Raw genomic sequence first — 72,089 nt, 5'->3', positions numbered from 1 at the left:
CTGAGCCGGTGTGACGCTGTGTAAAATATAGGGTTGTCCCTGTACTTGTTTCGACTGAAAACTGAAAATGAGAACCTCTAACAATCAGACTGCAATCCATATGCTTTCAGTTGTACAACAATTCTGTGAATAAGAATATAATGGAAGTTCATTCTAAAAGAAGTCGACGCGACATTTCAGGTCCCCCCACCCCGGCCTCATTCGTTTAGACACCTCTATGGGCAAGGTCACGAATTAACATTTATCCATCAACATTTCACTATCTCCACAGATCTTGGTGTATGACATACTCACCACTCAGTGTTACGATGTGTTGGATCCGTAGAAAACATGCAGAAAAAAAATGACTCAGGTACGTGCCAATCTTGGAATGGCTTGTCTTTTTTTCATCTTGGCTAGCTTCTCAACAAATCTCAAAAACGATAATAACTAACAAAGAAATAAAACAAAGAACGGCGGACATCGAAAATCAGACACAAAAAACAGAAATTGCTGGAGAAACTCAGCAGGTCTGGCAGCATCTGTGAAGAGAACAGTAGTTAACAGTTCGAGTTCAGTGACCAATCGTCAGATCTTAAAGAAGGGAATTGGCCACAGAAACAGTGTAGGCTTGATGGATCACTTACTAATAACTCCGACCTCAAATCATACTTGTGCTGAAATTCTAGGCAAGTTGGTCTGCATTGCACCCCAGCAGAGGACAGGCGAAACGTTCATAACTTCTCTCTTTTCAAGAAAATGCCCTTTTCAATATACTTTGATGTGACTCGCCGCCGATTGCAATACTTAGTCATTTCCTCTGTTTCTGATAACTGTCCATTATTGCAGGAGAAGCCGAAGAGATGACTTTTTAAACATTTATTTCAGGAATGTGGCGGTTTTACAAGTCAGAGATCCCTTCAACGTTGCGCTTCAGAGAGAGATTAAGAACACAGATTTGGAAAACACTTGCTACAGTTACCGCTTTAAACGGCGTCACTGTATCCACTGCAAATGTATCTCAACATTCTGGGTCTGGTCACAATCACTTAGCCACAGGTGGAATTTTAGACGATTACCGAGTGGACGCAGTCTTAATCTTAGCTATTCTACAGTTCGTAGTTTTAATATTTTCCATCTGGCATCTTTTGAACCAGTGCACGTTTTACTCTGGAAATGCACACATAAGCACAAAATGAATTCCAGTTGTTTGACCTCGACGAATTTGATTGATTCACAACTTTTTTTTTCACTTAAAAAATGACGCACCGTCGTTTAGAACAGATCGGAGGAGACTTTGTAAATACTCTTTGGAAGTTTTAGTTTGAAGATGTGCCTTAAAATACACACTCCTGCCGCCAGCACCATTAAAGAGCCGAAAGGCAAAGAGAAAGGCCAGCGAAAGTTGACATCCGGACAGGTACACAGCCAGAACATTGATTCAACATTAAAAATGTAATAGGTTGGTGCTTTGGGTTTTGGGATGCAGTATTAAGGGATAAACATGTTATTTGCTGCATGATTTTTTCATTCCGTGTTGATCATGGCCTTTAGTCAGCAAAAACGCTTCAAATCGGTTAGATTGATCGAGCATCACAGCGCCGGGTGATGAATTGTGGTAATACAGTCATATAAACATTACAAATCAAACAATAATGGCCTATAAAATAATAATTAAAAAGATTGCACGGTTATGAACATTGCAGCTTATAAACAATTAGAGTATGTTGAAAAAATGTACGTCTCCTTTACCTCCAGAATAACAGTGAAACGTCGACTTTGTGTTAAACTTCACATGTATCAGATGTTGGTACCGCTCGAGTTTTAGGCAACAGTGGGTCATTACCGTATTGTGGACACTGCGGAGCACTACTCAGGACACTGTCCTCACTCCCGGCTTTTGCCTGATCACTCGGCTGCGTTTTCGTGATGTTTAGAAGTGGAAGATTTGGTTCAGGAGCAAGAACAGTTGGTGGGAGCTAACCCTACGTCAAGTGCTTGTTGGCGTTTCAGAAGCACGTTTCACTCTGAGGAGGACTATACACCTTCCCGGGGTACACTGACCCCAACACTGACCCCAACAAACAACTTCCTAGATCAGCACTTCCAGTAACACTGGGCTTGGTTTTTGGCCATGGTCCTTTGATCTGGAGGCTGCCCAGTGAAATAGAAATAGGTGAATGGTAGAGTAAAAGGCCGACTTTCTAATCCCAGGGTTTAGTACCCTGTTGAAATTTGCAAGATTTCTCCTTTTGACTGCATTATTTGAATGTAGGCAAATCTAAGCAGGCGTTTATTATCCGTCCCTACTCTGTACTCGAGACGCTGAGAGTGGCCTTTATTCCAGATGCGTCCCAGGCCACCGTGGGAAGGTGCTCCGACATTGACGGTTTGGCCTGGAGCTGGACCTGTTCCCCTACGTCCGCTCCCCCGACTTTCAGCGCGCCGGTGCTTGGAAGATGCTGTGGGAGGAGACTTGGCCAGTCGCAGGTTGTAGACGGTGCACACCTCTGCCACTGTGCTGGTGGCGAAGGAGATGAGCGTAGAAACTGGTTGGCTAGGTGCCCATCATACTTTGGCCTGGATGCTATTGAGCTACTTGAGCGTAGTTTGAACCCCGGACACCGAAGCAAGCAGTCCCGCAAGAACCTGAGCTGGTGGTTGTAGGTGACTTAGAAAAGCTTTAGGGGAACCAGAGTGAGCCACTCAACACCAAGCGGCGGGTACTGGAGCTGCTGCCACAGTCACTGTCATTATACGACTGGTTACTTTGAGCTTCTCAGTGAGGTGTCGGTGTGACATGTAACAACCGACCGGTCTTGGCGTACGTCAGCCTACATGTCAACTGCTCACCATTCCTGCTGTGTAAATTGAATTGTAAAATCTATTATCCGAGTTTCCTTCCCGTTCCCCGTCTTTTGTTCTGGAGATGGAATGGGTTCCCAGGTTAAGCTATTAAGACTGGACGGGCATAATAAACAAATTGACTGTGCACCCCACCCTTCCCCACACACACCTCTACCCTAAAAGTAAAAGTTAACTTTTAAGAGAAAGCGGGGAGCTCACAATCGACAGATATAGGAGCCCTATAATTCTCCCCAAGTCAATTAAACCCTAGGGGCCAGGACTAATCACTGCTTACTTCTTCCAGTACAAGACTTATGTAACAATAGAGTTGCTACACATCTTCAAGCGACGGGTGGTAAAATATAAATCCGTTGAATCATAGATAGGTGCATAAAGTATGTGCATTTTTGAAACTTTGATATAAACAATTCAATAAAAGATAGAGCAATCTGGATATTAAAACCCAAATTGGATAAGGGCACGCTGTGGGGATGTTTTTTTTAAGGTGAGGTATTCAGTTGTTTATACACCGTTTCTTTTCCTATCTGATTACGGAATGGATCGTATTCAAATCGCAATTCGTGTATTTGAACACTTGCTAAACCCTTCCCCTGAAATCTTTCCTGTCACAGTCAGGTTACCCGTTCGTCTCGTACAGTCTCTTACAGACTAACAGTGATCGGAGGGAGCAGATTAATCCCGAGTTTCTGCAGTTAACACTATTGAAATATCGACCAATATACCACGTTCTTTTCCATCTGTAAGGTATTAAAGCGTTCGATAGACGATGTGCAGCGAATTAAACTATCCATGTGGAGTCACGTGCCATTGCAAACACAGTGAGTAAGAACCCCCCACACACACGCTCAAATATTCACCGACTTGTTCAGGCTCCAATCCATTCAATGATAGGTGCAAAGTGCGCAGAACTACTCAGGCTCTTCACACTTAAAGATATACACAGGATGCACGTACATATGTCTGTACAAATGCAATTAGATTTATGGATCTGCTTCTGTACAATTGCATAGAGTCAAAGAAATACACACTGGTTAAATATGCAGACATATCCAATGGACACACAAACCTACATATTGAAATACACTGATACACACAGTTACACAGACATCCCAGTCTTAGATAATTGAGACATTGATATGCGGACTCAGACGTCTAGATGTCTATTCATTGTGACACTAGGTCGGATATACAGGCACGTACATGCAAAAAAGGCAGCGCACCTACGCAACCCCCACCACCCACACCCGCACGCAGTCACACATGTCTCCATACACAGTTACATCCCCAAGCCATCAAACACATCCCCATACGTTGTCACACACCTCCCCACACGAAGCCACACAACACCACCCCCCCAAGCTATCAAACACCTCCATATGCTATCGCACACGCCCGCAAGCAGTCACATCCACACGCAGTCGGACATCCACACTCCCCGCAAAACACACACGCAGTCGGACACTGACATACAAGAGAACGGGACAAAGAGTAAGTGTGTGCAGCTAAATGAAACGTTTAGCATTCAGGAACCGAACTGGCCAATTAATTGACTTGGGCTCAGTTACCCTGTCGTAGTGTTCTCTTGCGCATGCGAATTCCACAAGATTCGACCACGTTAATTAGTATTTTTCCTCTTGGTAATATTTTACTTTTGTTTGACCCGTTGAAAAATCGTTTCTGTTTATCGATTTGTTGACTTTCTAATCATTTACGTACCAAACAATTCAATTTTCGTTTCAATCGAAAGCAGATTGCAAGCGCAACACGCAGCAGCAGTAAGTGGGAGGTTTCTGTGTGCCCTCTGTCTTCAGAGTTACCTGACAGACCACAAAACCCTTTCTAATAGACTTGAGCTGACAGACCCGGAACCAGCAGACCTTAGCTACCTGTGTACAGGGGTGCATCTCATGTTCACACTGATGTTCTTGTTACTTTGCACGTTGCAACTGAGGTAGCACGGACACTCCCCAAAGCCCCCTCCCCAGCCCTATGTACCTATACCCAGAAGAGGGATGCAGTCTAAAACCTCCCGGAGAAATGCGTGACATGTTTCTCTGGACACTCTCTACGGCTGGATGGTTTTTTTTAAAAAAATGAGATTGTGTTTTCCTGCAAGATCTGCAGGATCTCTATTTAAGTTAATAGGTTAACAGGTTTGACGGGAACATTCTGGACTTGTCGGTCGTAACGACGGACTGTTCCATAAGATCTTTTTCCTAGCGTGGAGGTAGCTATTACGAGGGGGCATATTTTTAAAGTGAGTGGAGGTAGATATAGGGGAGACGTCAGAGGTAGGTTCTTTACTCAGAGAGTGGTAGGGGCATGGAATGCATTGCCGGAGAGGGTAGTGGAGTCGGCCTCATTAGGGGCATTTAAGCGACTATTAGATAGGCATATGGATGATAGTATAAAGTAGGGGTGGAGGTTAGATAGATCTTAGGTTTAGGGTAAAATTTCGGCACAACATCGTGGGCCGAAGGGCCTGTACTGAGCTGTTCTATGTTCTATCTTTCCCACGCACGCCGCCGCCGGTCTCTGTGTGAGGGTTGGTAGACAGTAGTAAAACAGCGAGTGCAGGCAATGTTCAACGGGACAGGCAGCGTCCATACAGAAGGGGGAACAGCGCTCCAACAAATGTCTCTGGTCTGAATGAACAGCTAGCGTTCTTCAGTGAGGCACTGCTGGAGAGGCCGAACAAATCTTCCGGTATGTGAATTTAAAATCCCGTAACATCGGAACTTTAGAACCGGTCAGCAGTACGGATAAATTGTTTAAAACAAACCAATTTATTCCGCTACGTCTTTGCTCAATATAGCTTCTCGGCCGTTACAATTCGTCCTCCCAGCGCTTTGAAGAAGACAGAATTCTCTTTCACAGAATTCCTCCAGTTCCGAGGAAGGGTCACTGGACCCGAAACGTTAACTCTGATTTCTCTCCACAGGTACTGCCAGACCTGCTGATCTTTCCCAGCAATTTCTGTTTTTGGTTTAGAATTCACTTTGATTTTCTTTGACCTCATTTAGTCGTGACCTCGACGTGTTTTAATGGTCTTCCGCCGTTTTTGTTAACTTATCAAAACTTTTTTTTAAAAATACGATTTTATTTGAAACGATTATTAAATACGTGACTTTAATACATACAGTTATTCGATACATTCATCCCGGGGCCGGACTTACATCTAGTTTTCGATCACTGTTATTTCCAGGAGCTGACGGTTCCGTGAAAGTTGTGTTTTCCTAACAATGACCCTGCTCTTCAGATTAAAACCCCTCTTTTAACGTTCTTTTAAACTGACTGTAGCGCAGGCGACGAAGTACAGAACAACAAAAAAAACGGACAAAATCAATATACCCATAGAGACAGCGCAGAAACAGGATATACGTGAAACAGGAAACAAAAACAACTTAACATACGACCGGAAGATGGGCCGAAAGTAAACACTAAACGAATATAAAGCCTCGACCCAGTTTCCTTTTACAGGCGAAGTCTGGAATATTTATAAAGTACTTTTACTTAATGTGCAGGCAAATATCCAGTCCAAAAACAAAGTTGCTGGAAAAGCTCAGCAGGTCTGGCAGCATCTGTGAAGAAAAAAATCAGAGTTAACGTTTCGGGTCCAGTGAACTCAAGTTTTGGGAAAGCGTCACCGGACCTGAAACATTAACTCTGATTTGTCTTCACAGATGCTGCCAGACCTACTGAGCTTTTCCAGCAACTTCTGTTTTTGTTTCTGATTTACAGCGTCCGCAGTTCTTTCGGTTTTTTTAAATATCCAGTCCAGTATGATAAAACAAAAGCTGGAAGTTTGCGCCTTTTCCATTCAGCATCTTTACCCTCACATCCCCAACCTCACCTATTGGCAAATAGGCAATTTCAGCGTAGTGGGCTTTGGCATACTATAGTGAGGAGATTGCTACGACTCGGACCTTAAATATTAAATTGCAAAATCAAAACCTTCGATTAAAGTATTATTTAGCTGTCAACGTTGCCAATGCGAATTAAAGTCTGCTTGAAACTAAATTGATCGTAATATTAACCACAGCTTGGATAGAGAGAGAGAGATTTAAGACAGACTGGGATCTTTGCTAAGACCTATTGTGAGAGGTTCTGGAGTTTCAGTCTCTCTTCAATGGGCTGAGCCGCGCAGGCGCAGTGGCGCCCAGAGCGCTGGGAAGCAGCATCTGGTCCCCGGGCGTGACGTCACCGCAGGATGCTGGGGAAGCTCCAAATAGAACTAATCCCACTTAATCCAAGAAAGACGGGCTGTTAGATCTGCAAAGGAACAAAAAAGCATAAAAGACAAAGTAGATGGCTTTAAATACATTTCAATGGGCATTTCTTTTACAAGCCAAAGTAATTAATTCCTCATTTGAAAAGAACAACTTCATTTGTTTAATTCGCCCAGAGTAGCAGAATCAAATTGGTTAACTGCAGCCCAGCGGATAATTGCTAAAAGTGAACCTTCCTATTTGCGGACTTCAACGCTGCAAGTGCAAAGGTTTAGGCAGCTGGGCTACGAAAAGGTGCCCAAGAAACTATAACAAAGACATCTCCACGATTTGCCTCGCTTCCAACACATTGACATCAAGTTTGTATTGATTTGTTAACGCTATGAGGCAAACAAAATAATTTGAGAACAGTGTACGAGGAAACTAATTTACGTCCCAAAAAACAAAACTTTGATAGATCAGCCGCCACACGATCTCTTGCAAGATCCATCGTATTATGCAGTTTAAATTAAATATGAAGGGTTATCTTTTGATCCCAATGCAAACAGCCAGATTGAGCTGAATAGTAAATGGATGAGATCGATGACTTCTCATTGTTTGGGCTTTGAGCTGGCTGTGGCTTGAAGGATGTTTTGAAAGCAGAACATTTCTGGACAGCCAGTCAACTTTGTAACCTCTTATAGACTTTGAAAATTATTATAGGTTCATTAACAAAATACTACGACAAATATTTGCATGACCGTTATTGTGGCTTCGAGTGCAGAACTATATTCTGCCTATTTTCAGGACAATATACAATTATTATTGTGGGGTTTACTTTATGGCATCAAGACTCCCTTTACTGGAAGTACAGACTCTTCACAATTTTAAGTTCACTCAGTTAAAGACTGAAAATCTAGGAGAAGAATATCAGCTTCCAATACCCCAGGCTTCATCCTGTGAACTAGTACCATAGATGGTCCAAGTTTATTCACATAACCTAAGGGAACCAACAGAATCATTTCTACATTTGTTCAAATTTTCAACTTCAGGCTCAGATGAAAGCCTCGATCTAAGTACTTGCTGTTACCACAAATTGTAGTCCAAACCCGGCCCAAGAATGCTGCACCAATCTCAGCTTTATTGTGCAGGTTCCTTTGCTTCTGTAGAAGTCATTTCATAAGTGGACATCATCTGCATGACATTCTGGCAATTAGTGTAAGTCCAATCATTCAAATTCTTAGCACTCCAAAAGCTTATCTGCTCTATTAGTAACTGTGGTCCATCAGAACTTCCCTTGGCAAGTTTCAGCAATGGGACAGATCTAACCAAGAGAAAGGAGTTCAAAGTACAGGCCTGTTGCAGCTGAAACTTCAGTGACTGCAGGTATGGTACATTCAGTTAGGAGAGTGGGATAAGACAGAATGCATTGGGAGCTAGGGAAATATGGAGCATCATAAATCAGATGAGGGGAGGCAGCTACTGCATCTCTAATATTTTACTAAGTTGACCGGTATGATTTGCATCATTTGAAGGAGATAGGAGGAAGTACATTTTGGGGATGCCATTGAATGTAAGGAGAAGATGGTGTGAAGATAGACCACAAATAGATCAAACTTGTTAGCTTTAATAGTTTTTTTTTTGCTGTTCCTTCACATATATCATTATTCTTTCAAAGAAAATTAAGATGACTTTTGTACCAATTTCTGAAGCATTGATCTTCAGCTGTAATGAAATAATAAAGACTTGATAGTGTTTATAAGAGGAAACTACTCCCACTGATAAGAAGGCAAGATGACCAGAAATCCCATATCTTACTTAATAGGCAATAAAACCAGAAGGGAAGGTGATGAGTCTTTTTGTACAACTGAGTTATAGTAATCTAGAAACACTGTTCAAAAAGGTTGTGGAAGCTTTAACATTGGTAAACATCAAAAGAAAATTGGTTAAATTCTCAAAATAGAAATTCAGAACAGGGCTATACGGAAAGGTAATGGAGTTAAACTATTTGAACAGACCTTTCAAAGAGCTAACATGGGCACAATGGACCAAATGTCCCCCTCAAGTGTTTTGCACTTCTAAGAATATATGATTTGAACATTGAGAGACAGCAGAATGCACATTGCTGGCTCCATTTACTCTTCAACTAAGCAAAGCAGAGCTCTAAACGTAGGTGTAGCTACATGTGCTAAAGTGCCCCTCAACTATGTCCAAGTATAAGTTACAATATAATGTCTGCAAAGATCAACTTGACTTCTGCCAAACTACTAACACTGAATTCTTAAAGCACGTTTCAAAAAGTTTCTAGGTGATATAACCATTTGGATACCAAATTGACTTCAATGCAGGAGACAGAATGTGGTGGTGGAGGGTTGCTTTTTGGGCTTGAGGCCTGAGACCAGTGGTGTACTGTTTTTTGTCATTTATATAAATTATTTGGTTGTGACCAGAATTAGTGGTGTAGTGGTCCATGAAAAGGTTATCCCAGAGTACAACAGGACATCGATCAGATGAGCTAATGGGCTGAGGAGTAGCAGATGGAGTTTAACTTAGATAAAGTGAGGTGTTGCATATTGGTAAGGCAAATCAGGGCAGGACTTTTACAGTTAGTTGTAGGGTCCTGGAGTGTGTTGCCGAACAAAGAGACCTTGGAGTGCAGGTTCACAGTTCATTGTAAGTGGAGTCACAGGCAGAAAGGGTAGTGAAGGCGATGTTTAGTCTGCTTGCCTATACTGGTTGGTGCTTTGAGTATTGAATTTGGGAGGTCATGTTGCAGCTGTACAGGACATTGGTTAGGCTACTTTTGGAATACTGCTTTCAATTCCGCTCTTGCTGCTATAGGAAAGATTTGTAAACTTGAGAGGGTTCAGAAAGATTTACAAGGATGTTGCAGGGGTTGGAGGGTTTGAGCTATACAGAGAGGCTGAATAGGCTGGGGCTATTTTCCCTGGAGTGTAGGAGGCTGAGGGATGACCGTATAGAGGTTTATAAAATCATGAGGGGCATGGATAGAGCGAATAACCTAAGTCTTTTCCCAGGGTAAGGGAGTCCAATACAAGAGGGCATAAGTTTGAGGTGAGAGAGGAAAGATTTAAAACGGACCTAAGGGGCAATTTTTTCACACAGAGGGCGGCCCATGTTTGGAATGAACTGCCAGAGGAGATGGTGGAGGCTGGTACAGTTACAGCATTTGAAAGGCAACTGGATGGGTACACGAATAGGACGAGTTTAGAGGGACCTGGACCAAATGCCGGCAAGTGGGACTAAATTAATTTAGGATATCTGGTCGGCATGGACAAGTTGGACCGAAGGGTCTTTTCCGTGCTGTAAAACTCTATGGCTCTATGACCTTGCTGCTCCCAATTTGTCTACATTAGCTCCCTAAAATCCTCAAATCTAAAATTCTCAACTTTTGCTGAAATCCCTTCATGTCCTCAGATCTTCCACTTTTGTAACGAGGTCTCCACATCTTACAGCCATTCTAAGGACTTGCCATTTACCTCCTGTCCATTTGTGCAGTCGCAGCCCCCTTTGTCCTATTACCGGAGGCTCTGCCTCCAGTAGTTATACCCTAAGGCCAGGCTGACACTCAATTGCTAAACCTTTATGTCTTGTCACATTTCCAGCTCGTTCAACTCACCGCTGGTGTTCCAGATTGCATCGTTCTTGCTCTGATAGCCGCTTTGCAGGCATTGCTCCAGATAAGTCTTAGGCTCACAGCCGGACACCAGGATTTCACGGAGGAGAGCGATGTAGGCGATAGCCAGCCGCAGGGTGTCGATCTTGGACAGGCGTTTCTCGTACGGGAAGGTCGGGACGTGACACCGAAGTTCTTCGAAGGCGGAGTTGATGCTCAGCATCCGTTTCCTCTCCCGAATATTCGCCGCGTATCTCTGCGCCTTGTAAGGGTGAGCAGGGACGAGCCGGCGTTGGCGGCGTTTCCGAGAGTACGGCTCCTCAGAGCAGGAGCTGTCCTCTCCAGCACTGCCCTCGATTTGCAAAGACTGCAGATCCAGGTCCAGCAAGGCAAACTGCGCCTCAGGGAAGGCGGTCTGGCAGGAGTAGGACGACCATGGAGAGAGCTGGTCACTGACGGGAGGGCATTCCAAATTCAGGCCATCCCACTGGTTCTGGAGCTGAGTATGTGAGTCCAACTGACCCCAGAAAGCCAGCTCCCCAGCCGCATCCTGGTCGAAATCTAGAAGGCAATCCTCCATGGCTCGGCCTGCCTGCTGAGCTGGATCCGGTGAGGATGCACACGTATTGTGCTGAGCAGCATCACCGAGCCCCGGGTTAAATAGTCGCTTGATGCGCCGCGGGACACCTTCCTCCTTGTTCTGCCCATCTCAGAGAAGGAGCCGATGAGGAGATGCACATGGGTGCTCTCCCATTGCCCGCCAACATCTCGGCCATGGGGTAACCCGCCTGGACAATGCAGAGGCTTATTCTCCTGTGACAGGTCACGCACTACCCTCCCCTTGTCTCGCCTCTCACACAGACAGGCCCTGATATTTACAGATGGCATAAAGTGTTTATCTTTTCAGCCTTGTTTCGGTGACAATTGACTATTTCAGCGGCGAGGCTTGTAATAGACATATTGCCAACTTTAATTAGTTCCTAACGTCGACTGTCAGAAACACATGATGATGAAGAATAATGAGGTGCGGGGTTGGGGGGTGGGGACGGTGGTGGGGGGGATACTTGAGTGTCCTTCTACCTACACTGTCCTAGCTAGAGTTGATAGGTAATTAGCAACAGAACACAGCAAAATGCAGTCAAGCGTGCGACAGAAAATGTGCTGGAGTATAACCCATCTGAATATTTTTTTAAAAAAACTTCAAAATAACTACGTATGCTGAAAATCAGAAATTGCTGGAAAATCTCAGCAGGTCTAGCAGCATCTGTGGAGTAAAGGCAGAGTCAAGCGACCCTTCTTCAGAATTTTTCTACTTTTATAACCCGTTCAGGTCGTTAAATAGATCGCAGTATTTCTACATTGATGGTTACACAAACCTCACGCAATTTGGTAGAAAACAGACCATATCATGTTTGGCAAATAAAGCGATTTTTTTTTAATCACAGCACTGAAAGATAGAATGGATAGAGGAACACGGGACATCTCTCCGCCCGTCCAGTTTCACTAATTTATTGCTGTACGCAAACTATGTTTTACGAGTTTAGAAACGTTATTCGGAATCTTATCTGACTAAGTCAAATTGGTGAACACAGCTATCAGATCACCAATAACTTGTTGGCTGGGGGCTGGCTAGGATTGTGGAGAGCTGGCACGGATAGAACGACCCGAATGGCCCTCCTTCTCTGTTGTAAAATAGATCTGCTTTTAACAGGAACAAAACTCAACGAGTTGACGTCCGATAAATTGTTAAAAGATGAACCTCAAACGATGCAGGCCTGTACTTTCAATGTCAGAATCACCCTTTTGCCTGAATTCTGGCATAGGCGCACTTTCACGAGTGACTCCAGCAATAACCACGTTGTTAAAGTTTTGTTAACACCGTCTAGCAAACTCACTCGAATTAACCATCCTGTCATGACGGCTCACTTTTCCAGTCCCCTTCCCCTTTCTAATGATAGTGAAGGCACCGGCAGGTAACAGGTGCCTATCATGTAAAGATGACTAACATATTTCCATTCGATGGTAAATCATTTACGCTATCAAATTGCAGGAAGCCCAGGAAGCAGAAAGAAGGGATAACAGCTGAGGGAAACAAGGACCACTGTTTAAAGAAAGTGATTAATAATTAAACAATCCAAGTGTTGCTCTGGTTGTTACAGTGCTGAGGTCTCTGCCCGCTGTCCGGCAGCCCCACTCTGGCTCAGTCTTGTCTTACTGAGCATTGGGCATTCAGGGAAGGGTCATCATAAAACCCTGCAAACCGCCCCAACTTAAATCTTTCCTAACGCTTGATTAATGGTGTTTTAATTGGCAGAACATTTACATCTGCTTTAAAAATATTTAAAAACAATCAAAGCAATGAGAGGGACTTGTGCAGCGATAGTGTCTCCCTAAACCAACCCCCCCACCTTGTGTTGCAGTGATAGTGTTCCCCCATATCTTGTGGTGTAGTTATAGTGACCCCCCACCCCCTCAACTTGTGGGACAGTGATAGTGTCCTCCTCACTCTCCCCAACTCTCCCACGTTGTCGTCCAGTGATAACCTTTCCAACTCGAGGTCAGGGGTGTGGGCCCAAATCTCATCTGGGAATGTGCTGGGCTCAGAGATGTACCAAAATGCATGCTAAAACACACCCAAAACAGGTTGATGACAACAACATCAATAGTTACGATTCACATTTCAGTGTCTTTAGGTTGGAGACTTCACATGTATACCATAACACCGACAGTTTATATTATCATCATCCCAGTAATGACATTTATCAAATGTTGCTAAGTTATAGTGACCCACCAGAAGCTGTTTAATCTACTTACCATTGAATTAAAAAAGAATAAAGACTTGTTTGGGATTTCCTTCATGGGCAGAAGCTATGAACGGGTGCTTCTGGCTTCTATTTGAAATGTAAACGATTATCTCCTCTCTTCAAAGATACTGCCAGACCTGCAGACTGTTTCCAGTTTCTGTTTTGATTTCAGATTTCCAACATCCGCAGTTTTTACCTGCTGCTCACTTTTGATGACATTGGGATGTCCCATTTTCATTGATAAATGATTCGGATCTGGTTAGGACACATTGATAGCATTGATGGAGACACTTTCTGTAAAGTTCTAGGCCTATTTTTATTTTAAATTTTCAGTTCAGGTCAAAATGGGAATACGTGACACCTCTGGGCAAAATATGCCATGAATATGTGGTTCAGAACAGCATTTAAAATATGCACATCAAACATTCAAGTTATCATGCATTTTTTTTATCAATGTTATTCGCCACTAAACCTTCAAGTTCATAAGACAGCTAACAACTGAACTGGGCTTTATGTATGATGTTGCACATTGAATTGTTAATGGAGAGTTTGTGATGTTTCTGTCCTGATAACTGCATTATGTAGGGTTTGTTCGTTTGGAGTTGTGGTTCATTAGGGGCTGTATATATTTGTACACTAATGGTCACGTAAAAATTGGAACGGAGGGAGTCATGGAATAAAGATTGCGAAAGACAGCAACGTAAACGATAAACTGCAAACCAGGGAGGCAAGCTCATGATCAAAAATGCCAAAAGTCTAACTCAAGAGAAATCTAACAGAATTAAAACACTGGGGACAAACTGCTGGTCAAATTCAAGAAGGTTTGTTCACCAGCAACGTTACTGCTAAACATCTCGGCAAAGATGTCACAGCGTCATCATTGCTGCCTGAATTGATTTACAGTGAAATATTCCTAGCCGAGGCCCAGGGAAAAGTGCAACCGAATACAACCAGTAACTCGAATAAAAGCAAAGGCTGCAGATGCCAGAGAAAGGAATCAAATGCGGAAAGTGTTGGAGACGGGCCCTGGGAGGATGGGTGGCTAATCCTTTCCTATCCAGTTCACCTTTTTTAAAACAAATCTTACATGGGATGTGGGCATCACTGACAATGCCAGCATTTCCTGTCCACCTCCAATTGCCCCTTGAACTGAGTGGCTTCCAATGTCATTTTTAGAGGGCAGTCAAGTGCCAACCAAATTGCTATGGGTCTGGAGTCACGCGTAAACCAGACCGAGTAAAGAGGGCAGATTTCCTTCCCTAAGAGGTATTAGGATTTTACAACAAGCCACAGCGGTATTCTGTTCTCCACGGCTGAGACATAATTTCCATTCTCAATTTATTTTTTGAATGGAAATGCCTGCAGCTGCCAGTTTATTAGACTGAGCCTCTGCAGTGCTAGTCTAGTGCCTGAGACTGAATCACTACCTCTCCTCTAAGCCACTACCCCCAACCCCACCAGCTCCCAGATCCCCTCTCCGTTTTCTCTCAAATTATATCTATGTTTGCTTATTGACATATTGAATCCATTAACCCGATTTTCAGGATCGAACCGTCTGGTTATTGAAGAGTTCGGAGGCACCTGACATTGAAGTCAGTAAACATGACCAGGAAGCTCCAATGGGTCATCAAACCAGCTGTAGGTTTCAGCACCATGCGCTGTCCTCTAGTCTGGCCGCTCCCAATGTACGGAAGAAGTCGGAACTCGCTGGCTGATCAGCCAATGTCGAACTTACAAAGAAGAGGTGGAAGGGGATTATTGAATCGGCTCTTTAAAACAAAAAAATCGACTGGCTTGCGCCCGATCGCTCACCAGGGCTCTCCTGAGATCCAGAAATCTCTCCGCAACATAACTGATTGTAGGTCATACGCCACACATACACACTGTTTCACTGAAATACGAGCCAGTCAGCGTGCACCCATTCTCGGGCTTGTTTTTGAAGTTTGTTTCATACAGTGTTCTGAGGCGGAAAAACAGAAAGGCTCCTGGATATTGAGCCTTTGACACAATTTGGAAAATCCTACACGGATGGCTGCTGTGGAAAATTATTCCTAATTGGAGAATTGTGCTTCTCTCAGTATACAGGGACCTCTACCTTACATTGTGCACAACAGTGTTGTACGTCTTGTGAGAGCCTGGGATCCAGAATATTTCTGCTTCTTTCATTCAGGTTTGTACCAAGCACGCAGCAAACGCAGAATACAATTGTACAATGTCCCGAACCCCACACAATTTCCCCATAGTCTATTGTTTACAAAGTAAACAAAGAATCCAATATAATGATTCCAACATAAATTGCACCGAACACACGTTGACTAAAAAAAAAACATAGAACAGTACAGCTCAGTACAGGCCCTTCGGCCCACGATGTTGTGCCGACCTATTATCCTACGAAGATCAATATACCCTGCATACCCTACATTTTACTATCCTCCATGTGCCTATCCAAGAGTCGTTTAAAAGTCGCTAAAGTATCTGACTCCACTACCACTGCCGGCAGCGCATTCCACACGCCCACCACTCTCTGTGTGAAGAACCTACCTCTGACATCTCCCCTATACCTTCCTCCAATCACCTTAAAATTATGCCCCCTCGTAATATTCATTTCCACCCTGGGAAAAAGTCGCTGACTATCCACTCTATCTGTGCCTCTCATCATCTTGTACACCTCTATCAGGTCACATCTCATCCTTCTTCGCTCCAATGAAAAAAATCCTAGCTCCCTCAACCTTTCCTCATAAGACCTGCACTCCATGCCAGGCAGCATCCTGGTAAATCTCCTCTGCACCCTCTCTAAAGCTTCCACATCTTTCCTGTAATGAGGTGACCAGAACTGAACACCATATTTCAAGTGTGGTCTAATCAGAGTTTTATAGAGCTGCAGAATAACCTCATGGCTCTTAAACTCAATTCCCCTGTCAATGAAAGCCAACACACCATATGCCTTCTTTACAACCCTATCAACTTGGGTCACAACTTTGAGGGATCTATGAACGTGGACCCCAAGATCCCTCTGTTCCTCCACACTGCCGAGAATCCTGCCATTAACCCGGTATTCTGCATTCAAATTCAACCTTCCAAAATAAATCACTTCACACTTTTCTGAGTTGAATTCCATCTGCCACTTCTTTGCCCAACTCTGCATCCTGTCAATGTCTCATTGCGACCTACAACAGCCCTCCATGCTGCCCACAACTACACCAACCTTCGTGTCATTGGTAAACTTACTAACCCGCCTTTCCACTTTCACATCCAAGTCCTTTATAAAGATCACAAGGAGCAGAGGTCCCATAACAGATCCCTGCGGCACACCACTGGTCACCGAGTTCCAGGCTGAATACTTTCCATCTACTACCACCCTCTGTCTTCTATTGGACAGCCAGTTTTGTATCCAGACCACCAGATTTCACTGAATCCCATGCCTCCTTACTTTCTGAATGAGCCTATCATGTGAACTGCTTAGTATGTTAGCATTACGGAAATCTATTGCATTATTGGTAGACACAAAGTTCACTTCCTCATTAGATATTGAAAGCTATTGCCTTTATCAAATATTCTTGGCACACTTGCATAAAATTACAATCCCATTTAGCTTTGACATCAGAAGCTTTGGGATGCAATAACTTTGGGATGCAGTCAGGGCAGATCCACAGTAACATTGCAAAGCGGAAACACAGAATAGGTACACTGGCAAGGCAAATATGTGCAATACAGCCTACCCAGCCTGGAGTGGATAAACTTAAACTTTCATGAAGCTTCTTAAACAAAATCAGCTTCATTGAACCCACTGAGAAAATTCAGTGAAGAAGCCTTTCCAATTATTCAGGTTGGATCGTTATGATGAAAATAAATAAATTCATTTCTATGAAACAGCAATTACATATGAAGAACTTCAGCAATTAATCCATCAATAAACAGACCTCTCATATTAGATGATGGACAAACAACAATTCTATTGGGATGGGTGCATGTTTTGTTTGCTGATGGCAGAAGAGACCAATTCATGAAAAGCAGGATTTGGCAAAAGTGCTGTATATAGGGTGGTTATCAGATGTCATTGTCTGTTGTGTTTTATAATGTTGCCACCTGCTGTAACCATTCATAGTCATGGTGGTAAATGCAGCCCACAGCTGATGATACCATTCACCTCTCCCAACAACCATCATCCAGAAAGTGTGCATTGTATTCATGATGATGTTGGCCTCACACCATCCCAAGTGGCAAACCTGGAAGCATGTGCAGGAGACATCTGATTCCAAGAAAAATGCAAATAAATAGGAATTTCCATTTACTTTCTGTTGCTATACCTGCATGATTTTTAAAAATAAAAGGCAAGTCCCAGATTGTTTTTTTGGAATGGTGGTGCAAAGTGTTCACACTTGAGGCAGCAGCATCTTTCTTTGCAGCAGTTAGACCACTAGTCTCCAAAAACTCAGGAAGATGTTGAGAATGTGGGTAATAAATGGTCATGCTTTAAACTGTTCATTTACTTCAAACATAGAATAGATTTATACAAAGAATAGTAAATTAGCATTTCAACTTGGATGTAAGATCAATAAGATTTGTGTTGATTTGGAGATGGGCTTTGAGAAGGGAGAGTTTTCTAAGATATTGCTGAAAATGCACTGACACAGACATTCTTCCAAGATCTGGGGTGGGGGTGGGAGAAGAGAGAGAGAGAGAAGCAGTTAGATTTCAAAAGTCTCGATAGTTCATTGCACATGAAAACAGATGGGATCTTGCACTCAGAGTGAAAAAGAAATTCATGAGGATTTGATATGAGACTGCTTTAAAGGCAAGCAGTCCCTGTTTAGTACCAAAAGCAAATGCAACTTTTTTGTTTGTTCTTTCTTTCCTTTTCCTTTTAAAAGTTAAAAGTTCATGTTAACAACTGTTTGAAGCTTTCATAACATCTGATGCTCCCACATTAAATAATTGTGTTCTTGAATCATAGTATGCTCTGATGGGCAATAGGGAAAGGGTAGACAAGGTTCTAACGTTGTATGGTGGGAATGAAGAGTGGTTTCTGACACATGATTCTCAGCATTACAGGTAAAACTACAGTCTGTCTCACAAGTGTTAATTAATATATGATTCATATATTTCAATACATTGTAAATACAAATACTTTGTATTTACAATGAAGCAATCCAAGTCACCTATGTACCCTCAGAAATTTTCCTTGTGTGTTTGACATAAAAATGATTTCTCCAAACCAATTGTTAAGGGTTAATTGGACATGAAATAAATAATTGAAAGAAGATATGGGGGAAAGAAAGGCTTAGTGTAAAGACAGCCTGTTTTGGCTAGAAGGTAACTGCAATGAGCTTGACAAAGACACTGAGACACCTGGACCTGTTTGTGGACAAAGGAATTCCTGGGAAACTACTCAGAGATGGCAATACGGTGTGTAATATCAGATTCAGAGTAGTATTAATATTGGGAACTTTTCCCAGCTTGGGAGTGGACCTTTTACCATTGGACTGGGGTTAATGAGACCTGGGCTGTGGGCTTTCACCATCAGATTGGGATGCACGGACCGGTGCCATGGAAACTGAGATAGAGTTCCAGGTGCCAGCCACCAGCCAGGAGTCCCAGATGGACAGAAGGCAGTGAGATGTGTTTGTTTAATATGTCTAAATTAGTTCATGCTAATAGATTTGCTCTTTAGTTTGCATATATCTAAATTAGATTAGGCTAATAAATTTGCTTTGTATCAAAGCACACAATTCTTGTATTCATTTTGATCAGATCTTAAAGAACCTGTTAGGCGTTTTCAGCCTAACATTACACCTTATTATCCCACTATATTCAGGCTGAGGTGGAGGCAGCCTGCTCTATAGTGGATCCTGTTGAAGGTATGGGCAGATTAAAGGGCCATATTTGGTTAGAGAGCCAAGATAAACTGAGTGTCCTACTCAGATACAAACTTGCCTCCTCAGCTTCAACTTCACGAGTGAGGGGATCACAGGTAGGATGGAGGGGGTGGACATGCACTTCTGGAATGTCCTGAGAGGAGACTTCTTAGGGGCCTGTATCTGGCTCCTCATCTGAAGGGGTGTCTGCTGGCATTATTCTGTCTCCTTGAGATAAACAACCAACTTGAGTGAGGTCAAGGTGCCTCATCGCCCTTTGCCTTGCCATTGGCACTGAGCACTAACGACCAAAGCAATGAGATGAAGATCTGTGTGTATTTCCAGCAGCCACTGAACATCCTGCTGGATATGGGAGTGGGAACTGCAGATGCTGGAGAATCTGAGATACCAAGGTGTAGAGCTGGATGAACACAGTAGGCCAAGCAGCATCAGAGGAGCAATAAAGCTGACGTTTCGGGCCTAGACCCTTCTTTAGAAATGGGCATTTCTGAAGAAGGGTCTAGGCCCAAAACGTCAGCTTTCCTGGTCCTCTGATGCTGCTTGGCCTGTTGTGTTCATCCAGCTCTACACCTTGTTATCCTGCTGGATGTGCTTTTCCATGTGGTTGGCACTGATCTGTTCATGGAGACAGCTACTTTCATGTATTCTGATCCAGCACGGTATGAATAATGTTGGTAGATTCCTCCAACCTATGATCTAGTTTGTCTATTGTCTCCAACAAACCTGCCAGTTGCTGCCATGTTTCTGCATTTTCACAAAGTTGATAATGGCCAACACAATGGGAACATTTCTGCCCATGGCTGAGCAAGTGCCCAGTCTCCTGTAATCCTCTGTGCGCCAGTGACCTGGGATATTACTTCCTCAGCCATTTGTGGAGACATGTCAGTGATGTGCTCAGCATTGTTGAGTTGCAGAAAACCACAGCAAAAGAAATCTGTTCTGATGACTTAAGACTTAAAAATATCAAGTATTCCTATAGTTTCCTGTATGACTAATCCTCTCTCAGCTTGCAGGTGACATTTGTTTTAATGATCTATCATCTCTTTTGTTCTTGATGACTTGGGATCCAATTTAACTATGTCACCCAACCAATGTCTCCTTCCACCTCAAAGAAGAGACTAAGGAGTGATGGGGGATCACTTTAGTATTTGTTATTCATCTTTTATTGCAGTGAAGCTAGAATGATCAGAATCTCAGGCTTATTCCAGATATGAGCGGATAATCAGGATTGAATCTTTAGCAGTTGAGTGTACTCCACAGTCAAAGGTGTTGTCTTTCAAAGGTAACATTAAACTGAGACTCTGTTCAGCCTCTTAGATTAAAGAAAAGTTCCAGTGGCACTGTTCAACATAAATCAGGGATGTTCTCTCTGTGTTCTGGCTAACATTCATGTCCCAAACAATTTGATCAAAGACACTCTGGTTATCTCTTTACTGCTTGTGGGAACTTCTGGCTGCCATGGTTCCATATATTACAACAGTGTTTAAGAGTTGATTTTATTGTTCATTCCACCATCTGATAATAGGAAACATTCCTTCTGTGACCCAAGCCCCCTTTTACACTTGGCGTGTTTTACTTGACTTTTGTTGCAATGGCCTAATCAAACAAGTTACATTTAAGATGATGCACTTATTACTAACATGGATTTAAATAGGATATGAATAATATATTTGCATAGAAACAAAGTTAGTATTAATTGAGCTTTGGAAGAAAAGTAGTGGTGAGAGTATGTCAGTGACATGTTTGACTCCTTAGCCTGAAGCTAAATGTCATAAAATCCAGTCCTGGTTTCTCCTTCTCCACTTATCCCATCTCCCAAGACAGAAAATTTTGCATGCAAGACTACTAATAAATAATTCATGCTGCTGTTTTTCTGTGAGTTCAAAAGTCTTCTTCCTTTTTTAAGATTTTAAACAGGGAAACTCGCTGATAGACACAGCATTGTGTTTATGTTACAGGATAAATGCCACAAAGGCAGCTGAGAGAAAATAAATAAACTGAATTAATATATTTGGAATGAAATTTGTCTAATTAATAACATTAAAACCACTGGATCATTGCAAAAAGCCATCTGGTTCATTGCTGTCCTTCTGTGCAGGGAATAAAAGATAGGAATAGGACATTCAGCCCTTTGAGCCTGCTCTGCAATTTAAATTGATCCTGGTTGATCATCAAGCTCAACCCTAATCCCACGGGCCTCATCTCTCCATATTTCTTGATCCCTTTAGTCACAAGAGATACATCAAGCTCATTATTGAAAACACATAATGTTTTGGTCTCAACCACTTTCTGTTGTAATGAATTCCACAGGCTTGCCACTCTCTGGGTGAAGAAATTTCTCCTCATCTCAGTCCTATAAGGCTTATTCCTTATCCTTAAGCTATAATCCCTTGTTCTAGACTCTCCCTCCATCAGGAAAGTCCTTCCTGCATCTAACCTGTCTAGTCCTGTTACAGTTTTACAGGTTTCTTATCTCAGAATTTGCTGTCCTTACTTGTTCTGGTCTATATGTGATTCTACACCTACAGCGATATGATTGATACTGAAATGTTGGAGCAATTTATTTAGTTCAAGGTTAATTAGGGATTGCCAATAAATGCTGATTTTGCCACCAAACTCTCAGCCCAATATCTACTTCCATCATCATTTTGAACTTTGTAGGCTATTATTGTAAGCCCAGGTATGAATGGGCGCAGCATATCTGGTTTCGTTTGCAGCATTACGAACACTGGTGGTGAAAGACAGAGCACAGAAGTGAAATAAAATTGTTAGATGAAGTTTTGATCCATATGCCTCAATATATGTTCAAAATCACGAGGGATCACGATATGGGATCCAGAACCAGAGGACATCAATTTGATGTGATTAATAAAAGAAGCAAAGATCTAGAATTCACTGCCTGGCAGTGTGGTGGAGGCTTTCCAAAGCGAATTGACTAATTGTCTGAGGATAAAAGTTATTTCAGGGACGCAGAGAAAAGGAGAGGAGTGGGACTAGCTGAACTGCGTTCATAGAAAACCAACACAGACATAGTGGACCAAAGCCTCCCTTAGTGTTGCAATGATTTTGTTACAGTTAGTGAAAATATGTCCGAAGAAGGACAGATTTCCAGACGCAAATATTTCCAATTAGGATTTTTGGGGAAGATGCCAACATTCTAGTTTGGTGCAGGGTTTTGACTTTGCACAAGGATTTTACCTTCAAAACTGTGTCCTATTAAATGCTCAACAAATGTGCATTCATTTTGAAAAGAATAGCACTCTGCTTTGTTCAGATTTTGATATTAAAACATCATTTTAACTAAGAAGAGGCAGTAGGAACTGCCGATTCTGGAGAATCTGAGATAACAAAGTGTAGAGCTGGATGAACACAGCAGGCCAATCAGCATCAGAGGAGCAGGAAAGCTGATGTTTCGGGTCTGGACCCTTCTTCAGAAAATACACCTTGTTATCTCATTGTAACTAAGAAGATTTCTTTTGTTCATTGGCTTAATGACTATGCATGTAAGTGAATTGGTTCTTTGATGGCTTGACAATTACACCTTTCACTTTCTGCTTTCCCCAGAATTAACATAGACAAGGCCTGTCTGAGTGAGATTTATTAGCTAGTGGAATTTGCATTCTCAGTAATTGTTCAAAACAACACCAAAAGCAACTTGCATTAACATACTGAACCATCTCAATGGATGTCAAAGGAGCATTATTAAACAAAATTTGGCACCAATTCACACAAGGAGATATCAGGGCAAATTATAAATAAATTGAACAGATATACATTTAGATGATCATCTTAAAGGAAGAACATAAGGTAGGAAGGTGAAGAGCTTAGGGCATTGGTAACTGAAGACACAGCCACCATTGGTGCAGTAAATAAAATTGGGGGAATCTTAATCAGGCATAATTGGAAGAGTACAGAGATCTTGGAAGGTTTTAGAATTGGAGGAGATTGCAGAGGTAAGGAGAGATTTGTAAACAAAGATTAGAATTTTAAAACCTGAGGCATTGCTTAACCAGGAAGTTGGTATAAATCAACAAGAACAATAATGATGGGCAAATGTGATTTGGTGCCAGTTTGGACATGGGTAGCAGAATTTACAGAAGGTAGAATGTGAAAGAGCAGCCAGGAATGCATTCGAATAGTCAAGTCCAGAGTGAACAAAGGCACGGATGAGGGTTTCAGCAGCAAATGAGTTGAAATAGGCAGACACAGCACTGATGGAAAAGGGATCATTGTGTGTCAAATATGACACCAAGGTTGTGAACAGTTTTGAACTAGTTGCCTGAGAGATTAATAGAGTTAACAAAACTATCACACAATATATCAATTTTATACTAGCTAAGACAGCTAACTACATATATTTATAATTAAATAATTGCCATTAGCAAGCATATTTGGTAAATGCTCTTGTAGAACGGATATGACAGGGTTTATGTGAATATTGCAATGAAAATGAAAGGCTTTATCTGATGAAGTGGTAGCTCCACTCACTTTGATATGTAACACAGCCACTGGGTGGAGCAACAGCAGCTTAGACAGTTGGAATCAGTTCAGACAGACAGCAGTTGGAATCTGGGGAAGTCTCCCCATGGAGACACGCAGTCTTACCAACAGGCTTCGTAACAGAATTGTCACTCTACTTAAAACTTTAGCTCAGTCTTCACTCTACAGATGCTGCCAGACCTGCTGTGTTCCTCCAACAATTTTCATTTTTGTTTCAAATTTCCAGCATCTGCAGTTCTTTGTTTTATTTTATGTTTGAATTGATTGCTTGTTATTCATTTGTTTGTGGCAGTTTGTGAAGCACAAATCAGCTGCTATGCCCATCCCTGCGTAATAAATACTGACTACAATTTAAAGAGGATTCATTGACTTCAAATATATTATCCTGTGGACATGAAAGACATTAAACAAATGTAAGTTTTCTTTTACAAGGAAAGGAAACACAAACAAATGGAGGCAGCATGGCGGCTCAGTGGTTAGCACTACTGCCTCACAGCACCAGGGACCTGGGTTCAATTCCACCCTTGGGCAACTGTCCGTGTGGAGTTTGCACATTCTCCCTGTGTCTGTGCGGGTTTCCTCCCACAGTCCAAAGATGTGCAGGCTGTGTGGATTGCTTGTACTTAATTGCCCATAGTGTTCAGGGATGTATAAGTTAGGTGGGTGGGATGCTCCAAGGGTTGGTGTGGACTTGTTGGGCTGAAGGGCCTGTTCCCACAGTGTAGGGGATTCTACGAAAAGCTCAGCAGGTCCAGCTCTCTGTTGAGACATGTCAGAGTTAATGATTCAGATCAAGTGATCCTTTCTCAGAACAAAGCAATTGCTATGTTGTTTAAATAAGGAAATACCACTATGAAAATGTTGGAGAATTGCCAAACTAGAATACCTATACTTCACAAATTAATTGTTGTTCCAGCTTTCTAAGTGGGCTATTAAAGCGTAGAAGTTTCTTGAATTTATGAGTGATAGATAAGCCAAATTATTCAGAATTCTGGCATTCAAACGATCTCATGATTTCCCAAGTACAATTGCCAAGCATATAATTAATTGCAGAAGGTTTTGAAACATTGTGTATTACTTTATGCACTACTTAAAATTTTGAAGAAACTTTGAGGAAGTCAAACTGAAGCTGATATGTTAAACTCTGTTTCTCTCTCTTCACAGATATTGCCAGACCTGCTGAGTTTCTTGAGCATTTTCTGTTTTTACTCCTATTCCCTCTGATGGGGAATATTTTCTGAGGATTTTTTCCTAGAATGTTACAATATAACTCTCACAAAATTACAGATTAAATAAAGTATTACACTATTGGGAAAAACATGACATCTTTGAGTAGCTTTCCTCCTGTTTGGCAGGGAGCTAGATTAAATCTGTGGGCCCAGATTATAGAGGGTTTCCGATCAACCTGTTCGGGGACATTGCTACACACCTGTGGAGCAGGTGGAACTTGAACCCAGGCCATGTGGCCCAGAGGTACTGACACTTCCCTAGCACTACAATTTGCTCTGGACCCGGGGCCTCTTAGCTTCTTAACCAATCTGTCACATTAAGCCTTACTATTGTCAGTTGAACTTGATTATCAAGTCATTTAAGGCTATTTCAAAGCTAAGCTTCAGAACTCTTGTGGTGTGGGGTCCCTACCTCTGAGCCAGGACAGCCTGGGTTAAGTCCCATTGTGCTCTGGAGTTGTGTCTGTACAGCTTGACTTCATATTCTTAAAAGAAAGTATACAGATAAGCCTCCTCTTTTCCAAAGAGAACGCAACAGCTTAACCTGTCATCATCACTTACATTCACGAGAAGAAACGTCCCTTTTGCTGCTCAACACTTCCCCTTTCAATAATACCGATCTCCTCTATTATGGTAGACATTGCCAACAACAATAATACCAGCTTTTATTTTGGTGTAGTGGCAAACTTCATCCTGAAATTGATCGGGGCCTCGAGTGGAAGTCTTGTGTTGTACCAGATGCCTGAACAAGATCCTGAGCCATTTTCGGAGTGAACACTGCCATATGTCTACTCCTCTGATAATAACAGGTAGGCAGGAAGAATGTGTGGTCAGTGCATGCAGTGGCAGATTGGTTTGGAGGTTTAACAGCATGGAAACCCATAAATATGGTGTTTTCATAGAGTCATGCCAAATTCAATGGTGTTACTTGATTTGGTTAAAAAAAACTTCTTCCTGACTGTAGCCAAGCAGATTGAAATTTGACTGCCCATCTGATGTGAACGATTGTGGGTACAGGTTACAGACAGGGATCTGGTATCAGTAAGTGTGCAGGTGGAATTTAAACCAAGGCGGGTTTAGAAGTGAAACAGCTCTGCTTCTTCTGGTTCCCAAGCAGTACTGAAAAACACTTACCTGATGTATGTGGCCCTTCCTGCCTTCCTTTAATACCTGACACATAAGGTTGATCATTTCCTATATCCAGACTTCAGTATTATGATAGCATTCCTACAATGTGGGAGCAGGCCATTCAGCCCATCAAGTCTACACCAACTCTCTGAAGAGCACCCCATCCAGACCTACCCCATTCCTGTAACCACACATTTCTGAGCTAAGCCACCCAGCCTGCAAAATTTAGCATGGCCAATCCACCTAACCTGCACATCTTTGGAATGTGGGAGGAAACCAGAGTACCCGGAGAAAACCCACACAGACATAGGGACAATGTGCAAGCTCCACAGAGAGTCACCCAAAGGTGGGCTCAAACATGCGTCGGTGGCGCTGTGAGGCAGCAGTATTAACCACTGCTCCACTATGCCACCCAAAAGTATTGTCACCTTTGGGAAGGCTTTGAGGGAATACAGAATATTTCTGTCACAATGTGCAATTACATTGAAAAAGAACATGTGAACATTTGCTCTACTTAATGTTGCTATCAAAATTATTGCTTTAACAGTAGTATTAAAAATATAATCTCAATCACTGTTTCGACCAGACTACTCCTACAGTGAGTTTTGCCAAATTATTTACAGACAGAAGCCCCAAATTGTCAAGCGCCCAGTTGAGGAGGGATGAACTGGCTCCCTTTCCTTATTCATCCATCCTCTTGGTTCATTGCAACCAGGTTAATTTACAAAGGATCCCTCCCCTAAACTGACCGTTATCCATTCCTTTGACTGTCCAACTGTTTTCTTCTTTCTGTGGGCTGTATCTATACCTATCATTTACTCCTCACCTTCTCCCTGCACCCTATCTTCTGCATCAAAACCAACTGGTTTCCTAGCTACCGTCAGTTCTGAAGCAGGGTCACTGGACCCAAAATGTTAACTCTGTTTTCTCTTCACTGATGCTGCCAGTCATGCTGAATTTTTGCAACAATTTACGTTTTTGTCCCTTCCCTAGTGGATGCCTTTATGAAATTATGTTTCAAAAGAAGCCAATTTAACTCATGCAAACACAAATTATAAATGTAAGGTCAGTTCAGAAAAGATAAAAGTTAAAAAAAAAGACGTGGATTAGCCTGTGAGTTTTGTCATGAGTAGACAATGGATTGATATGGCTGTTATTTTGGGTTATACTGGTAACAACGATCTTGGTTGACGAGCACTTGATTTTGAGATGTTTGGTTTTGCAGGTTTGCCTTTGTCCTGTTTAACTCTGACTGTGGTTTTGCTTGTTTACTGGCTTCCAGCAAAGAGAGAGAGAGAGAGGCTTCCTTTCCTGTTACCTGCAGCACAGGGATAAAGAGGGCGGGGGTTGGGGTTGGTGGGTGGGGAGGATCTGAGCAGTATCCCTCACCGCACTCACTTGTGTCCACTACCACACAGACACTGGAGTCAAAACTGGCATTTAATCTCAGTTATTTTGTATTTTTGAAAAGGGAAAACACAAACATATCGTTCATGTAGACTGCTGTCTTTGTTGTCATTACGTTCACTGTTTGAGATTATTCACAAGAGATGACAATTCAGTTTGCAGTGCATTTCTTCTTTGAAGTCCTGCCCTTTGAAGCTTCCTTGACGTTCGTCAGATTTGACATTCCATGATCTCCTTTGAAATTGGGAGCAATTGCAAAGGCCTTCCAGAGCTCAGAATTTACATTTTCAGTCATGTTCTTGGCTGAATGTCCTCTTTTTAAACAAGCACATGGCAAAAGTTTTGTCTTTCTATCGGGTTATGATCTGTCATTAAGAGATCACACAGGATGTAAGGAACAAGAGGAGCCCATTTAGAACCGGAATCTTTTCTACCTTTCAGTGGGATCATGGGATCTGCATTCTAACTCCACGCTCCTGTATTTGCCCAATATCCCTTAATGCTTGAGTTAACAAAGGTCTATCAATCATAGGTTTAAAATAATAATTGAACTAGCATCAATTGCCATTGGTGGACAAAAATCCCAAATTTTTAGTGTGTAGAAGCATTTCCTAATTTTTTTCTGGAAAGATTTGTGTCTAATATTTAAGCTATCTCCTCTCATCCTAGACTCTCCAAACAGCAGAAAAAGTTTCCTTGTATCTGCTCTACCTATTCCTTTTTAATACCTTTAATCTTCTAAATTCAAGGGAATAAAACATTTGTTTATGAAATCCCTTCTCATAACATCGGTATTCAGGTATCATTCTTATAAATCAAGGTTATATTCCATCCAAGGCAATTCTGAACAAAGGATGAGATGAAATGTAGTCAACACAGCATTTAATGAATTCTTGTTCTGGGTGAATCCATATTATTGTTGATTTTTTTTCTATTAGGGTCTTCAATTTCCTGACAGATAAGGGATAGCCAGCCAAATTAGAATCTAATACAATTGCCTTGTTTATTATTAATTCTTTAGTTCTTTGTAAGCACAGAATCAACACATTATCTAACTGTTTGACTAGAATCTAGATACTACCCATGCATGATGAACTGGCCGGGTTCACCCTGATGAGTCAAAGTCTTCTCTGAGATTCAAACTCAGTGTCTCCTCTTCGTGATAGTTGGTCTCTTGAGTTGTTCCAATGACTTTGACGGGCTTTCTTTGAAACGTATTCCCCAGTCTTCCAGGCTGTTCAATGTCTTGCTCCTTGTACAAGACCTTCATAGTTCTGGGCTCATATATCCAGGAGTCACGTAGGCAGGAGACACCTGTGTCCATATCAGATTTATCTTATCCCTTTTTGCAACCACAGAGATTAATTAATCTTCAGCATCAGCCATTTACTTCATCAACAGTCTGGTGTTACTTCTTCCTTTCTCAGTAAACTGATTGGTGTTTATGTAAAGTTAGCATAATTTCCCATCATGCATGTTAGGCTTCAACTCTGTTAGCCATAGGGCAGCATATTCCTATAAATCATATTATCACCTGAAAGAGCACAGCAGGCAAACTTGATGATGGTTTCCACTACGAAATTGCAAACCTGATGTGACATTTCCACAAGTGACACATAAAGGGACTAGTCGCACGACTGAGAATATTCAGAGTAATCTTCCTTAATATATGAATCTTGTCAGAGTTGTGGATAACTGTATATCTGGTTTGATAAGAAAGTCCATTTCAACCAGTTGCATGACACATGCACAATAGCCTGGTGAGGACATACAGTACAGTAGTAGTTAATGAGAAGGTTTCCAGAAAAAGTTTTAAGGAAATGCTATTTCCTCATCAAATCTGTTACTAATTAATATCACAGACAACTTGTTACAACACAATCTCTTTCCAACTCACATAGGTGACACACTTGATGATGCACAAAGCTTTGGTCACTGCACAATCCAGCTGGAGGACATGAGCTCCTGGGAAAAATCACTTTCAACTCCCTTCCCTGCAAAATGCCTCATGATGCATCTGTCATCTTTTGTCAAGAGAGTCTTGTTGAAGAAAAACAATACCTCAAGACTATAAGATTGCCAGCACCCAATCTTAAACATGAACCAGTTCAGAACCAGAGAGGTTTATCATTCCATTTGGTAAGAGAAGCCAAAATAGTGAACTAAAGCCAAAAGGAAAGAAAGGGGTTCATTTATGATTGTGCCTAAAATTCAAGGAGCATTTCAGATCTGGCTTAGAATTGTGACTACTATATATTGTGATCTATAATGATGAAAATGTCGTTTTCACAAGGATTTGATGGAATGTTGTAAAGAAAGATGACAGAATTCATTATAATCTGGTGTCAAGGTGAACTGTTTCTCTGACGTGAGAGAAGCAACGTTATTGCCCAAGTGAATAATTACAGCTGGATTGCTGCACAATAACACATTAACGTGGTTGTGAACTTGGCAGAGCATTTTGTTTGTTATGGATTGGCTCAAATTTAAATAAAAAAGTCTGTCTCTCCCCCAAAGCCTGAAAGTGAAATTAAATCAAACAGACACAATGCTGTTCTCAGTGGAGTTGAGGCTACAGCACAGAACTCCTCTTAAACTTTGGCACTGTTGGCATTGATTCAACAATCACACTAAGATACCATAAGGACAGACAACATGGGAGATGGAAGTTTCTCACTGTCGTAGCAGAGGCCCTCCTTTTGCAGCTGTTTTTGGGCACTTTGCTGAGGCAACTCAGGCAGAGTTGTAAATTGCATGCAACCCATTCTGCAACTGAGCTGGACATGCCAATCCATGAAAATTATGGCCTCTTTTGTTTGCCTAGAAGTTTCACCAGGTACCAGAAAGGGTATCAATTAATGAAAAAAAATCCCTTTCTGATTTTAGTCAATCATGTAAGCTTTCTAGAATAAAATGTACTCAAAGCACTGCAAGTAATCAGGGAATATGTTCAGGCTAGAATTTTCCTGTACTTTCATCACTCAGCGAAGATGGATCTTGTTTCAATTCTTTAGTTTTCTGCATACAAACACAGACTATTCAAAGCCACTGTCATACTTTCAATACCTTCCTCATGGCCTTCTTCACCTTCTTGCAAGTTCAAAAGAGAATCTCACAGACACTCCCTACACCAGAAGTACTTACTTTCTATCATTCTATCATAAGTTGGAGTAAAGGGTATAAAATGTTGAATGTTCTTATCATGTAGCTCAAGATGTTGACCTGAATAAAGAATATTTGTTGTGACAATTAAAAATTTCTCCATCTGTACATGGTAAATGTCATCTCTTTCCAAACCCGTCGCCAATTAAATAAAAAGCAGGATAAAGCAGAATGTAGGAAATAAAAGATAGGATTAAGCTGCTTACTTCTGTGAGCAGAATGTCAAACATTCATAATCTGGGCACTCCTGTTCTACTGCATTTTCTGCTCTGCTATGTGTTCCTGGTACCAGTGACCAGCTCAAGAAAAGAAACAAACAGCAATGCTCTTCGAAACCAACCTGAACCAGGTACAAACACATGTCCTGAAAGCCCAAGTGAAGCTTTTCACCACAGACCAGCATTTGATATTCAGCTGAATTCTTCCTTCTCCTGTCAGAACAGAGGGGGAGTTGAACTTCCATCCATTTTCCCAATCCCAATGTGGAATCAGGATTCTGCCCAGGCTGTGGTTCATTCCTGAGGCAGGAGAGGTCCTGACTGGATCCTAGGCGGGAGAGGGTTCAATTGGTATGAGAGATGGACAGCACAGAGATGCCCCAGAGTGACCTCAGGACAATAAGAAGAGGAGCAGGCCATATATGCAAGGCAGACAGTGCTGAAAATCAGAACAACGACACTTTCTGTCCCTTGGACCAGTCCTAAAATTAGTAGGTGGCTCAGGAAAAGGAACATCACCAAATATCGAGCCATCTCCTGAATAAAACAGACCTGTGCAGGCTGCTCGTGGGACTGCAGTCATCTCCTTCTAATGGTACTTGAAGTCCATGGGTTTGGTGCTACAGACAGAGAAGTTGTGCAATTGAATGGGCACTGCCCACTTCCCCCACATGACCCACCCTGATATGAGCTGCGGGTGGGAAGAGGATTTTTTTCAATTTCAAAAATACATTTTATTCATAAAAAGTTTTATATACGTATGTAATCACTAGAGCAGTTTGATTCTGTACATTGTTTCCATTTGGAGCTCAAACAAATCCAAGGCATTTCTTACTTATACAAGGCTATATTTACATACTTTTACAGCATGGAGAGGGCCCGATAACTGAACAGACCCCCATTGTACTTTGGCCAAAAGATCTTAGAGTGTGGTCTTTCCCCAGTGCACCTTGATGGCAGCTACCCCAGGTTTTAGTGCATCCTGGACCTTGGAATGTGCCAGTCTGCAACACTTGGTCAAGGTCAACTCTAGAAATCTGACAAGTTTCGGGCAGAGTAAAGAGCATCTTTTACCGAGTTGATGATCCTCCTGGCGCAGTCGATGTTTGTTTTGGTGCGCGTCCTGGGGTACAGAGTCCTGCACCACAGAGCTGCTTGGGATGAACCTCAACAAAAACCACTGGATCTCTCTCCAGGCTTCCTTAGCTGCTGGTGGGAAGGGGTGTTACTGTCCTTCCCAGCTGGTGTTGGAAAGAAAATAGAGGCCAAGAAGCCAATTGGTGGGATGCTGCTACACTTTTCAATGGCAGGATGTTACACAGAAAGATCCAAGTTTCAAATTGGTCAGCAAATTTTCTTTCACTGCATCACATTAAGCTCAACCCAGCAATGAGCAACTTTAGCCCTATTAGAGATCAGGAGGGCAAATCAAGTTTTCCATACTGTTCAGAAGAACTCATATACAAGTAAAAACAAAAATCAGAGGAGATCCACTGGAACAGCTGGCCACTTTGAAAATCTTGTGTTTGCAGGTTGGAATCATAAATAGAAGTGTGAAAGTCAAATGGAATCAGAACAACAGCCACACATTTTGTCTCCAGTGTTCACAGAAATCAGATCAGAATTCAACTGCTCAGCTACACTGCCACTTTTGCCTTGTTTCACATCTGAATTCTCAATGGAAACTAAGGGATCTCAAATTAATTACACATCAGAGTATTAACCAAATACTGATACAATGCTCAAAAGGAGTAACTAAAAAGAATATTATCAATGCTACTGTGCAAATACTAATTGCACTAAATCAAATGTGACAGGAACTGTCAGAGGGTTGAAGAAAGATTTATTGACTTTTAGTGGAAGTCTCATTCCTGGTGTAACGTGGTCTTATTATATCAATAAATATGATTCAAATTGGGTTTGCTAAAGTTTCAAATAACTTGCCATTATTTCTTAAGTAATTTATGAGACAGAACTCTTTAAGGTTGATGGCGGATGACTTGGAATTGAAATATTTAGTACTCTACACACACGTTAAGATCAGTGTCCTCAAGTAGAATGGGAGAAAAAGAAAATCAAGCCAATTCCTCAGAACTAATACTGTTGAAGAAATACCAATTAGATGTTTTTAATGGGTGGATGTTGGATTGGATCAGAACAGAACTGAGCCCAGTTATATAATGTCATGCTTGAATAACCCACCTTATCTATTCTGGCTGTGTGAATGTCCCCTTCTTCAATATATAACCAGGTCGCAATAGGAAATGCTACTACTTCAAGAAAGCAAGAAGAAAATGCTGCTAAAAATAGGGTTTGCAACAATGAGGATAGCTTTGAGGAAAGTTTCTCAGAAAATCTACAAAGTATTTGCAGCTCACAAACATGCCATTGGGCCTCATTGGTGCATGCTATTGTTTGTGCTCCACATGAGCCTTCCTCATCTCACTCCATCAACATATCCTCTCATTCCTTCTACTTCATGTGCTTACCTACCTTCTGCTTAAATCTGTCTTTGCCACTGCTGGTGAGTTACATAACTATCTGGGCAAAGAAGTTTGTGCAATTTCCTAATGGATTTATAACATATTGTCTTAACATTTGTGGTGCCCAAGTTCTGTTCTCAGCCACAAGAGAAATTGTCCGCTTTGTCTACCCTTTCAAGTGCTTTCATCTTAAAAAACCTCGATCAGGTTACTCCTCAACCTTCTCATTTCTAGAGAAAAGGGCCTCAGCCTGTGCAATCTTTTGTGATGAATATAGTCTCTCAGTTCTGGACTCATTCCAGTAAATCATGTTTGGGCCTTCTCCAGTGTTTCTCTGTCGTATTTATAGTTTGGAGGCTGGGGCTGTTTACAGCACTACAATATTGTTTTAATACCAGCCTGTTTGTGAAGCCAAGGTTACCAGAATATTACTTGAGCACCATTGTTTATATAGACCATTATTGATAGTCATATTGAAAATATTAGTAATTTGACTCATGGGAAGTGTTGATAATTCTCCAGTTATGAAATGAAGACTTAACCCCAGTGGAAAACATTTGCAAATTGCAATGCTTAACATGCTGTTAATGCCTGTCTTGGTCAAAGCTTTTTCTAACTACGCTGATATAATCCTATAACTACAGAGTGACAAACTGATTCCAATGTGAGATGGTGATTGGACCCATATTCATCCCCTTCCAACTTCATTTTGATTTAGCTTCCCTCCCCCAGCTTTGGTGGCCTGCCAGGCATTGCGCATAATTTGATTAATTGGAAACATGGGTTTTTTAAGCGGCGGTGAATAATAGATGAAAAGTACCATGAGTAATTTGGTAGTCAGAATAAAGCCATTTGATTGTGTGTGATAACGCTTCCCGACATAAAACAAAAAGAAATCCACTTTTGCAGTCAGATGTAGCGCACTTAGAGCCTGCGCACTTATGGATTAAACTTGCTGCTTCACAAGGTTCATCTATCATCTCTGCGTCTGCATGGTCAAAATCTTGCCGCCTTTTCATGCTTCTAATTTCTATACTTTCTGTTTTCACTTTTAAACACATGTTTTCAGTTTTATTCTGCTTAATTACTGGTAATAAAACATGGTCACTAGACTAGTAGCCCAGAGGACTGGACTAGGAATCTGGAGCCATCAGTTTAAATTCTACCATGACAGTTTTGTATTGAATTCAGTTAGTTGAATAAATCAGGAAACTAGGATAATAGTTACCATGGAGCAATTGGATTGTTGTAAAGACTCATTTAGGTCACTAACGTCCTTCAAGAAAGGAAATCTGCATCATTGCCAGGTCAGCCCTATATGTGACTCCAGAACCACAACAATGTGGTTCACTCATGACTAATGTATGAAATAGTCTAAGCAAGCCGTATGACAGCTCACCACTGTCATCTCAAAGGCAATTAGAGATGGGTAATCAATAGTGGTCTTGCTGGTAATTCCCACATCCAATGGATGAATAAGAAGAAAGCAGTATATTCAGTGTTCTCGTGCTTCCAGGAACAAGTTGTCCCCCAAAAGACTGCAATGTTATAATATCGAATCTACAACTTTACTAAAGATGCAGCTCCTCGCTGCGACCCGAGGATTACTTAATTTACTCGAAGGTCATTTCATCTGTCAAACTCAGCCTGGGCGCTGGTGTTGGGGTTGTTGGTGGGGACAGGGGGGGAGGGGTGTTGGCGCTGGAGGGTAAAGGTTTCTCCACCTGTAAGTGTTTGTAGGTTCAACTCATGCAGTCCCAGAGTACAAAAATGTTCAAAATCTGGCACCAGACAAGTAATAGCCATCAAGCGTACAGGAAGGTTGGTGCAGAAATTGGAAGGAAGACAGTGGGTAACTCTGAGCCTCCAAATGAGAGTGCCTTGTTAGTGTGGCATAGTGGGAACCTTCCTTAATGTGACGTGTGTTTTTTCAGACCCATGTATCCTACATGTTGGTATGCTAATACAAATTGCTTCAAAATTTGCAATCCTCATCCTAATTAGCACAGTGTTTATCATTGACCTCCTTGCACGCTATGGAATGCCTGAATGAATTTCCATCAAATTCAGTGCAGGACAATCTGGGAGAGGGCAATGGCATAACACATGACATCCAACAATAGAAACATTGTGGTGACTAGCTTCCAGTTTTGTTGGTTGTGAGATAAACATGGGCAAAGATGGGAGAACTCATTCCCTTTTTTTTGGATATGTTGCTGTTTTACACCCATCTGTGAAATGCGATAGGTGGAATTTTCAGTTGGAGAGTTTTCCCAAGTGAGATTCCTGATACCTGGTCTGTCATAGCTCAGAGTGACTTTCCTCGCACAACCTTCTGTCCTTCACTTCATTCGTTACATAACCAGGCTCTTGCAGAATCATGGGGTCGTAGAGATGGAAGTACCCATCACTGCTGGAACATTCTGACATTCATGCTGCTGCCACCATATTTAAAGCTCAGCTGCAGATGCTGCAAGTCAGGAATTATTACTGAGTGCATGGCCCAAAGGGAGAATATGCTCACTCCCTGCTTTGTCAACTGGGATCTGGAAGTGTTTGTGGATAGGGAGTTGAGAGAAGGGTAGTTCCTTTTCCTGTGGACTGCTACAGGAGGCCACGCTACCAGACATAGCCAGCCCAGAGACAGGTTGCAGTTCAGGTCAATGCTGGGTGAAACAGGAGGCTGAGCAGTGCAGGACAAAACTCAATGATCTCTCCTACTCCTCAAGGGTAAGGGCCATCATTTTTACTCTGCTGCCTCACACTGGCAGAAGCAACACTCTGACTCTGACTCTGCACACTCCTCAAGGCTCTTGGACCCTAGTATTACGTGCAGCATGTTCTCTCAGAGGCTCGTGCCGTCCTCATCCTTCCAAACTCCCAACAACCCCCTGACCAACACCCATGCTTCTTACCCACTCATTGGGGAATCCGCACCACCTTCCCTGCTCATGCATCAGCACTGATGCTCTCCATCTATTTCCCTTATACCAGATCCCTCCTTTGCTTCATTGCAGGAAAATTTGCCCCCTCCCACTTGACTGACATCCTCACAATACCCCAGTTGACCTACCTGTAACTAATTGCACTTGGCCTTCAGGATTGACTGTGGCCCAATTGTTTCGCTACATGGAAATGGATCCTAGAGCAGGGACACCAAAGGAGCCTAGTATCTCACTGATTGTGGCAAACTGCTGGACTGGAATTGGAGAGCCCTTTAACTGAGGTCGGCGATAACAGCTGACTGATCATAGTTCCACTTCAATCCACTCAGGTCAGCTCCCTTTTGACTTTCACGCAAGACCACTTGCTTGCAGCATGTGCAGTGTTTTTGCCGTGTAAGCTGCTGGCACATTGACATTGCAGGGTACCATACAAAGATAGGGTCCACCTAAAGTCAGAAGTCACATGACACCAGGGGGCATAGCCCAACAGGTTTATTTGAAATCACAAGCTTTCAGAGCGTAGCCCCATCATTGGGTAAAGTCCACCTGTCTGCCCCACTGAGTGTGCAATGCTCCCCACAAATTGCCTGCCACATCCTCTGCACTAAAAAGCAATGCAAATCCACAGAGGCAGCCTGTAAGTCAGCGCTGAAGTCAGTGGGTGCATACTAAGAAAGCAGTGTGAAGTGTAGCCTTCAAGAAAGCGCAAAGTGAGTGAGTGCTAAAAATCTGAAGCTAAGACGAGATGCACGAATGATGTTTGTCCCTGTGCACCAGACTGTGAGGCCCTGAGCTCTAAAGTCAAGTGTTGAATGGCTGAAGTGTGTTGGTCCAAATGAAGACATGTTTTTTTAATTTCGAAATTTAACTTAATTCATAAAAATCTTTGTATATCTACATTGACACAAAGGCAGTTTGATTCTGCAGAGTTGCATATCAAGCAAATAAATAAAACATTGAACTTCGACTCTACATCTCTTACACAATACTAATATTTATATAGCTTGAGGCACTAGGAGGGTCTGATATCTGAACGGACCCCCATTTACCTTCAGCAGGAAGACCTCAGATGGTTTCTTTCCCCACTGAGCCTTGGTGGCAGCTGCCCCAAGCTTTAATGCATCCCTCAGCACGTAGTCTTGGACTTCGGAATGTACCAGTCTTCAACACTCAGTCAGGGTTTAACTCCTTGTTCTGAAAGACCAACAAGGTTTGGGAAAACCAAAGGGTGACTTTCACTGAGCTGACAATCCTCCAGGTGCAGTCGATGTTTGTTGCAGTGTGCATCCCGGAGGCCAGACCGTGGAGCGCAGAATCCTGGGTCACGGATCTGCTCGGCACAAAACTCGACAAAAACCATTACATCTTCATCCAGCCTTCCTTTGCAAAGGCATATTCCAGGGGGAGATGTGTGACAGTCTCAACTCCCCTGCAGCCATGTTGAGAGCAGCGTGTCTTGGTGCAGGCTAACCGAGCGTACGTAAAGGATCTCACATATAATGCCTTTCTCACCACCAGCCAAGCAATATCTTGGTGCTTGTTGGAAAGTGCTGGTGATGAGGCATTCTGCCAAATGACCTTGACAGACTACTCAAGGAACCACGTGACGGGTTCCAGTCTCTCCTTTTCCCAAAGGATCTCGAGGATGTAACGTGCTGACCGCTTCGTGATGCACTTGTGGTCAGAGGTGTTTTTCTTTATAAATTTCTCTACAAAGGACAGGTGACACGGAACGGTCCAACTACTTGGAGTGTTCCATGTCATCGAGGCCAGTCTTATCCTTTGCAACACTGGGGACAGGTAGAACCTCAGTAAGTAGTGGCACTTGGTGTTTGTGTACTGAGTGTCTACGCACAGCTTGATGCTGCCACACACAAAGGTGGCCATCAGGATGAGGGCCACTTTGGGTAAATTCTTCCCCTCCTTATCTAGAGTTTTGTACATGAAGTGCCTTCAGACCCGGTCTATCTTAGGCCTCCAGATGAAACAGAAGATAACTTGGTTGACCGAAACAGCTCAGTTTTGAAGGATGGGCCAGACCTGTGTTGCGTACAACAACAGGGACAGTGCCTCACACCTGATGACAAGGTTTTTACCTGCAATGGAGAGGGAGTGGTGCTCCTAAAGGACCAGTTTCTGTTCCACTTTGGCAATGTGCTCCTCCCAGGATTTTGTGCATGCCCCGGCCTGTCTGAACCATATTCCCAGCACCTTCAGGTACTCTGTCCTGAGGGTGAAGGGAATGAAGGATCAATCAGTCCAGTTCCCAAAGAGGACTTTGCTCTTGCCTTGATTTATCTGGGCTCCCGAGGCCAGTTTGATCTGGTTGCAGATGCTCATGTTAGTGGATCTGAGCAGAAAATGGAGATGTCATCAATGTACAGGAAGGCTTTGACCTGCTGGCCTCCACTGCCTGGAATAGCCGCTCCTCTAGGTTTCAGATGGATTCAGCAAAGGACTCTATACAACACACAAACAAGGCAGGAGGGAGTGGGCAGCCCTGCATGAGTTCGGATCTGATTGGGAAGCTTTCTTATTCCCACCTATTAATTGAGATTGTGCTAACGATGTTGGTGTAGAGCAGTCAGATCCAATCGCAGATTCCCTCCCCAATGCCCATTTTAGAGACCACATCCCACATGTAGGTGTGTGATATCCTGTCAAAGGCCTTCTCCTGGTCCAGGCTGATGAGGCAGGTTTCCAACCCCCTACCCTGCACTTAGGAGATCGTATCCCTGAGGAGCATGAGGCTCTCAGAGATTGTCCTGCCCGGTACAGCACAGGTTTGGTCAGGGTGAATCACCGATCCCAGAGCAGACCTGACCCAGTTGGCGATGATCTTAGACAGGATTTTGTAGTCTGCATTCAGCAGTGAAATTGGTCACCAATTTCTAAATTTATCCCTCTCCTCCTTCCCCTTGTAGTTGAAGGTGATGATACCTATCCTCATGGATTCACTCATGGTACCTGCCATGAGCATACACCTCCAGCAGGTTCTGGCCAATCAAGTCCCACAGAACTGAATACATCTTGGCCAGTAAGGAGTTGCTTCCAGGAGTTTTATTCGTCTGTCGTCTAAGACCTCTATGATAGAGGACAGGGACGACTGGGAGGCCACGCTGTCTGTGGGCTTCATGTCATACAGTCTGGCATAAAAGGATTTGCTGATCCTCAGGATGTCAGACTGAGATGATGTTACTGAGCCATCTTCTGTCTTCACGCTGCTGAGCACTGAGCTCTCCTTGTGCACCTTCTGGAAGAAGAAACACAAGCATGTCTCATCCTGCTCAATGGTGCAAACCCTGGACTGGAAGATTATTTTGGAGGCATCTGAGTTAAAGAGCCTTTACCTCATGGAAATCCTCCGTGACATTGACTCCCATCAACATCATCATCATCGTCATCATCATGAGGAGGATGAGCAGGAGGCAGAGGAGGAGGAGGCCAAAAGCAAACATGATGATGCAGCAAGGCTATGGTTTACTGATTTGGACAAAGGCTTGAGGAGGATAGTGGACGTGGAGAAAGAGGTACATTATTGTGAGGATGAACAAGACAGGCATTCAGTGAGCTGCAATTACTAGGTTCCCTCTCTGATTCTGTAGATCAGGGATTTGCAGAAATTCGTTTTCTCGGGGAAGGAGATAAGAGTTGAAAATAGTGTAGGACTAAGACTTTAATGAGATGCAAATACATGAAAATAACATATCACTGCATATCACTGCTCAATGGCAACGTTCTGAAGTCACCATTAAAGGTTTTAAACAGAGATTGTAAAAGTTTGTTCGACAATGAATGTGTGTTTTTTTTCATTTGTTCGTTAATGTGCCATTATTCTCATTATTGCACTGGAAAGGGGAAAAGTTTGTCTTTTATGATCTTGTTATCTTTTTCTTTTCTCAGGCAGTCAGTTAGGTCTGAAAATAGCTTTCTCCCACATTGGAAATGTAGAAAAATAGAAAATATGAGCAGTAGCGGCTATTTGGCTCTTCAAGCTTGCTCCACTGTTCAATATCATCATGGCTGATCATTCAACTTAATACCCAGTTCCTACTTTCTCCTCGTACCTTTTGACTCCTTAGCCCTGGGACCTATATCTAACAGCGTTACCTCGCCCCAGTTTGCAGACCTATTGAGCCTATGGTAGATACATCGACAAGAATGACAGCTTCTTTGTCATCACGCAGCAGGCAAAGGATGGTGATGAATTTCAGCGAGCAACCAAACATGAGAAACATGCTCTATAATCCTTCCGTGGTGACAGAGTCAAAGGCCTTTGTAAAGCAGAAGAAAGTCGGGTTGGTGCTGCTCTCAGCATTTTCTTGGACTGGTCTTGCTGTGAAGGTCATGTCCTCTGCGTTTCTTGAAGAACGGATTCCATGTAGCGACTGCAGGAGTCAGCTACTGCGAAGGGGCGATCAAGGAATAATTTTGCAATGTGCAGCCACTAGACTCCTCTGTAGTTACTGCAATTGATTTTATCTCAACTTGGAGCTCCACTGGCAGGCTATCCTCCTCTTGAATGAGCAATATTACTGCCAATAGTGTGTCTTCGCTGTGTTTTAGCATTTTGGCAGGGATTCTGTTTGGCCTTGTTTGTTCACAGCTGTGAGAACCTCATGTTGGGCTGGGGTAGTGGTGAGACGGGGTCAAGGACACGGTTGAGAAGATCCTTAAAATGCTTTGGTCTCCTAGTCTGAGGAAGGATATTCTTGCTATGGAGGGAGTCCAGCAAACGTTCACCAGACTGATTCCCGGGACAGCAGGACTGGCATATGAGGAAAGACTGGATCAACTCGGCTTATACTTGCTGGAATTTAGAAGAATGAGGGGAAATCTCATAGAAACGTATGAAATCCTGATGGGATTGGACAGGCTAGATGCAGGAAGAATGTTCCCAATGTTGCGGGAGTCCAGAACTAGGGGTCACAGTCTAAGAATAAGGGGTAAGAATGAAGAAGAATTTCTTTGCTCAGCGAGTTGTGAACCTATGGAATTCTCTCCCACAGGAAGCTGTTGGGGTCAGTTCATTAGAGCTGGATGTGGTCCTTGTGGCTAAAGGGACCAAGGGACACGGAGAGAAAGCAGGAATGAGATACTGAGATTGCATGATCAGCCGTGATCATATTGAATGGTGGTGCAGGCTCGAAGGGCCGAATGGCCTAAACTTGCATCTATTTTCTATGTTTCAATGTTTCCAAACCACTCACCATGCTGACATGGAAATATATTGTTGCTTTTTCAGTGTATCAGTCAAAATCCTGGAACTCCCTCCCTAATGGCATTGTGGGTCTACCCGCATTAAATGGACTGCGACGATTCAAAAAATCAGCTCAGCACACCTTCTCAAGGGCAGCTAGGGATGTGCAATAAATGCTAGTCCAGCCAGCAATGCCTGCATGCCATGAATGATTTTTTAAAAATCAAGCTGGTGCCAATGTCTGGAGTGAGTGTTTTGCCATGAGGTTTTGTGTATGCTTCTTCGATGAAATGGGGCGTTTGTTATGATCAGACCATACTTTAAGCATTTTATTAGGCAGAGGACTGCATTGGTGCTTGTCTTCCTTACACCTACCTTGAGAATCACACCTTTCCAGATGTGAGATCAGTAATAACTGCTTGCTGCCACAGCGTCACAATTCAGGCTCTGGGATCCAGGACACCATGCGCACCACATTAAGTGACTGGGCCAATTGCTTTTCTGACTCTTTTCCATTCAGTTAATCACCTACAAGCTTCTATACGATGTGACAATTTGAATTGGCAATGATCACAGTATCCTCACTCCCTCTGTGTCCCTTCCTTCCCCATTGCTCGCACCTCATGTTCTCACTCCCTCCCTGTCCCTCCCCTGTTCCCTCCCCATGTCCTCACTCCCTCTGTATCCCTTCCCTCCTCAGTGCTTCCCTCACCATGTCCTCACTCCCTCTGTCCCTCCCCTCCTCACTGTTCTCTCACCATGTCCTTACTCCCTCTGTGTCCCTTCCCTCCCACTGCTCATCTCCCCTTTTCCAATTGCTTTCTTGCTGTGTACTTGCCACCCCTGCACTAGTTTTCTTCCTGCCACTGGTCTCCCTCTTTCCCAATGCTCCCCTGCTGTCTTCCTATCCACTCTGTGCCATCTTTATCCCTACCGCTAGTAGGGGAAAGGCATTTTCACCTTGCTTTCCTGCTGTGTTCTCACTGCCTCTGGGTCATTTTTATCCCCACTGCTGGTCTCATTCTTTCCCATTGCTCCCCACTGAGGCACTTCTGACAGTGCAGCACCCCTCAGTACTGCAGTGAACACATGATCTTCTAACTTGGAGGCAAGAGGCACTAAGCCAAAATCAACATATTTTACACAAAGACAGAGGCCCAAAATGCAAATTGGAATATTATGCACGCCAACCCATTCCTAATCATTATGTGGAATATGTTACTACTGACTTGTTGCCTGAGTCAGGAAAATCGAGGTGAAAAATCTTGATCTGTCTGTATAAAAGCATCGAAACGCAAAAGAAATATTGTACTGGAAGAGGATAATATCCAGTCTATTGTTTACACAGTTACTTCCACAGAAAGCACGAACATTGTATTAGTGACATTTGTTGCCAGCCAAAACATAGTCATTTTACCAATCATGATGCCAGATTATTATTGATGGTAGAGGATTCAAGCCAAATTTTTCTCTGATATTTATCTGACAGTCCTTTTTTTTTGGTTTTGAGTGTGCTGCATAATAAGGCACCCCAAAAAGGATGTTGCTTGGGAATGCCTACCCATAGCTCCACCAGTGCCCAGCGGGTGTCCATAGGTCATATTTCATCTGAGGATAAAAGGCAGTGCAGTGTCACACAATCCACTAGAGATAAATATCATTTTTTATTGTCTCTCTCAAAGAAGGCACTGATTTCTGTCCAGCACCTTCCTGCAGAATTAGACCAGTGACCAGAACTGAGTTTTGTCCAAAGTCATATTTGCGCCTCAGCTCTTTGTACAACTTCCAGCATCATTACATTTAAGAGCAAATGACTGTAAGGGCCTAGATTTAACTCCATGATTCTCTACAAAAGCTCCAGACCTAAACCAAGCCAACTCCAGGAGAATCCATGGGAAGACATCGTGCTGCCCCTCTAAGAGGGAGGAATCAAGGCAATGGAGGCAAATTGCCAACTCTCAGAGTCCTGGGAAGGAAATTCCTTGGGGAGTGCACAATAAATAAATGCACAGCTCATCTGTGAGTCAGTGCTTTACATGAGAAAAATTAAATATGACATGTCATCCAGGAATGAAAGTGATGACATTGAGTTTTGAATAAATTTATTTACTGCAGTTCCCTCGGGTTCGCTAAAAGGCAAACATCATTCACAAAAACTGATGTAAACTGACATTCTCAAAAGGCTTTAGATGAAAAGTGTTTACTACCACACAAATCCTCACCAGTCACTCTCTGAATTCTGTTCAGTTCAACTTGTTCTGCTTGAAGAGTCCGACATGACTCCTCTTTGAATCTCAAAGTTGGACTTGAAACGTTCATTCTATTTCTCTCTTCACTGATGCTGCCAACCTTCTTGAGTTCCTCCAGTTCTTTCTGTTTTCATTTCAGCCACCAAATCTACATGGACATAGCTGTGACTGCAGGCTGCTCTGTGGAGGGGTTGCTTCTCCTCAGTGGTGATGCGATCCATAATGGTGATCTTGTTTTTAGATAGAATCATAGAATCCCTACAGTGTGGAAGCAGGCCATTCAGCCCATCAAGTCCACACCAACCCTCCGAAGAGCATCCAGCCCAGATCTACATCCCCCACCTTATCCCTGCATATCCCATGGCTAATCCACTTAGCCTGTACATCCCTGGATACTGTGGGTAATTTAGCATGGACAATCCACCTAACCCGCACATCTTTGGACTGCGGGAGAAAACTGTAGCTCCTGGAGGAAACCGACACAGACACAGGAAGAAATGTGCAAACTCCACACAGTCTGAGAGTGGAATGGAACCCGAATCCCTAGTGCTGTGAGGCAGCAGTGCTAACTACTGTGCCACTGTGCTGCCCACCAAGATGTTTTTAAAATGTGCTAACAGGTTATCTTCACCTTCAGCGACCTACTGACTCTGCAAATTCAAGAGCCCAGCCACCATCCTTAATTGGACAACATGCTCAGTGTCTGGCTAATAATTGGCACTTCATTCAGAAATCACGCTGTGCATATCACACCTAATGCTGTCTGAGTTCTGAACCTAGAAATTAGTCCAGTTGGGGTCTCACCAAAACTTAAAATCCAGCCTAAAGTCTGAACAGTTTTTGTTTTGTTTCTGATTTAATTGGAATGAATGTGCCAGATGGGTTTTGAGATTTTTGTTGGCCCTTTGAGACCAAGAAACCTTTTGTTCATCCAGTTAATGAATGTTGCGTAGATTGTACAGTTCTAAGTACTTACCATTTCCAGTTAAGGCTAGACATTGTATAGTTATGTGTCTGATGGTTTTGTGAGATTAACTGGTAAGTCCCAAAGCAAGATACATCAAGAATGCCCCAATGCTTGTCCTCAGTCAATTCGCTGAATTAAGTAATTTCAGCAAAGGCAGCAGTCAGGTGATCACCACTGGCTGCCTTGCATACAGGATAGGCAGGTTGAAATTTGGCAATGGTTCACAACAGCTGGTTGTTATCTCTGGAAGTCTGCAATGGTGTACTTTGGCAGAGAACAAAATGGTGTTTGAGTTATGTGTTCAGGTGCAGTAAAGAAGTCAGAACTCAGTAATGTGGAGGATCTTGGTTGTATCTATCCCAGCGTGTGTGAATTGATTTACTAGGCGCTCAAAAACTCATGTATGTCCTTTGTCTGTTTCATAGGCTGGAACTTTTTCCACTGGAGTGTAGGAGGTTGCGAGGTGACCTCATAGAAGTTTATAAAATCATGAGAGGTACAGATAAGATGAATGGTAGTTGTCTTTTCCCCAGGATGGGGTATTTCGAGACTAGGGGGCACATGTTTAAGGTGAGAGGAGACAGATTGAAAAAAGACATGAGGGCCAAATTTTTTTCCAAGAGGGTGGTTCCCATGTGGAATGAACTTCCTGAGGAAGTGGTGGATGTGGGCACAATTACAATGTTTAAAAGACACTTGGATAAGTGCATGAATAGGAAATGTTTGGAGGGCTATGGGCCATGAGCAAGCAGATGGGACTGGTTTAGTTTGGGATTATGTTCGGCATGGACTAGTTGGACAACAGGGTATGTTTCCATGTTTCCACTCTATAAACAGTAATTGGTAAATGCATCTTTCTCTGAGAGATAAGTTATCCACCGAGGATTAATGTTCTTCTGCTGTTCTAAGTGAAATGATAGTCCCCATAATGGGGTTGGCAAACTTGAAGTGAAAAGGTCACTAACACTTTCACCCATTTTGTTTATGTTTCATTCCTTCATTTTTGTTTGTCCATGAGATTAACTTTACTGGCAAGACCAGTATTTTTGGTCCATCACAAACTGTCCTTGAGAAAATGGTGTTGAGCCACCTACAGCTGAATAGCTTGTTAGGCCATTTCAGAGGCCAGTCAAGACTCACATTGTTGTAAGCCTCTAACCACCTGTAGGCCAGTCCAGTTAAGGACAGCTGATTTTCTCCCAGCAAGAGGATTAATGTACCTGATTGTTTTTGTGCGTTAGCAAACCACTTGGTTCTTTTTTAAATAACAATCTGTTAGTTTCATTATCATTATTGAGACTAGCATTTATTCCCCCTTTATTAATTAATTGAATTTAAATTCCTCAGGCCTAGAGAATTGGTCTACATCTCTGGATTACTAGCCCAGTAACATTGCAACTATGCTACCTTCCGGGTTAGCACTAAAAGTTAACCAACACAATGAATTAGGGAAAATTAAGCAATTGTGCCTTGTATACCAATACAGAAAATGGCACTCTTGGGAATGTCCTATTTTATATCTTAAACAATTACAATTCTGAATAGGATTAACAGATTTTATTCAAACAGATAATTTAATATAGCATAAAGGTTCAAATTTTAGTGAACATAAATCTAAGAGTTAAGACAATCGGAATAATTAAGGAATTCGGGCAGAACTATTTGAAAGAAAACTACACATGGGAATGGTGGCTTAAGAAAAGATGATTGAGGTGAATAATGTGAACTAATTTAAGAGACTTTGTCACGTGTTTTTGAAATGCCATGTAACTGTAAGACAGTGAAAACAAAGGCGAGGAGAGATAGTCAAAAAGCCTTAATGCCCTGATGTTGGGCTAATGCCCTGATCTTGACACAACAAGCCAGTGGGAAGAATCATCAACTAAATTCTTACCCACAATTTTATCCCTAAAGCTCTTGTGCCTTTTGTTGCAAATACTCACACACGCTTTCGAGAAAACTTACCTGAGGAAAACTGTCATACTTACCAGAGATTTGGACCCAGGCAACTGCAAGAGTGACCACCATCACGGGATCAATTAAAGTTGAAGGCCAGAATTAGACAGCACCAAAATCTCTGAGAATTGTAGGACTTGACGCAATTACATAGATAAGGAAGGTAAGATCATGGAAGGATTTGAAACAAGGGATTTTGAACCATGATAACAAATCTATTTGTTTTGATTAAAGATTAGGTCCTCTTTCATATTTTCTGGTCAAACCACAGGAGCAAAACTTGAAATGATAGCTGCACAAATAATATTGCCTGTTGCCTCTTAGCGTTATCACTTGAGTAGCGATGTTGCTTTCAGAAGCTCAACATATAAGTGAAGTAAGCACTGTCATCACATGACTAAAAGCCATAGTCACTCTGTATTGTAGCAGAAAAAGAATGTGCCTAAGGATTACTCTGTTTGCACTAGTAAAGTTGTGAATAAATCCCATCAGCGATCTTCAAGCAAACGGAATGCAGACACCTCATTTGTGCCACATATGGACAGCACAATAAATCATTACATGGTGGCTGAAGTGGAATTGCCCCTTATATTAAAAAAAGCCGAACAAAGAAAGCAGCAATACAGCTTGAAGACCATGGGGGAGAAACAACTGACAAGATTCAAAAGCACTCCAGATCTCAGAAGTTCCCACAGTACAAAAATCAGAAGAAAATAAATATAGCAAACAGAAGAGAACAAAGTTTTCTTCACAAGCCATGAGCACTTTTATGTTGGACGAAGCTGGGCAGGCAGGACTGTTTCAAAACTGCATGATCTGAAGGCTCTTTAAAATTTAAAGTGTCTTCAGGAGTTAGCCCCATGCTGACCAAAAGAAAAAAAGTGTGCCTAGATTCAAACAAGGATAACAGCGTGGGCTGGATTTAGGAACAGCTCAGGGACAACCAAACGAGACCTAAAATGGGTCTTTAGCTAAAAATAGAAAAGGACCACTAAATACAGTGCCGAGGGCACACAGGGGATGCCTGAAGTAACAAATCAAGTAAAAAGAAAAAGCAAAAAGCAATACAAACACTGCTGAAGGCACGTGGAGAATGTTTTCACAGTAATAAGATTACTGAAACATCCTTGCACATCAGTGACAATAGAAAAAGGCAGTGGAACAGCATAAGTATGGACACCAAATCCTCTAACATGAACTGGAAAGCCACCCAGTATTCAATCCAAGCTCAACCTCACTGTGCTTCAATAGAGCCAAGCAGTTGCTGAACTGGATAACCATGGCATGGAAGAATTGGTAGCAGTTGACATTACCTGAAAAACATCAGAAAGATTTTGCAATGATATGGAAAGTGTTAAAAGATCAGCTACATGAAAAGTAACTTTTAGAATTATTCACTCAGAAGTGATGTCCTACAGGCAACAGCCAGAGGAATCAACAGTTTTTTTTTAATAGATGCTGTAACAAAGGCAACAAATGTGATTTTCAGAGACTGAACTGTGGGAGTGAATAATAGAGTTGGCGATTGTCTTAATATTTATGGAAGCATTTCAAAAATACCTCTTGGAAAAAAATGGTCACAGTATTGATTCACGGCTGGAAGGTGGTAGAAAATACAAAGTCCTTGCAGCCAGTCAACAACACCTGCGAAGAATGAGTGCAGCCAACAGTATTGGCTGTGTAGACAGGACACAAGAAGCAAGCCAACTGAGTAGTAAATGTGGTCTATTGCATCCATTAAGAACATGTCCTGCATTCCAAGATCTGTGTAAAGCTCATGATACAAAAGAACACTGGGCCCACCTATGCAAGGGTGAAGCCTGAGGCTACAGTAGGGAACAACTAAACAAAAGCTACATACAACAGTATAGCAACAGCAATAGGGAGTGCACTAGGAACCAGGTAAATGTAGGCCAATATAGTGGATATTGTAACAAACTGTTCAAATGCTTGAGGCATCCAAAACTATTCTGCCTGTGTCTTAACTCATTAGAGGGTCTCATTCTCCTAACTACCCCTCTGCTCAGTGACTGATATTGGCTACCTGTCAAGCAGCATTTAAATTTTAAAATCCTTATCCATGCATTCAAATCCTTTCACACTTCACCCTTCCCTACTTTTGTAATCTGTTCCAGCCCCCACAACCCTCTTAGATATTTGCTGTCCTCTAATATTGGCTGCATGCATTATCATTGATCCACCAATGGTGGTCATGCCTACAGTTACCGAGGTCTCAAGCTCTGGAAATCCTTCTCTAAAATCCTGTCTCTCTGTCTCACTTTCTTCCTTTAAGTCACTCATTAAAATCTATCTCTCTGACCAAGCTCTTGGTCATTTGACTTAGTGTCTCCTTTTGTAGATTGTTGCTCCTGTGAAGTACATTGGGGAGTTTCATTACTTTAAAGTTGTTAAATAAGTATACATTGATGTTATATTAGTACAAAGTTTATTATCTGATCCATCGATTACTTGTATTCAAATGATTAAAAGTCATTGTGCTCAGAAAGTCCCATGTCTTCGTGTTTTAGGATTGACAAGAGGCCACTCAGTCACACGGTGCAGAAGCAGGCCAGTTAGCCCATCGAGTCCAAACTAACCCTCCAAAGAGCATCCCACCCTCATTCCTATAACTGTGCATTTCCCATGGCCAATCCACCTAACCTGCACATCTTTGGACTGTGGGAGGAAACCGGAACACCCAGAGGAAACCCGCATAGGCACAGAGAAGAACGTGCAAACTTCACACAGACAGTCGCCCAAGGCTAGAATCAAACTCGGGTCCCTGGCACTGTGAGGCAGCAGTACTAACTACTGAGCCACCATGCCATCCAATTTGGAAGTAAACAGTAAAATTAAAAATGAGTCCAAGGGTTGTAGTAATTTAACCTTTTGATCTCAGGAACTTTGTTTTTCTTTTGATGTCTCTATCCCTACTGCAAAAAGGCTTCCGCGAAAGCATGAAATTGTTGAAATCATTCTACATATTTGATGCTGGCCCCGGTTACAGCTCACCAAGAAAATAATTTATATTTTTGTTGCTTAGCCAGCTTCAGGTGTCAGCTGTGGCTTAGTTGGCAGTATGTCTGCTGCAAAGTCAGAAGGTTGTGGGAGCAAGACCCACTCCAGACACAGTGTACAAAAATCTAAGCTGACACACTGATGCAGTACTGCATGTAATGCTCAATTGATCTGTGATTACATGGCTCTGGCAAATGATCTATGTTCACTGTGATTGTTTGGTTAAGCCTGGGTGATGACTTTAGGTTATAGGAAACAGAGAAAGCTGAGCTGGGGAAAAATAACAAACTACAGACATTTTGTGATTGCGGAGTTAGTTTAAATCTCTTGTAAATAAACCCATTGCACACCTAGAAATTTTGTAATCTCTACAATGTCCTGAGGTAAATAAAATATACAACAAACCAGTAAAACCCATCACTGAGGAAACACTATAGTGCAAGGACTGCTTGTTTTTTGGATGAGACATTATACAAAGGCCTGTTTGCTCAGTCAAATGGATGTAAAAGATTTCGCTAATTTGAAGAACAACACAATATATGTCTGGCACAATATATAACCTGCAAACAACATCACTTAAAAAATGAATAATTATCTGGTCACTGCTACTGTTTGTGGGAGAGTGTGTACAAATGTCAGTTACAGTAGTATAGTAGATACAATACCAGAGGCCTGGGCCAGTGATCTGAAGTTATAAGTTCAATTTGCACAGTGGCAGCTGGGTAATTTAAACTAAATAAAGCCTGGAATTAAAATGCTAGTCTCAGTTATTGTGATCACAAAACCAAATTGACTTAAAACCCTAGCAGCTTCACAAATGTCATGTAGGGCAGGGAATCTGCTGTTTTTACCCAGTCTAGTCTACATGTAGCAACAGTGTCATTGTCTCTTTATTGACTTCTGAAATGGCCTAGCAAACCACTCAGTTATATTAAATAAAATTATCACCTTCTCAAAGGATAGTTAGGGGTGGGCAATAAATACTGGTCTTGCCAATAGCAATGGATTAATATAAAAGGGACTCCTTACTCAACAGTACATTTACTATGTCAAATACAGAGGTTCATGAAGAAAACCCACTGACCAGCTTCTCAAGGACAACAAGTGCTTTCCCAGCTGCCTGTTTAAAAAATAAGGAATACTTTGTTGTGGAGTTAAGGTCGTGATCATTTGATGTTGATCTGAGATTTGACTAGTGGAGGAGCCTCTCTCATGTAGACCAAAAATAAAACCCTGTTGGGTCACTGCCCCAAAACGTACTCTCAGCTGGCGACATTATTGCCATGTTGCCTTTTAATTAATTCACAGCTTTAAGTGTCACTGGTAAAACCAGCCTTTATTACCCATCCCTAACTGCCCTTGAGAAGTTGGTTGTGAGACACCTTCTGGAATACAACTGGGCGGTTTGCTGGGCCACTACGGAGGCCATAGGAATCAACCACATTGCTGTGGGTCTGGAGTCACATGTAGGCCATGGCAGATTTCTTTCTCCAAAGTAAACAAGTGAACCAGAGCCAACAGTTTCAAACTGTAGAAATTCTGTTCTACTAATGTATGGGCGGACGGTGGCTCAGTGGTTAGCACTGCTGCCTCACAGCACCTGGGACCTGGGTTGGATTCCACCTTCAGGCAACTGTTTGTGTGGAGTTTGCACATTTCCCCTGTATCTGTGTGGATTTCCTCCGGGTACTCCGGTTTCACCATTGGGAGATTTGAACTGATATCTCCAGATCATTGATCAGGCTATTAGTCCAGTAATATAACCACTATGGTGTTGGAGCTGTTGTCAATTTGGCTATCGTAACCTAAGGAACGAATTGCGTTCTGTTTAGTACCACCAGCATTCGGAACAGAGATGGCACACGAACAAGCAAATGTTCCACCGACATTACATCCACCCATTGGTGGTGTATGGGATGTTGTGACAAGGCAAGGGATTTAGGGAATTATGGACATGCTGGGATTAGATTCCCCTACAGGAGAATGTTTAGGTGTTTGAAGAGATGGAGAAACAGTGCTTGGTGAGGCATAGATAGGCCACCAGGCCTAGTTCTGTAAGAATTGTGATGCCCTTTACAGCTTTACAGAGCGACGCGCAAAATACAAAGATTATATTATTACATATTGTTAAATAATGGGAAGGGGCAGACTGCGTGTAGTTTGTGGAGGGGAGGCATGTTTCTGGCTGCAGCTTCCTCCAGAGGTCGGTAACTGATAATAATAATAATTAGGCATGAGGGGCAAGTTTTTTACGCAGAAACTGGTTCGTGTGTGAAATGAACATTGAAAGGAAGTGGTGGATGCATGTACAGTTATAATGTTTAAAAGAGATTTGGATATGTACATGATAAGAAATGTTTGGAGGGATATGGGCCCAATGCAGGCAGGTGGGATTGTATTAGTTTGGGATTATGGTGGGCATGCACTGGTTGGACTGAAGGGTCTGTTTCTGTGCTGTATGTCTCTATGACTCTAACTCATCATGGCTCCTTTAACAGCATCTTCCAAACCCACAACCTTTACAACTTAGAAAGACAAGGGCAGCAAAAACGTGGGAACATCACTGCCTACATGCACCCTTCCGAGCTACCCACCATTCAGACTTGGAACTATATCATTGTTTCTTCATTAAGTCCTCTAGAACTCCCTCCTTAACAGCCCTGTGCCTGTACCTACACAAAACTGACTTCAGCAGTTCAAGAAGGTAACTCATCCCCACCTTCCCAAGGGCATTTAGGAAAGGGCAATAAATGCTTGAAGAACAAGTGATGCCCACCTTCCCAGGAAAGAACATATATTTTTTTAAAAATGTATTTTGTGGTGTAGTTGACCATTTTTAAATGGTGCCTCATGCAGACTTTTGTGCATTTGGCTATGTATTTCTGAAGGTTTACCTGTTACCTTTCAATTCACTCCCTTCGAGATAAAATCCTAAGAGATAATCTCCTTTCTAGACTCCCTTCTGCCTTCCTGCTGTGCAGTTTTGCGATGAATGCTGGTGAAAGTGGATGTCTGGGAAATCTGTCAGAGAAACAGGTACACTTGCTGAGAGAACAGCTTCAGCTATACATACATATTTATTTCCTTGCTGCATGAGGCCTTTTAAAAATATTTGACCTTTGACTTTGCTGCTTCAATTTCCCCTTTTTAATCGTCTTAATGCAGATTTGATGAACGTTTACTTTTGTAAGGTACGTATTTAACTTGCACTCAAACCAATAAATTCCTGAAAGCATTCCACTTCTGTTTGGTGTTTGGAAATGCTGACAGGAGGAATCAGATGTAACATCAATGTTTACAGTTACAGATTTTCCGTAAAAGTAAACAATTCTTTCAGAGTGAGAATTGGCCAGAATTATTGCAATATGAACGCTATTAATGAATGATTATCCTGGAGAAAGAATGAAATGAAATTATGTAAATTGTAATCCATCTGTCACTAAATGGCCTCTAAAGATGTAAAGTAAACTCTTGGCAAAAGGGGCCTAGTAATAGTTCTTAATTTCCTCGGAGGAGACCATGTGGTGTGGCTTATGAGGATAGGAAACAGCGACTAAGCCACAAGATCAGATTAGTGCATCTGCATGCAATAGAGTGTGTGCTGGGAATAGCCTCAGTTCCCTGAATCTGCATTGATTACCAGCCAAACGAATGTAATCACAGCTTTTATTTGATCTGGAGGCATTTGGAAATTTCAGCTGGGAAAGCTGGGCACTCTGCCATGGGAAGATGCTGCCAGGAATGGCACAGAAAGCTCATTTCCTTTTGCCACTTAATGCCTGGCGGCTGTTTCATGAAGTAACGGGTTAGATTTTTTGAAAAAGGTGGGCGTCCCAGGATCGTCGGCATGCTACATGTCTGTCATTGGGACGTTGCTGCCGGTCCATGCTTGTTGACTTGTTGTCACACTATTTCTGTTGCTTTGTACTAGTGAAGGAAAAATGTCCCCTCCAATGAGACTGTTGACTCCCTCTGGGTTCCTTTGTCAGGGGACAAGAGGTTATGGGAGCTCAGGAGGGCCTTGAAAATGTGGCAGCATCTTGAATTGGCTCCTCCCACATAATAAAGAAGGGATGTTAAATGCCTTCCCAGGTATTGTAATGCCCGCTTGTTTTGTGCCACACGCCCTCCCAGTTCCTGCTCGTGCACATCAAAGCCCTGCCAGTTTATCATTTCCTGAGGGCAAGAAACTATTGGGCGCATCTGGTCTGCCATTTTGAACCTGGCCATGGGCAGAGACACAGCCTTCGCCTCTCTGCGAGTTGGGCAATCTTATTCCCACATTGTGTGTCTGTGCAGCCTGTCCCGCAGCACTGTGTTGCACAATTTCCCCACATAATGGGTGAAAAATCCTCACCAAGGACGAGAGCTCGGGGCAGCTCCTTCAGTGACACTGCTGTAATTGAAATCCAGCTGTCAGACCGCAGGGCAAGCATAAACGGTCTTGTGTTCCCACACCATGGGCATGTTCCAGCTCCCACAATTGCTCAGTTGTCCTTGGAAGATGACAGCAAACTGTATAGACCCATGGGAGTGACAGTGGATGCCCTGTCTATGCTTGGACCATGTTGGCTGGCCCCTGTCGGGGAGAGGGGCATGGAAGCTCAAACTGCAAACATTTGTAAATTGTTGTTTATTTTTTCTGGCCATGTCACTTGCCTTCTCCAGATCTGTTTTGCGTCGAGCCACATGTTTCCGCTCCTTAATTAATTGATTACAGTTATCTACATTCCAAGAAAAGTTTTTGATCACTTTAATTGCCCAGACCTTTCCGTAACCCTCTCTTGCGGACCATTGCTTCCAAGAACTGCATCATCTCATCGCATGCTAACGCTTCATTGAACCACACTGGTCCTGGTTCAGTTTGTTCAGTCATTAATTCCCACTCTTTGCCATCATCTGTACTTCAGTGAATCCTTATTTACACAAGTCTGGAAGCTTGGGCTTGATTGGGAAGGCCGGATGGCATATCTTACTGACATTGCAACCAGAGGAACTAATCTGTTTAAGTGGGACGTGCGCCTCCCAAAGTGGTTAATGCCTGGATTCAGACACATGCCAAAAAAGTGCCACATCTTCCACCCTTAAATATTTCCTAAACGGGGCAAGGAGGGTGATGAGAAATTATTGGAAAGTGTGTGGGAACAATTTGTGCATAATTAGAGGGTCTGGTTTGTGCAGTGAGTCAGCTGCTGGTTGTTGACGTCCACATTGTCAGGTCAAAAGCTTTCTCATTCCAGTTACTCCTGGGTCCCTAGATAAGCGAAGACCAACTGTCCCCTATTTTAAGGGATTGCCCTTTACCTGGACTGTTTGCCACACACTGCCTAAAGGACACTTTTGCCTCCTTATTCAAAGCAGCCTGTGGGAGACAGTCACCTTTTGGCCTTTGCCTCTGCTTTAATGTCAATTGTGTGCACTGTGGCCATGGCCACCAGGGGGTGCTGTGTGCTGGATGGTCAGCCGCCTACTCTTATTGTCACCCCAGCCCTTATCTCAGCCAAGCATAACCCCGCACCTCCCCCGACCCCCAACCCCATGCTACAGTTTGTTAGAACTGGTCACCCGACACCTGAGATGTGACTTCCTAGGGCCTGAGACTAGATATGAGTGCAGGTGCTCTGAATGGCATTGAGTAAGACAAGGGTACTCGGCAAGGGAGGGGAAGGGGAAGCAGGAAGAGAAGAGGGAAAGTTTATTGCCTTGCTGCAGATCTCGCCTTTCATTGCCTCTCCCCCCACCCCCAGGCCCACACCCTCTTTTCCTCAACTCTGAATCTCTTTAAAACCTGTACGCCCCTAACATCTTCAAATGATCTGATGAAAGATCATGACCGTAAACTCCATTTCTCTCTAGACCCAGTTGCAACTCCCACCGTCAGCCATCTCTCCCAACTCCAGCCATCATTCCCACTCCTAGCCATTGCTCCCACCTGCAAACATGATTCCCACCTCCAACCATGATTCCCATCTCCAGCCATTATCCCATGCCCAGCCGTCATTCCCATCCCTAGACATCATTCTCACCCAGCCCTCATTCCCATCCCTAGCCATCATTCTCACCCAGCCCTCATTCCCATCCACACCAGGAACAGGTGAATGCCATGTATCCCTTCAAGCCTGTTTTGTCATTCAGTTTGATCCTGATTGATTTGTACCTCAACTCTGTTTACTGGCATTTCATCCATGTCCCTTGGCATGTTTATCTAATAACGATCGAACCACATTACACTTGAGTCCCACAGTCTTTAGGTAAGGAACATTGGAGTAAGCCATTCAGCCCATCAAGCCTGCTCCACCAATCAGTTATATATATTGCTGAAAATCTACCTGAACTCCACTTTCCTGCACTATTCACATTCCTTGACGTAATTACTATCTAGAAATATCTTGAACATCCCTATTGACTGAGTTTTCTGGTGTAGAAAATTTCAACGATTCACCACCGTCTGTGAAAAGAAATTCCTTCTTACCTAAATCCTAAAGATTTGCCCCTTATCCTGAGATGGTGTCACATGGTGCTAAAGTCACCAATTGGGGAAAAATCCTATCTGTATCTATTGTGTCTCATTCTGCAAGTATTTTCCAGGTTTCAATGAGGTCACCTCTCATTTTTCAAAACTCTAGGGAACACAGTCCCAATTTCCTCAAACGCCTCATGATAAGACGACCTTGCCATCCCAGTGACAAATGTGACAAACATCCATTGCACTCCCTGTGTGACAAGTATATCCTTCCTTAAATAAGGAAACCAAAACTGTACATAGTGCACCAGGTAAGATCTCACCAGGTCTTTATGTAACTGCAGCCAGATATCTTTATCCCTGTACTTAAATCATCTCGTGATGAAGCCCAAATACGTTTTGCCTTCCTAATTCCTTGCTGCACCTGTGTGTTAACTAAAGTGGCTCATGAACAAGGACACCCGGGTCCCTTTGGACACCAATACTTCTCAAACTCTCACCATTTAAGAAATACTCTGCCTTTCCATTTTTTCTACCAGAGTGGACAACTTCACACTTATTTACATTATGATCAATCTGCCATATTCTAACCTATTTAATTAGTGTGGCCAAGCTCCCTTGAAACTTTTTTGTATCCTCGTCACAAATTATATTCCTATATTTGCACCATGAGAGGGTGACTCATAATTTTAAAACAATACACAGTAGTTCTGGACCAACCAGCTACTAGGGGAGGTGATGGCCTAGAGGTATCGCTAGACTGTTAATCCAGAGACCCAGATAATGTTCTGGGTACCCGGATTCTAGCCATGGCAGATGGTGGGATTTGAATTCAATAAAATATCTGGAATTAAGAAGCTAATGATGATCATGAATCCATTGTCAATTGTTGGAAAAACTCATCTGATTCACTAATGTCCTTTAGTGAAGGAAATTTCTATCCTTACCTGGTCTGGCCTACGTGTGACTCCAGACCCACAGCAATGTGGTTGACTCTTAACTGCCCTCTGGGCAATTAGGGATGGGCAATAAATGCTGGCCTAGGCAGTGATGCCCTCCTCCCATGATTGAATAAAGAATATTAAATTGAGGTCCCATCTGCTCTCTCAAGTGGATGTTAAAAGATCCAATGGCATTATTTTGAAGAGGAGCAGAAGAATTTTCCTTAGTGTCTTAGCCAATATTTAACTCAAAAGCAAAATGACACAAAACAATTTTCTGGGCATTATCACATTTGTGTTTGTGGGAGTTTGCTTAATACAAACTGGCTGCAGTGTTTCCTACATTAAAGTGATGACTACCCCTCCAAAAAGCATTTTACTGGCTGCAAAGTGCTCTGTGATGTCCTGAAATCATAAAAGGTGCCATATAAATGCAAGTTTTTCTTTCAGCGCAAGCTGTGTATAAAACAGGAAATTCAGAATTCCCTTGAGCTGAGAATGGACTAAAGTTGAATAAATAAATGTCAGCACAAAGTTTATATGATATACATTTGTTCAGTGAGTGAAAATCTTGGAGAGTATGTCAATTTAAAGTGACAGAATAGTAACCCTGAGTGAGAGGGTGGACTAACAAGGCCTATGAAGTTCTGGGGAGTCGGGTTAAGTCTGTTGGAGGAAAGATTGTATCTGTCATTGCCAAGGTGCAGTGGGGAAAGACCAATGTGTAAGGTCTTTCTGGCGAATTTAAATGGAGGTCCGTTCAGTTGTCAGACTTTCCTGGTGCCTCAAATATATGTAAATATAGTCTTGTACAAGTAAGAAATGCTTAGGGTTTATTTGCTGGATACAGTCAAACTCCAATGTTTGTTTCTTCATAAGCTATTGTACAGAACTGAACTGCTTTAGTGACTATATAGGTATATAAAGATATTTTTATGAATTAAGTATATTTTTGAAATTGAAAAAATACCGAAGCTGCAGATGCTGACAGGAAAAAATCAACCAGTCTCCCAGGCCTAGCTGAATAGAGTCCAAGATGGACCAAATAGTGGATGATGAACCCAGCATATTAATCATTCACTAATGATCACAGGTTCAAAACTGTTCAAGTTTGCCTGATTGCAAGTGGCTATGGAACAGTTATGATAAATGGCTGTGGGATTGGGTTGACAGTTGGCTCAGTCTAACAACACTGTTGAACATTTCAATGTACTTGCATACCAACATATGAAGTAGGAGAGAAGTAAACCATTTGCCAGCAACACCCCCCCAACCCCGACAAGTCTGCACCGCCATTCAATAGAATTGTGGCTGATCAGCTTGTGTTTAAAATTCCACATTTTGGAACTCAGCGGTTAGCACTGCCTTACAGCACCAGGGACCCGGGTTCAAGCCTCGGGCAACTGCCTTTTGGAATTTGTACATTCCACCCTTGCCTGCAAGGGCTTGCTCCAGGTGGTGCAGTTATCCCGCACAGCCCAAAGATGTGTAAATTAGGTGGATTGGCCATGCTAAATTGTCTGTAATGTCTAGTGATCTGCAGGCTTGGAGAGTTAACCATGATAAATGTGGGGGTAAAGTGGCAGGGTTTGGGTGGGATGCTCTTTGGAAGGTCAGTATAGACTCGATGGGCTGAATGGCCTCTTTCTGCTCTGTGGGGATTCCGTCCACCCCCAGTAACACTTAACTCCTCTGCATAACACTTACCTCTACCTCTCACTTATAAGTTTTTAATAACCCTACCTCCATCATCTCCTGATGTAGAAAATTTCAAAGTCATGCAATGCTCTGAGTGAAAATAATACTCTCACCTTCATCGTAAAAGGGAAACTCCTAATTTTGAAATCCTGACTCTGGTTCTGGACTGTCCCACAAAAGGAAACACCCTTTCCAGGTCCACATTATCAAAACCGTTCAGTATCTTATAGACTTCAACCAAATCACCCTTCACTTTTTCAGACTCCAGTCTGTCCAACCTGTTGTCACTAGTCAACCCATTCATTCCAGGTATCAGTTTACTCAGTTTCAGGATCAAGCCTCCTCTGAACCACCTCTAATGTATTTACAGCCACCATTTAATAAGCAGACAAAAACTGAACACAATATTCCAAATGTCGTCCCACCAATTTATTTTATAACTGAAGCATAACATCCTTACTTGGCTAACCTCTACAGATTCTGCTCAGTTGGAACAGATGCTTGTCACCCTCTCTAGCTACCACTCATTCAGATCGGACTGTTGTCACCCTGCACTGATTCGGCACATTTGAAACAGGCAGTTACCCTCTGTAGATTCCATACAACTGGAACAATCTGTAGCCTTTTATAGATTACAGACTTCCATTATGCTGTGAATTTTATTATATTTTGGATCTAGATCTTTTCTTATTTTGGAGAGCGGACTGAGAATAATTCCTATCTCATAAGGGAAATACTAGCAGCTTGTGGGACAAGCACCTAGTGAGCCAGTATCTTAACCCAACCCTATAACAACTCACTCCAATACCAGGGCCAGAAAAGTTTCTGCAACGATCATAAAGGTTCACAATTTCAGTTAAGTTTTAGTCAGAATCTGATTTTTCTGTATTTTTGATATTTTCTGATATTTCTACACTCCTTAATTCTTTATCATTAGCTAATAGCTAAGGATGTAGTTGAGTAAGTGCAATATGTGTTTGATAGTACAGTGGTTATTTTAAAATGGATTCCCAAGCAGATAAAGAAGCATGAATCAAGAACCAGTCATTTTTTCAATTGCCAGTTTATCTATAGAATGCAGTGTTGCTTATCATTGCTTCTTCCCTGCCAAACATCCCAGAGTCCCAGCAGTACTTTTGCATATGTGCTCAGGTTACTTAATCAATACCTTTCATCTATTTATCCTTAACCTTAACAATACAATTAAGGCTGTGTTTGAGGCCAAAACCACCGCAAGGAGTAATATCACACATCCAGGTTTGAATTTGGAATGTTGTTTTAAAACTTACATCCAGAAGCAAGGCATGTTTATCAATCAAAACACCTCATCCTACAAATAACTACAATACCTTCCAATTTTATAAGTAATCCAGTCAACAGGAATAATTTTTCATTCCTGATTAAATATGTTCAAAAAAAGTCTGTTCTGTTTCAACCACTATGTCTATTTATTAATAAAAAGGGTTTCCACCAAGTATTGAAAAAAGGTGGCAAGTAAAACGCAGCTCCATCAAAATTCAGAACATATCTCTAGGTCATAGGTCCAAGCCGTGCAATTACTAGTTCAGAAACAGCGTTTTTAATGTTACAGACTGCATGTTCCCAATGCAGGAAATAGGGAACCGCCATTAAAAATGGCCATCATGATCCCTCTGCACATGTGCAAATCCACTCATGAGGCTTTCATCTCCTTGCAGAATACTTCATGTGGTATAACTACAAGTTTGCATCCAAGATGTCTGTCAAAACTCCCTTCCTATTCCCATTGCTTGTTGTTACAACTGCACTGTGGGAGGGGTAATAAATAGTGGCCTTACCAATGACACTCATATCCCAAGAATGATAAATGGGTCCAACAATTGCAGAGTAGCAGTCAACAAAGCCCACAGGGTGTTGTACCACACGACCAATTCAGTACAATATAATATCATGGAAAATATTTGATCAAACTCTATAAAGCCCTAGTCGAATTATACCTTGAATACTGTATGCACTCTGGTTGCCAAGAAACATTTATGCATCTGAAGCTGTGCACGGAAGAGTAATCATCATCAGTGGCAGACAACCGAAGAGAATGAGCAGAGAAACGTGGGCCTTCACTACATAAATCTGAAGGATGAATCTTATTGTCAAAGGCGTTAACCCAGAGAGTCGATTTGAACTTAACTATTCAGATCAAGGCAGAAGGCATTGATTCTTGTTACAGAAAAGTACTTTTAAGGCAGATATCAGAAATTCTTCTTTGGAATGTGATCAATATTAGGAACTAACTTCCAGATAGAGGAGGGAAGGTAAATATCACTTAGTAAACAATTACCATGACAAAGGATCTCTCCTCGTGATTGAAAGAAATAGTTTGAATCACCTTTGTTAAAACAAGGTGGGGGGGTGGGGGTTGGAGTGTGTGGACAGTGAATCAGCTCTCCTTTTTTCAATTTCTTTGGTTTGTTGTAACAAAACACATTTCAGTACACAGCTATACCTTTCCTCCATCAACATGTATTCCTTTGTTTTCAGTCAAAAAATAAAGAGCCCTAGAAAAATAAAGAGCTCCTTGAATGAAAGAAGAGGAATTTTATTATCTGCTAATCCTAAGAAAATTAACGAAGACACAATATTGAGCGAATGGTCTCTGTGAAACCCAGTGGGCACTCACACACATACAGACAGGTGGTAAAGCAATGTACAGTTTAAGGTCCTTCAGGTCCTTGAGTCATAAGCCTTTAAACTGAGACCATGGTTGGTTAGTTGGTGTGTAGACCATCAACAGTAGTGAATATTGTACATCCTTTGAGTTCTTGGCAGCCTGATGTTTCTTTCCAATTGATATCATCACAGGGTGCTTTCTTTTCTTGAGAGAGAGAGAGAGAGAGAGCCTTTTTCGGCATGTTACCATTCTATAATCAAAAACCCATCTCTTCTGTTCCACTGAAAGCAGTTCCTTGAAATGCAAACAAGTACATATTGCATGTGCTGGAGTATTTTTAGTTGTCACTCTCCATAATTTCAGGAGATTGTTTGATCTCTGACTTGTGAATATTTTCAAGATGGTGCAAATTAGACAGGAGATGAGTTCCTTTTATATCTTCTTTGGAGGGTGGTGGTGGTGAAATAGTTGATTGATTTCATTCCCTTTGGATAAAATGCGAATTCTCAGCTTGGCTGTCTCTTGGCTAATCCATGTTGGTTTCCTCAAACATAGGGACTTGTGCGGTCAGGTGACATCTGTGGCTATTTAAAGTCAATGTTCTTGGTCCCTTTATAAAGTTATTTCAGTCCATGAAAGTCTCAGGTATTGAGTCAGACAATGGAATTTTATATCGTTGTTACACTTTTCTCATCAGTAATTATTTTTTGATTATTAGATTGATACCTCCCTAACAGTATAGAAAAGGTACATCAGCACTTGAGCTCAGTAGAGCCTGGGTCTATGGGCTGTGAGTGACCTCTCTAGATCACTGACAATCATAAGAGTCCCAGCAGGCAGACAGCACCTTCTGACAGATACACAATGCAGGAAGCTCTATGTCTTTGTATGTACTTGTGCTAACAACAGAAACTGTCATAAACAGACCTCAGGAGTATTGGCCAAATCGAATCTTTAATGCGCTGTGCATTTTTTTTTTCTTTCATTTTCAGTGGAATTCATCAACACAAAGCTTTCTGTTAAAAAGGAATTGTTCATTTTTAAAGCAGAGAAGGTTGAAAGGTGTTCACAATAATAAAGGACCTGGACTGAGTGGGTGAGGGGAAACTGCTCCCAATACCGGAACCGTTGACAATCACTTTAATTTAAAATGAATAGCAAAATAATTAAGGATGACTTGAGAAAAAAGCTTTCTTATTCAGTGAGAGAATTACAATCAGCCGCGCACTGCTCAAGAGTGTGCTGGAGGCAGATTCAATCATTGCTTTCAAAATGAGATCAGATAGGGAAAAGAAATTGGAAGGGCCGGGGAAAACGGCAAAGGAATGGGAGCAGCAACAAGCCACCATGGACTTGAAGGGTTATGTGGCCTTCTTCTTGTTGTAACCTTCCCGTGATTCCATTAAAAATGAATAGAAAATACAAGTTGTTTTGTGAGATGTTGCTGATTTTTATTTTGCTCTGCTGGCTACTTCCTCCCTAGCTCCAACTGTCTACCTCCTGAATACCTAACACCGGTGAAGTCTAAGATCTGTATCCAGATCAATGCTAATGCATTACATTGGCTGGTTGTCAGGACACACATGATGGAATTCCAGCAGGACATTTTATTTTCGGATGTATGGGCTTTTGATGATGTTATGTACAGGAGTCATTGGGAGACACAAAGACAAATCACATTGAAATTCCATACGTGGACTGCTTTTGAGGTACTTTCTGACTTTGGAGTTGATTACATGAGTCCATAGTTCCAAGGGAAGAGAGAATTGCATTTACACAGCACTTTAACAGCCAATGAAGAAGTTCTGAAGCATTGTCATGTGGTGATGTCAGAAACATGACAGTCCCTTTACACTCAACAAGCTCCTACTAGTTGCTTAGGATTATTGACCAGATCATCCAGTATTTGTGATATTAATTGAGGGATAATATTGGCCAGGCGACAAAGGATAACTCCCCTGCTTTTCTTTAAAGTGATACCACAGAACTTTTTATTTGAGCCTAAAAGGGCAGATAATAGAGCCATACAGCACAGAAACAGAGCTTTCACTCCAACTCATTGAGGCCGAACAGATTTCCTAAACTGAACAAGTCCCATTTGCCTGCATTTGGCCCATATCCCTCTAAATCTTTCCTATCCATTTACCGCCCAAATGTCTTTTAAATGTTGTAATTGTACTTGCCTCTAGCACTTCCTCTGGCAGCTCATTCCATATACGCACCACCGTCTGTGTGAAGAACTTGCCCCTCACGTCCCTTTGAAATCTTTCCCTATCACCTTAAAGCTATTCCCTCTAGTTTTGGATTCCCCTAATCTGGAGAAAAGACCTTGGCTATTCACGTTATCTATGACCCTCATGATTTTATAAACCTCAATAAGGTCACCTCTTAGTCACCTGTGCTCCAGGGAACAAAGTCCCAGCCTATCCAGCCTCTCCATATAACTCAAGTCCTCCAACCTCTGTAACATCTTTGTGAATCTTTTTTTGCACCATTTCCAGTTTTTATAACATCCTTCCTGTAGCAGGGTGACCAGAATTGCACCCCGTATTTCAATGGCCTTGCTGGTGTCTTGAACAGCTGTAACATGATGTCCCAACTCCTGTCTGACAATGAGGACAAGCATGCCAAATGCCTTCTTCACCATCCTATCTACTTGTGACTCCACTTTCAAGGAACTATGTACCTTCACCCAGTACTTCAGTTTAACCTTTTATCAGAAAGACAGCTGGGAAACACAGGAGCAGCACTCCGACAATACTGCAATGTAGGGTCAGCCTTAATTTTAGTGCCAACTCCTGGACTGAGTCTTGTGCCTACATTTGTCTGACTCACCAATAAGCTTGCCACCAACAGAACCAAGTTTAGTGTAATTAGAGTGTTCTTGTAGCATTGTTAAGTAGGGGAAGACAGGAAGTAATGAATGTTATGCAGTCAGGGCAACACAGTGTAGAGCTGGATGAACGCAGCAGGCCAGGCAGCATCAGAGGAGCAGGAAAGTTGATGTTTTGGGTCAGGACCCTTCCTCAGAAATAGGGAGGGGGAGGGGATCTCAGAAATAAATAGAGAGAGGAGGGGTGGGGCTGGGGAAGGTAGGTGGGATGGTGATAGGTGAGTGCAGGTAGGGAGCGATGGGGATTTGTCAGTGGGATGGGAGGAGCGGATAGGTAGGAGAGAAGATGGACGGGTTCTGTCAGGTCAAGGAGGCGGGGATGAGAGAGAGGGTCGGTCATGGGATGAGGCCGGTGGTGGGGAGATTTTAAAACTGGTGAATTCTATGTTTCGGCCTTCAGGCTGTAGGCTCCCGAGGTGGAATATCAGGTGCTGCTCCTCCAGTTTGTGTGTGGTGAAACTGTGGCACTGGAGGAGGCCCAGGATGGACATGTCACGCAGGGAGTGGGAGGGGGAGTTAAAATGGTTGGTGACCGGAAGGTGTTGTCATTTGTCGTGTACAAAGCTCCACAAAATGGTCCCCGAGCCTATGGTTAGTCTCACTGATGTAGAGGAGGCCACATTGGGAGCAGTGGATACAGTAGACCAAGTTGACGGATGTACAGGTGAACTCCTGTCAAATATGAAATGTTCGTTTGGTGCCTTGAATGGAGGTGATGGGGCAAGTGTAGGGGCAGGTGTAGCACTTCCTGCGGTTGCAGGGAAAGGTGCCGGGTGTGGTGGGGTTAGTGGGGAGTGTGGAGTGGATGAGGCAGTCGTGGAGTGAGCAGTCCCTACGAAAGGCAGATAGGGGTGAGGAGGGAAATACCACTTTGGTTGTGGGGTTGGATTGTAGGTGGCAGAAGTGTCGAAGAAGTGTATCCTGGATGCAGAGGTTGGTGGGGTAGTATGTGAGGACAAGGGGGATTCTGTCTTTGGTTTTGTTGGGGGGAGCGAGTGTGAGGTCAGAAGTGTGGGAAATGCAAGAGGTGCAGTTGAGGGCATTTTTGATCACTGGAGGGGGGATGTTGTGGTCCTTGAAATAAGAGGACATCTGGGAGTGGAACGCTCCCTCTTAGGAGCAGATGCGGCGGAGCCGGAGGAATTGGGAGTAGGGTTGACATTCTTGCAGGAGGGTGGGTGAGCGGAGGTGTAGTCAAGGTAGCTGTGGGAGTCAGTGGGCTTGAAAGAGATACCAGTTTTGAGGTGGTTACCAGAAATGGAGGCAGAGAGGTCCAGGAAGGAGAGGGAGGTATCAGAGATGGACCAGGTGAATTTGAGGTTGGGGTGAAAGATGTTACTAAAGTTGATGAACTGTTCAAGTTCCTCGTGGGAGCACAAAGCTGTGCCGACACAGTCATCAATGTAGCCTCTTCCTTCGCTACATTGATGACTGTATTGGTGCTGCCTTGTGCTCCCATGAGGAGCTTGAACAGTCCATCAACTTTACTAAGACCTTTCACCGCAACCTCACATTCACCTGGACAATCTCCGATACCTTCCTTCCCTTCCTGGACCTCTCCGTCTCCATCTCTGGTAACTGCCTTGAAACTGACATCTATTTCAAGCCCACCGACTCCCATAGCTACCTGGACTACACCTCCTTTCACCCACCTTCCTGCAAGAATGCGATCCCCTAATCCCAATTCCTCTGCCTCCACCACATCTGCTCCCAGGATGTGGCGTTCCACTCCCGCACATCCCAGAAGTCCTCCTATTTCAAGGACTGCAACTTCGCCCCTCTGGTGAAGAAAAATGCCTTCAACCGCATCTTTTGCATTTCCCGCACTTCTGCCCTCAAACCCCCTCCCTCAACAAAAATAAAGACAGAAGCCCCTTGTCCTCACATACCACCCCACCAACCTCAACATCCAGTATATCATTCTCCGTCACTTCCGCCACCTACAACCCAACCCCATGACCAAAGAAATAGTTCCCTCCCCACCCCTATCACCCTTTCGTTGGGACCGCTTTCTCCACGACTCCCTCGTCCGCTCCACACTCCCCACTAACCCCACCACACCCGGTACATTTCCCTGCAACTGCAGGAAATGCTACACCTGCCCCTACACCTCCCCCCTCACCTCCATTCAAGGCCCAAAGAAAACTTTTCATATCTGACAGGAGTTCACCTGTACATCCGCCAACTTAGTCTACTGTATCTGCTGTTCCTGATGTGGCCTCCTCTACATCGGTGAGACCAAGTGTAGACTCAAAGACCGTTTCTGCGCTCTGTACATGACAAACGACAACACCTTCCGGTCACCAACCATTTTAACTCCCCCTCCCACTCCCTGGGTGACATGTCCATCCTGGGCCTCCTCCAGTGTTACAATGACGCCACAATCAAACTGGAGGAGCAGCACCTCATATTCCGCCTTGGGATCCTACAGCCCGATGGCCGAAACATAGAATTCACCAGTTTTAAAATCTCCACACTCCTGGCCTCATCCCATGCCCTCCCTCTCATCCCTGACTCCTTGATCTGACACAACCTATCCATCTTCTCTCCCACCTATCCATCCCAGTCAGCCCTCTGATCAATCCCCACCACTCCCTACCTGCACTCACCTATCACCATCCCACTTACCTTCCCCACCCCAACCCTCCTCTCTCTATTTATTTCTCAAGTCCCTTCCCCCTCTCCATTTCTGAAGAACGGTCCCGACTTGAAATGTCAACTTCCCTACTCGTTTGATGCTGCCTGGCCTGTTATGTTCCTCCAGTTCCACACTGTAATGACTCTGACTCCAGCATCTGCAGTTCTTGCTATCTCATACAGTCAGAGCATATTCCTAATGGGGCAGAAGGTAGGGTGGTCATATAGGAAAGAAATGACCACAATGTTCTGACTTCCAATTGAGTGTTTAGTGGTAATTAACTATGGCATGACCTTTATCTCCCCTAAGGACATCTAGACACTAAATTATCCTTTCTGGATCTGATAGTAAAGACATGGTTAAAGGAAGGCATCAGACAGAAGCTGAACTCGGAAGAAGAAAGTTGCCAAATCTTATTATTCAAAAAACTGAGAACTGGTTACAATTCAAGCCCCTTTCATTGGACTGGTAAATATTATGCAATGGCCTTCAATAATGAACGAAGTGTATTTATTCAAATTTTCAGCTGAAATCACCGCAACATTCCAAAGCAGTTTCCAAAATGTTCCCGGGAGAATGCTGAAATTCTCCCTAGTTTCTTTTTCAGAACTTAAAGCCAAACCTGATGAGTAATTTTTCCCAAAGTCGGGAAGAGGCTTGAAAGCAAAATGTTGATACGGAGCCTAATTAGGTTGGCAAAAGAACAGTGGATCCCTCAAGCTTGAAAAACAATTTGAATTTTAAAAAAAACTGATGACAAGTGCTCAAGTAGTTAGCAGAGATATAGTTGATGCTTGTCCGAAGGTATGTGAGAAACGTTGCAAATTGGTGACCATATTTTGAATAAACCATGTTTGATTAAAAGCAGTAAAATAGAAAATAATCTTATCTTTCGTTCATTCTTGGGATGACAGTGTCACTGGCAAGGCTGGCATACGTTGTCCATCTGTAATTGGCCTTGAGAAGTTAACGGTGAACATCATAACTGAACCAAGCAGTTCATCCGGAGAAGGTACAGCTGCAGTGCAGTTAGAAAGGGAGTTATAGGAAGTTATATCCTGCAGCAGTGAAGGACTAATGATATAGTTTCCAGTCGGGTTAGTGTACGATTTAGAGGGGTCTTGCTGGTGGTGGTGTTCCCAAGCCCCTGCTCAGCTTGTTCTTCTAGGTGGTAGAGATCGAAGTTTGGAAGGCGCTGGTGAAGAAAGCTTGGAACATGACTGAAGTGCATCTTGTAAAAAGTAAAGAGTGCAGCCACAGTGTACCAGTGGTGGAAAGAGTGAATGTTTACTGTGGACTTTCAATCAAGTGGCCTATTCTGTCCTAAATGCTGTTGAGCTCCTTAAATGTAATTGGATCTGCAATCATGCAAGTGGGGAATATTCCATCACACTTCAACTGTGCCTTTAGATGATGGACTGCATTTCAGGAGGCAAGAGGCAAGTTACTTGCTGCTGAATTCCCAGCCTCCGATCTGCTCTTGTAGCCATATCATTTATATGACTGGTTCAGTTCAGTTTCTGGTCATTGGTAATCCTCAATGTACTTGTTGTATTAATTAGTGCAGTAACCCCCTCAGTACTGAGAATGGTGCATAAGGCACTTCCTGTGATTGTGTGATGCTTTGCAATGAAGACTGGGCTTCTTTAAGGCATCTAATAGTCTTCTGAACTTGGAGAAGGAAAGTCAAAACAGAGGCAGTCAAAGTAGAAAGTCAACACTTGTTATTCTTGGCATCTTTACTTCTGGCTTCTGGGTTGGTTTACTCCTGGCAGCTCCCATCTATCCGAAAACCAGAATGACAGGATTGTGGATAAACTAAGAGCCTAAACAGCCTGATGACTTTTTTTTATTGAAAAGAATCATTAATTTCACTCAAAAATATGCAAAAAGTAACAGTGTTTCACTTTCTGATGACAGTTTAATAGTGACCTTCTTTTCAATTGATTCATTTGGTCTGTCAGTCTTTACACAATTTGAGCTCATGTTCCAGTTTGCTATTTTCCTTCTTGGAGGTGCGTTTTCATACCTTGTCAATTATTGAGTTCTCCTGTGATGAAATCAAGTCATTGCAGAGAGATCAGGTCTTTGACCTACTGACCCATGGGTGGAGCATGACAGGACATCAACTTTACTTGAGTCTGAAGTTGTTCTTTGTGGATATACCCTTTATTTCCAAATCTGAAAATATGTACTTTTATTGATAACTTCAGTGAGGTTGGCAAGGCAATGTCAATATTGGAGATAATTTTGACTTGTTCTCTTAATGAAAGTAAGTTAATTTTTTAGTTGGTGTTGCTGACTTCCCCGATTAGGATGTGGCTAATTTCAATTTTCAACCTAATACGTTGTTTTCAAACTACTGCCTTAAATTGTCAATAGAATTGTTCGATCAACATCCTGAATAGGACTGAAAGAACATAACATAGCAAATATGAACAGGGGTAGACCCTACAGACCCTCAAGCTTGCTTTGTCATTCAATTCAATCATAGCTGATCTGATCTTGGTCTCAACTCCACTATTGCACCTGCTCTCCCTATTTGTCTAACCCAGCTTAGAATATGCTCAATGACAGAATGTCTGCAAACTTCTGGGACAGGGATTTCCACGGCTCTCTGAGCCAAGAAATAGTATAGAAGTTGGGATTTCATGTTGAGGTTGTACAGAATGTTGATGAGGCCTCTTCTGGAATATTGTGTGCAGTTCTCTTTGCCCTGTTATAGGAAGGTTATTATTAAACTGGAAAGGGTTCAGAAAAGATTTAATAGGGCATCACCAGGAATGGAGGGTTTGAGATATAAAAATAGACTGCAAAATCTGAGGCTTTATTCACTGGAGTGTAGGAGGTTGAGGGGAGATCTTATTGAGGTTTATAAAATCATAAGGGTCATAGATAAGGTGAATGACAAGGATTTTTCTTCCCTAGAGTGGGAGAGTTCAAAACTAGGAGGCATATTTTTAAGGTGAAAGGAGAAAGATTTGAAAAAAGACATGAGGGGAAACTTTTTTATACAGAGAGTGGTTCATGTGTGGAATGAACTGCCAGGGGAAGTGATACAGTTACAATGTTTAAAAGGCATTTAGATAAGTTCATGAATAGGAAAGGTTTGGAGGGATGTGGCCATGCACAGGCAGGTGGGACTAGTTTAGTTTGGGAACATGGTCAGCATGGACTGGTTGGACCCAGAGTCTGTTTCCAAGCTGTATGACCCTAATAAATCTCTCCTCATTGCAGTCCTAAATGATTGGCCCCTTCTACTAAGGCTGTGTCTCTGTGTTCTAGATTCCTCAATCAAGAGAAAACAACATCTCAGTGCCTACTGTATCAAGCCCCTTAAGATGTTTGAATGAGATCTTCTCTCATATCTCCACAGTCCAGAGAGTATAGGCTCAATTCACTCAACGTCTTATCAGATGACAACCCACTCAGCCCAGGGACTAATATAGTAAATCTTTATTATTCCATCTCCAAGACAGTCATAACTCTCCTTAGAGTTGCAGACCAAAACGATGAACAGAACTCCAAGTGTAGTCTCACCAAGGTCTTGCACAATTGTAGCAAGAGCTCCTCATTTCATCTGCTGCAGCTCCCTTGCCATAAAAGCCAGCATGCCATTTGCCTTCCAAATTGCTCATGCTCCTTGTATGAGTACACCCAAGTCTCTCCAAGCATCAAAATTTAAATTTTACCCCTTTTAAAATATATTCTCCCTACCAATGTAAAATATCTCACATTTTCTGCATTATTACTTCTCTGTCAGCTTTTTGCCCACTTGTGTAAATTATTCTCAATCTCTTCATCCACGTCATTAATATCAACTGTAAATGGCTGAGGCCCCAGCACTGACCCTTACACCATATCACTAGTTTAGGGGGAAGTAATGGCCTAGTGGTATTATTGCTAGACTGTTAATCCAGATATTCAGGTATGTCCTGGGGATCAGGGGTAATTCCCACCATGGCAGATGGTGGAATTTGAATCCAATAAAAATCTGGAATTAAGAGTCTATTGATGGCCATGAATCCATTGTCAATTGTCAGAAAAACCCATCTGGTTCACTAATGTCCTTTAGAGAAGGAAACTGCCATCCTTACCTGGTCTGGCCTACATGTGGCTCATAGACCTATGGCAATATGGTTGACTCTTGACTGGCCTCTGGGCAATCAGGAATGTACAATAAATGTTGGCTTAACCAGCGATGCCCTCATCCTGTGAATGAATTTAAAAAAACCAGAACCTGATGAAAATGCTAGATCTTTTCCTGCTCTCTGCTTCCTTCATCCATGCTAATGTAATGCTTCCATATCCATGAGTACACCATATATAAGGCTTCCCTTTGTCAAATTAACTACATACTCAAAAACATGAATAAATTTGTCAAACACGATTTCCCATTTGTAAAGCCACACTGGCTTTGGCTGATCATATTAAAATTATCTTAGTGCATTTTTTAGACTTCTTTTGAATTGATTATAACAATTCACCATAACTGATTTCTGGTTAACCTGCTTGCAATTCTCTTTCTTCTTCTCTCTCTCCCCTTTCTTAAAAAGACATGTTACTTTTGCTGGCTTTCAATCCACTGGAAACATTCCAGAATCCAGAAAATTTTGGAAAATAGTGTTCAGTCTATCCAGTGTCTCTCCATTTATTTCTTTTACATCGGTCATTGGATGCTGGGAAATTTTCCACATATAGCCCCTCAAGTTTCTCTGATGTTTTTTCTTTGTTGATAGCAACTATTTTAAATTCCTCACTCTCATAAACCCCTTGGTTCCCTTTTATTTCTCATGTGTAATTTGTGTATTTTACTGTGAAAACAGACACAAAATATTTGTTCAATGTCACTGCCATTCCCTTATTCTCTATAATAATTTTTCATGTCACTGCTGTAAGACATTCAAAGCTTACTTTAGTTACTCCCTCATTCTTATTTCATTACAATCCGTTTTTCTATTCCAGGCTACTTTAT

At 42.5% G+C, this 72,089-nt stretch overlaps 1 protein-coding gene across 1 annotated transcript in view; it reads right to left on the bottom strand.

Annotated features, from left to right (window-relative positions):
• LOC109912133 (twist-related protein 2-like) overlaps positions 1–807 on the bottom strand; it is a 10,684-nt gene extending 9,877 nt beyond the window's left edge. Inside the window, exon 1 of the mRNA XM_048599034.1 lies at positions 627–807. The gene's annotated coding sequence lies outside the window, so the exon portion shown is untranslated. The remainder of the gene's footprint in view (positions 1–626) is intronic.
• Between the last annotated feature and the right edge of the window lie 71,282 nt (positions 808–72,089).

This window comes from Rhincodon typus, chromosome 7 (assembly GCF_021869965.1).
Source record: "Rhincodon typus isolate 14 chromosome 7, sRhiTyp1.1, whole genome shotgun sequence".
Classification (NCBI taxonomy): Eukaryota; Metazoa; Chordata; class Chondrichthyes; order Orectolobiformes; family Rhincodontidae; genus Rhincodon; species Rhincodon typus.
This window is presented reverse-complemented; position numbering and strand designations above follow the sequence as displayed.